Below are 72,089 nucleotides of genomic sequence, written 5' to 3'. Positions count from 1 at the left end.
ATTTTCACCCCAAATTTCATGAACTAACCCGCTTTGTGGCTCCTTTAGCACAAGGCGTAGTTGGTTATGAGGGTCTTGTAGATATCATCTATTTGCCCCATGTGTATGGGTGTTTTGCATCTTCAAGAATTCTCTCTTTAATAGTAATCTACTGATGTGAATGTTGTTTTTGCATGTTCTACAACTATTATGTGCAGGTCATGTTAGGAGTTTATGTGGTATGAGTATTTTTCTTTTTCTTTTTTGTGTCTACGTTTTCAGCTGAGTATGTGAAAACCTTGTGAAATTTTGGAGAGAACTACATAGTACAATTACCACAATTAGAGGGTTAATTGTTAGAATTTTCGGCATAAAATAAAGTTAAAATAATATTGGATCTATTTACATTTAGACCCAACCTAATAAAAGCACTTTACAATTCAAATCAGGTAAAGAAACGGATTTCATTTTAGGGTCCTGATGGGTAGACCCGATACAAAGAGGAGGAGTCTTAGTCCCTCATGTCTGTCAAATATTTCTTGAAGAGACCCATCATCATCAAGAATGAGAGGGAGAAAGACAACGTAGAGAAGTCTTTGTACTCACACTACTTATTGTAAATTGTGTTTTCTACTGTGTGAATCTTGATCGTATGAAAGCTGGATTATCGTCTATCACATAAAAGGCAGCACAGAGTGATCATCGACATAGATTCAGGTACTCTTCCGCTGCCCGAAATCTAACAAATGGTATCAAAGCCAGGTTAGTATCTTGGCTTATGTTGATGATCTTCTTATTTGAGATGATCGAATGATTATAGCCATTCACTATAATGGATTCAGTTCATTTACTTAGAATCACATTTTCAGTGTGCTAGCCTTGTTGAATCGGCTGCAAGGGTTGTATTTAAGTTATATAAATGAATACCTATATGCAACCATTAGAGTTGCCATCGTCTTGCTCAACTGATCGCAGGAGCAATGTTGTCGTGATCTAAGTTAGATCCAGAGGGCTGTATTGGGCTTGAACCCCATGATGATCCTAAACGTTGTTGGGGAGGCAGTGGTGTTGCTGAGCTGCCCACTTTCATCAGCAACGATTATAGTAGATCAGACTCCTTCTGACCCCCCCTATGACCGCCATCAAAGAACCTACGCCATGGTCGTGTAAAGAGGGTCGGATGGTGTCAGCCATCCATCGATGGTAAATGCATTGCTGCAGTTACAAATGGTGACGTCAGCCAATTGGTCGTTCTCTTCCACTCCCTCAATTACCGTATGCATGTAGAGAGGGAAATGGAGAGGAAACTGAACGGCCCTATTTTATTGGGTTAACCATTTTGCCTCCTCATAATTGACCATTTTACCCTCGTATCTTTATGACTTTCCTACTTGCCATTGCTAACCGTATTCATGAAATGTTGTGATATGAGGTGGATCCGGGTCATGTTTTAACTGGATCCGTACATTAATCTTAGCATGAATGGAAATGGTATCCAATTAAAGACTTAAAGTCATAATTAATGGATCTCATAATTGGATCAAGATTTGGACTAAATATTCATGCTCTTATTTTGTTTAAAGGTGCATGAAATATTTATGAATATTAATTGTCGGCAATTTTATATTTACCAATCCTATCTTATTTCACTATTCTAGTTGCCCCGAAGGATCTAGGATGTGTTAATATATAGGATTGCTAATTTTGGAGAGAATTTTGGATATTTCTCTTGAAATGAAAATTGCATTAGAGTGTTGAATTGTAGTTTTGCTTGAAAGTAACTATAATTCGATATATCACTTGAAATTTAATAATCGATTGAAAATTACTTAACACGAAGAATCTTATCCCAAAGGAGAGATATCTTCGCCTTTTAAGTATTTTAATCAATTATTAAATATTAATGACATTATCATAGCGTTATTAATATTGTTCGTAATTTATATTCATGTAATTATGAATGATTAACTGTGATTATATTAATGATGATTGGAATTGCACATAATGATTTATCTGCATCATGACAATAATGGGAGCTTAACTTTGATTGTTCAACTATGACTCCGGCTTCCCTGCATTCTCATTTATCCCATATTCTTGCACTGAATAGATCAAATTATAATGATTGGCATGAGCAGCTTCTCATCACTTTGGGTTGTTTAGATCTTGATTTAGCTCTACGAACTGAAAAACCTAATGACACTACTGATAACAATACAGATGAAGAAAAGGTCAAATTTGAAAAGTGGGAACATTCTAATAGATTGTCTTTAATGATAATCAAGAGTTCGATAGCAAAGAATATCAGGGGTTCTGTTCCTGATAATGAGAGTGTTAAAGAATATCTTGATTCCATTAAACAACAATTTAGTGGATTGGACAAAGCAATGACATGAATGCTCACTAATAAATTGACCTCCATGAAATATGACGGTACCAGTGGTGTGCGAAAGCACATTATGGAGATGTCTGACATAGCTGGGAAACTTAAAGCATTGGGGATGACAATCTCTGAATCTTTTCTAGTATGTTTCTACTCAACTCTCTTCCATCACAGTTTTCGCAGTTTAAAATATCTTATAACACACATAAGGAAACATGGACATTGAATGAATTGCTATCCATGTGTGTGCAAGAAGAACAAAGATTGAAACATGAAGGATCATTGGTTGTCAATTTAGCTTCATCATCAAAGCAATATAAGTCTCGAAAAGAAAAATGAAAGAAATTCCAACCAAAGAAAGGGCAAGAGGAAAGAAAGCTGGATGACAGGTGTCCCTTCTGTCATAAGAAGGGACACTTTAAGGTGGACTGTCTAAAGCGCAAAAATTGGTTTGAGAAAAGAGGTAATTCTCATTTATGTGTTTGTTTTGAAACCGATTTTATGAATGTATCCTCTAATTCTTGGTGAATTGATTCTGGTGTTGCTATTCACGTTACAAATTCTTTGCAGGCATTCCTTTCCAACGGAAAACCAAACGAAAGTGAATCCTCCATCTTAATGGGCAATCTGACCAAATCTAAAGTCAAGGCTTAAGAGACTTGTAGGCTTTGTCTTGATACTGGATATTATTTAGATCTTTATAACGTTTTTTATGTTTCATCAGTATCTAGGAATTTGATTTCCTTATCAAAACTTGATGTAATGGGTTATTCGGTCAGTTTTGGGAACTTAAAGTTTAGCTTGTTTAAGAATTCTGTTTTAGTAGGTACTGAAACTTTATGTGATGGTCTTTATAAATTAAATGCAGATTGCTCATTCTCTAATAATGTTTTTACTTTGAATGTGAATATTGGTGTTAAGCGTTGCTTGATTTATGAGAGTTCCTCTATGCTATGACATAAAAGATTGGGTCACATATCGAAAGCAAGAATGTTAAGCTTGGTAAAAAATGAAATATTACCTAATCTTGATTTCACTGATTTTGACACTTGCATCGATTGTATAAAAGGAAAACAAACCAAGACCTAGAATAAACAAGGTTGTAGACATGAAGAACTCTTACAATTGGTTCACACTAGCATTTGTGGTCCATTTCCACAATGTATAAGTGAAGAGCAATACTTTGTCACATTCATTGATGATTTCTCATGTTATGGTTTTGTTTTCTTATTACATGAAAAACCTGAGTCCTTGAAAACGTTTAAAATTTACAAAGAGTTGGTAGAAAATAAATTAAATAAGAAAATCAAAGTTGTGAGATCTGATAGGGGTGAAGAATATTATGATAAACATGGTCAATTGGGTCGTATTCCTGAACCTTTTGCTAGATTCCTTGAAGAGAAAGGCATAGAACCTCAATACACCATGCCAGGAAAACCTCAACAAAATGGTGTGGCTGAAAGGCGAAATTGTACTCTCATAGACATGGTGAGGAGTATGATAAACAATTCATCTTTACCCTTAATTTTGTGGAATGAGGCCTTAAAAACTGCTATGTATATCCTCAACTGAGTTTCTAGTAAGGCTGTTACCAAAACTTCTTTTGAGTTATAGACAGGAAGGAAACCCAGTTTGAGGCATATGCATATTTGGGGTTGTCAAGCAGAGGCTAGATTATATAATCCATAAGAAAAGAAATTGGATCTAAGAACTATTACTTGTTATTTTATTGGGTATCCAGAATGGTCAAAAGGGTATAGATTTTATAGTCCATCGCACACCATTAAGATTGTTGAAACTGGCACTGCTAAGTTTATTGAGAATGATAAAAATAGTGGGAGTATGTGTAGTATTCCACGTAATGTGGAATTTGAGGAAGTTAGGGATCTTTTACCTACTACCTCTATGACAGATGTGAGGTCTGAACCCATTGATCATGATATGATAGATCAACAGTCATGCCATACCACATTACCCACTGTAGAGGTTGATGTTGATCATGTACCACTGCAAAATAACATCTATGATGATACTGATAATATAGTCCATACTCTTGCACCTAGAAGGTCTTAGAGGGTTAGGAGACTTGCTGTTTCAGATGACTATATTATATATTTGCAAGAGCGTGATTATGATGTTGGTACTGATAATGATCCATTCTCATTCATAAAAGCTATTGAAAGTGAAAAATCTGATTTATGGTTGAATGCCATGAATGAGGAGATTAAATCCATGCAAAAGAATGAAGTTTGGAAACTTGTTACATTACCTAAGGGATATAAACCAGAGTTACCAGTCGAGGAAGCGGGAGCAGGAAGCGATACGGGAAACGGGAGCGCGAAGCGCGAAGCGAGGCACTTTCAAAAATTTAGGAATCGGGGAAGCGTGGGACCACTTAAAAGAAAATTCTAAACCGTCTCGGAAGCGAACCGGAAGCGAAAAAATAAAAAAAATGGGGAAGCGCGCTTCCCATAAATGGGAAGCGCGCTTCCCAAAAAAGGGGGACGCTTCCCCCCACGCTTCGAAAGCGCGACGTTTCGCGCTTTTGAAGCGCGCTTCCCCTTTTACCTAGGCGCTTCCGGTAACTCTGATATAAACCAGTTGGTTGTAAATGGATTTTCAAGACCAAACATGATCCCAAAGGTAATGTAGAAAGGTACAAGGCCAGACTTGTAGCAAAATGATTCACTCAAAAGGAAGGCATTGATTATAGAGAAACATTTTCTCCTGTTTCTAGAAAGGATTCATTCAGAATTATTATGGCACTAGTGGCCTACTATGATTTAGAGTTACATCAAATGAATGTAAAAACAACTTTTTTGAATGAGAATCCAGATGAAGAAGTATACATGGTGCAACCTGAAGGTTTTGAAATGAAAGGAAATGAAAATTTAGTATGCAAATTAAAGAAATTCATATATGGGCTTAAAGAGGCTTCCCGTCAGTGGTACTTGAAATTTAATGAAGTCGTTTTATCCTTTGGGTTTAGTGAGAACATTGCCGATCAATGTACATACCTAAAGGTCAGTGGGAGCAAGTTTATATTTCTGATTCCATATGTGGATGATATATTAATTGCTACAAATGATTTGAGTCTTCTAAGTGAGACTAAGAATTTTCTTTCCAATCACTTTGATATGAAAGATATGGGGAATGCATCATGTGTTATTGGCATTGAAATCTATCGTGATAGAACTAAAAGACTACTTAGTTTATCTCAAAGAGCCTATATTGCTAAGATCTTAGAAAGATTTAACATGTCGAGCTGCTCATCATGTGAAGTGCCAATCTTTAAAGGTCATAAATTTAGTTCTCATCAGTGTCCACAAAATGAGATTGAGAAACAAGAAATGAAGACTATTCCATATACTGCCGCCCTTGGGAGCATAATGTATGCTCAAGTTTGCACACGTCCTGATATTAGTTTTGCTATGGGATTACTTGCGAGATATCAAAGCAATCTAGAAATAAAATATTGGAAAGCAGTAAAGAAAATAATGAGATACCTTTAAGGAACTAAAGATTTCAAGCTCACTTATGGCAAAACCGATCACTTGAAAGTGATTGGTTATACAGATGTAGACTTTGCTGGTTGTTTGGATAGTAGAAAATCCACATTGGGATACGTTTTCTTGCTTGCGGGTGGGACAGTTTTATGAAAAATCTCTAAACAACATATTGTGGCTACCTCTACTATGAAAGTCGAGTTTATTGGTTATCATGAAGCATCCTCACATGCATTATGGTTAAGGAAGTTTATCACTGCACTTAAAGTTGTGGATTCCATCTCCAAACCATTAAGTTTACATTGTGACAATTCTTCTGCAGTATTTTTCTCCAATTATAGTAAGTCTACTAGTGCTAACAAGCACATTGATATTAAATACCTTTTTGTACAAGAAAAGATTCACAATCATCTTGTATCAATTAGTTTTGTCAGTGGTTCCGACATGATTGCTGACCCCATGACTAAAGCCTTGGCACCTAAAGTTTTCTCAAGACATGTAATGAGTATGGGTCTTATTTCATGGGATAATTGATGATGTAATTGATACATTTGAGATCTCATAATAGATGATTGTTTATCTTTTTCTATTTTATTTGTTAACATTCATGTGTGAAATAGAAGATTTTGTTGTATTGACATTAAAGTGGGACTGTTTATATTCTTTACCATATAAGACTTATTTAAGTGAATTTGTTGATAGTATGATGCATGGAAGGGAATATATCATTTGATGTATATAACCGCCATGATCTATATCAATCAGTTTTCTTAAAGTATGAATGATGAACATATTGTTGGGTATGTTTATTAGAGTGCATTCGAATGAAACTTCTTTTATGATCCAATGTTGTATTTTGGATATACTTACAGTTATTTTATTTTATACTATGTCAAGTGGGAGACTGTTAGAATTTTCATTAAGGTGGCATAAAATTAAGTTAAAATAATATTGGATCTATTTACATTCAGACCCAACCTAATAAAAGCACTTTACAATTCAAATCGGGTAAATAAACAAATTTCATTTTAGGGTCCTGATGGGTAGACCCGATATAAAGAGGAGTCTTAGTTCCTCATGTCTGTCAAATATTTCTTGAAGAGACCCATCATCATCAAGAATGAGAGAGAGAAAGCCAGCGTAGAGAAGACTTTGTACTCACACGACCTATTGTAGATCGTGTTTCCTACTGTGTGAATCTTGATCGTATGAAAGCTGGATTATCGTCTATCACATAAAAGGCTGTGAAAGTATCTTCAATAAGATACTAATATCAAGACCTTAATATTCTTGATATTAAACCCACCACGAAAGCACAATAAGAACACTTTAGAACACTTGTGCACAAAAAGCACAACCCACAAATACCTCACAAATGCACAAAGGCATAAAAACAATGGAATCGATTTATTGAGAACTTGGGCTTTGACACAAAGCCATGAGAGAATACAAGGGGAGAGCCCCTATTTATAACCACTCAAAAAGGAGCCTTGGAGGGGCTCCACTCATAGACGTTGGAGCCCCTCCAACGGTCACAAATGTGACCGTTGGAGGGGCCCAACGTCTATTTGAGTGGGCCCCCCAAGGTTCCTTTAAGTAAAAAAAATAAAAAGAAAAATAAAGAAAAAGAAAAACTAAAAAGAAATTACAAACACATTCAAAAAGTGAATGTGCGTAAAATGAAGGAAAAGACGAAACTACCCCTACGACTAAATAAGAAGAAATATATATATTTTATATATATAATAAGTAGATACATATACATATATATTAATATATGTATATGTATTACCTTATATATATAAAATATATATATATAACATTAGGTGATAAGGTACATATTTTAACACCCCCCCTCAAACTTAGGGCAGGATGACCGAGAGTTTGCTAAGAAGAAAGTTGAAACGCGGAGCACACAAGGCTTTGGTGAAGAAATCCGCCAATTGATATTCGGACGTGACATATGGAAGGTCAATGATTCCTTTGAGGTACGCCTCCCGAACGTAGTGACAATCCATCTCTATGTGTTTGGTCCGCTCATGAAAGGTGTGATTTTTAGCAATATAAATCGCACTTTTGTTGTCACAGCAAAGCTTGGTAGACCCTTCAATAGTGATCCCCATGTCTTCCAACAACTGATGAATCCAAACGATTTCCATGGTAGTAGTCGCCATGGCACGATATTCTGCTTCAGTTGAGGATAGAGACACCTTTTGCTGCTTCTTACATCTCCATGAGATTAATGAGTCTCCTAAGAATACACAAAAACCAGTGGTGGAGTGATGGTTATTTGGGTCACCTCCCCAATCAGAGTCAGTATAAGCGATTAATGTTAACTCAGAAGAAGAAGACAGAAAAACTCCCTTATTAATAGTGTTCTTTAGGTATCTCACGACACGTAAGATAGCACTCATGTGAACAGAAGTTGGTGCATGCTGAAACTGACTTGCCGTATGCACCGCATGTGAGATATCTGGTCTGGTGATACTTAGGTACATCAACGATCCTACTAGTTGCCTGTAGGGAGTAGGATCGGAGAGAGGAACACCATCATCAATCTTCATTTTAGCTCCTACTATAGCAGGAGTTTCACAAATTTTATCATCTGTAATGCCTGACCTGTCAACAATCTCAGATGCAAGCTTAGTTTGAGACAAAAAATATCCTCTATGAGAGTAAGCTACCTCAATACCCAAAAAATAAGTTAGGAAGCCTAAGTCAGACATTTTAAACTTATCCTTTAAAGTGGATTTTATGCTTTTAATCCTTTTAGAATCGCTCCCAGTTATAAGCATGTCGTCCACATAAAGTAGTAGAATAACAATTCCTGCATTAGATTTTCTAACAAACAAAACAGTATCAGTAAAGCAGGATGAGAAATCATTTTCTAACATTACGGAGTTAAACCTATCATACCAAGCCTGAGCTTGTTTCAAACCATAAAGTGCTTTCCGAAGACAAAGCACTTTCCCCTTAGGATACTCCATTCCAGGAGGAGCATCCATATATACTTCTTCGTTTAGATCTCCGTTTAAAAACGCATTCTTAACATCCATTTGATAGATGTTCCATTTATTAATTGAAGCAACAGTTATAAGACATCGGACAGTGACCATACGAGCAACGGGGGCAAAAGTCTCCTCATAATCAATCCCATATTTTTGACCATATCCCTTTGCAACTAAGCGAGCCTTATATCTCTCAAGAGACCCATCACTCTTAGTTTTGACTTTAAATACCCATCTACACCCTATTGCTTTCTTGTCTTTAGGAAGGTCTTGAAACTCCCAGGTCTTTGCTTTCTTAAGGGCTTCAAGTTCATTATTCATAGCGACTATCCATTCTGGGCATGTTCGTGCTTCCTCGAAATCCCTAGGTTCTATGTATGAGTGAATGGCGCTTAGACAGACTCTATATTTTGGTGAAAAGGACTCATATGAGATGAACCTAGAAGGGGGTCTTCTTGATCTTTCGGCCCTACGAAGATTTCCTTCACTTGAAGGGGTGGACTCACTATCATATCTTTCGAGAGCACTTCTAAAAGTATTCCTATCTCTATGAGAGTAGGTTATAGGATCTCTATGTTCTTCATTGATATGTTGATCATAATGAGTTTCATTATTATTCAAGTCATTTTGATTTGTTTCATCATCACTAGTATCATCATCTTCAGTTAATAAATCAAACATAAAAGAATAGTCTATATTCTCGTCATTGGTTTCAAGTTTTTCGAAACCACTAACATTTTCCAAAAAACTCACATTTCTGGAAACATATAGTTTATCACTCTTAACATCATAACAGCGAAAACCTTTATGAGTTTCAGAATAACCAAGAAAGGCACAAGGAATGGCCTTAGGAGAGAGTTTGTCATTTTTATCAGTAAGGACAAAACATTTACATCCAAAAACCCTTAACCTGCTATAATCAGGTTCTTTTTCATATAATTTTTCAAATGGGGAAATTTTGTTCAAGTTTTTAGATAGAAGTCTATTTATGAGATAGACAGAAGTAAGAGCGGCCTCCGCCCAAAGTTTTTTCAGAATATTTTGGGAAATGAGCAAAGTTCGTGTGGTTTTAATAATATGCCTATGTTTTCGTTCAGCCAACCCATTTTGTTGGGGTGTTTTAGGACAAGACTTCTGATGAAGAATTCCATAGTTTTCAAGATAGCTTTTGAATTCATTGGAAAGGTGTTCACCACCCGAATCGGTTCTAAAATTTTTTAAATTTCCATTGAATTGATTTAAAACCATCATATGAAATGTTTTAAAAATTGAAAAAACTTCATGTTTATGTTTAAGAAAATATATCCAACTAAACCTAGTGAAATCGTCCACAAAGATAACATAGTAAGAGAAACCTCCCTTGGATATTACCGGAGCCGGACCCCATACATCGGAGTGAACAATTTCAAAAGGTTTTGTTGTAAACATGGATCTTTGAGGAAAAGGAAGACTTCTCATTTTTCCAAGAATACATTCATTACAAACAAAATTTTCATTACAAAGATGCTTAATAAAAGGCAAATAAGAGATTTTAACAATGTTGGGATGACCCAATCTCTTATGCCATACATGAATATCTTTGTTTTGAGCAACATTACAAAATTGATTCTTGGGAATTTTAAGAAAATCAACATAGTAGAGGTCTCCTCTCCTAGAGCCTTCCCCAATCAATTTCCCGGACTGGCGATCCTGTATCCAACATTTATTAGAAGAGAATTTTATATCGCAACCACAGTCCGAGAGTTGAGAAACGGAAAGTAAATTTAAGTTTAGTTTTGGTATAAGACGAATTTTTGGGATAAAGAAGTCTTGTTTTTCAAAATTGCCCATTCCTTTAATTTCAAGAGGGGTTCCATCCGCCGTTGAGACAAAGGATGGAAGACCATTTTTAGAATAATCAGAAAGAAAGCAATGGCTTGGAGTCATATGAAACGAAGCACCGGAATCAAGTAACCAAGATGTCTTACCAAGAGAGGAAGAGGATGACATAGCGGCTTCAGAAATGCCTCCTTTGAGAAGAGGTTGAAGAGCATCCACAATTTGATGAAACGAAAGAGGTTCATTTGAAGTTGAAGGCCGTTCCTCCGATTGGGATGCTAAAGCCGCGGCAAGAAATTTCTTCCATTTGGGATAATTGGGTTTGATATGTCCCGGTTCTTTAAAAAAATGGCAAGTTAATTTGCTATAATCTCTCTTGCCATATCGATCATTTTGCCTTTGATTTTTGAAATGGGGCGGTTTGTAGGTCTTCAAATTATTTCTGGGTCTTGATACGGCATTAACCACTTCATAGTCATTTTGAGAAGGTGTAGCAAGGATGCTTGGGTTATTTTTACAAATCCCCATACGTGTTTCCTCACCACTTAGCTTGGTGATGACATCTTCAATAGATGGGGAGGTGAAAGCCGATAGAAGAGAGGACCAAATTTGCTCAAATTCGGGTCTAAGACCATTTAGGAAGTTGAAAAATCGATCTTCCTCTAGTTGTTTGTGCCTTAATTCAATAGCTTCTCCGCTCCATTTTGGTTCGAGCATGGCAAGCTCGTCCCAAATAGATGACAATTCGGCAAAATATTCCCGAATAGATAAATCATTTTGTTGAAGAGTCAAGGCTTTCTTTTGGAGATAGTATTTGTGAGACAAGTCCCTTGAAGTATACATTTTTTCAAGGTATAACCAAGCTTCGGAGGCCCTTTTAAATTTAATGATGTTGGCATTGATCTTGGTTTCTACGGACGAAAAAATCCAAGACAATATTTTGAAGTTCTTCATTTCCCACTCATCATGCCTTTTGGAATATTCTTCTAAGGCCTTTTGTCTATCTTCTCCTTCAAGAATCTTAATTTCCCCTTTCTCTATAGTAGAAAGCTTGGGTTCGGGTTCCGATATGGAGCCTTGAACGTAACCCCAAAGGCCTTTCCCTTTGATATGGGCTTTCATATTGCCGGCCCAAACATGGTAGTTCAAACCACTAAGTTTAAACCCAAGGGAGAAATGGGAGTCTTTTTCACCCATTAGAGAGAAGAGAAGATGGAAAATAATGCGTACCTTAATGGATTTTCAACCTTTTCTTGACAAAAGTTGCTTCTAAAATATTGCCCGAAGTAAATGCTTCACTCAAAAACTTCACTAGCTTGAGGGCACGATTTTTGAGGTGCTTCACAAGAGATGAGATGCACGATCCTCTTTCTTCCAACGAGGCTTTGATACCATGTGAAAGTATCTTCAATAAGATACTAATATCAAGACCTTAATATTCTTGATATTAAACCCACCACGAAAGCACAATAAGAACACTTTAGAACACTTGTGCACAAAAAGCACAACCCACAAATACCTCACAAATGCGCAAAGGCATAAAAACAATGGAATCGATTTATTGAGAACTTGGGCTTTGACACAAAGCCATGAGAGAATACAAGGAGAGAGCCCCTATTTATAACCACTCAAAAAGGAGCCTTGGAGGGGCTCCACTCATAGACGTTGGAGCCCCTCCAACGGTCACAAATGTGACCGTTGGAGGGGCCCAACGTCTATTTGAGTGGGCCCCCCAAGGTTCCTTTAAGTACAAAAAATAAAAAGAAAAATAAAGAAAAAGAAAAACTAAGAAATTACAAACACATTCAAAAAGTGAATATGCGTAAAATGAAGGAAAAGACGAAACTACCCCTACGACTAAATAAGAAGAAATATATATATTTTATATATATAATAAGTAGATACATATACATATATATTAATATATGTATATGTATTACCTTATATATATAAAATATATATATATAACATTAGGTGATAAGGTACATATTTTAACAAAGGCAGCATAGAGTGATCATCGAAATGGATTCAAGTACGCTTCCGTAGCCCAAAATCTAACATTAATGACACCCTTGAATTAGAATACATGGAAAGGCAAAAGCATTCATCAAAGGAATGGAATACGTATGCTATGAACTAATGACATAAATTTGTTTGTCCTCTGTATTGATATACTGAATTTATTTATGTGATCTTGAAAGTTGGTATGCTGTAAAAAAATATTTAAACTCAGTGGGCCATTGATCCTCTTAACCTCAAGGGGGTCATCTGGAGCTTGTCAGAAGGAAACAAGGGCCTACTAATTGTTTAGGGCTTGGTAAAGAAGTCATCTAGTCTTGCTAGGCTGAAAAAGGAAATGGACTGTGGATAGTGTTTGTTTATATCAAGCTTGCTATTGAATGCAACGCAGTTAACTTTTATATGTTTGGCGCAACTATGGAAACTAATATTTGCAGCAATATTAGCAAAGCTGTAAGTTGTTGCTGTTGTATGATTGAAAGACATATGGAAACCACTGTCTCATTAAACAGCCATTGCAACTAAATTATCTTAAGTAGATGATATGTACTTTATTCAACTTTAGCACTGCATTGAGTTACTTACTGTTGCCTTCCACAGACTCTTGGAATTTTTGTTTCGATATCAAAGAATGTAACTTTACAACCATGCTAAGAATTTCTTATTTCAGTCGTACACCCATTTCCTGTCCTTGTAAGCTTTGTGAATAGAAAATTTGATCTAACACTTTTGAGGGATTTAGACAGAATGGCGTGAAATCAAAGTTGTAATATGGAGTGTGGTTTAAGATTCAAAATATAATTCTTCTATTCCAGTTTGAATTCTTTGTAGCACATTCTATTTACATTTTAACATTTAATTGCTGTAATATGTTTGATATTGTAAGCATTATCAGCCTTCATCATCCAACTTGTTTAATTTTGCATTTTCTCCATGTGAATTCTTGAAAGCAACTTGTGTACGTTCCTTTTTGCACCTAAACAAACTGATGCTACTGGTGTCTTATGTACTGTAGGAAATGAATCTGGTCATCTTCCCAGAAATCCGTCACCCCTTCATTTCAGCTTAGAATCTAAGTGCTTCATAATTCTGTTTTATTGGTTTCTCTCTTCTTATAATATCGTTGAGACTTTGGGACCTTAAATTTTGACGTACAGGCAAGAAAATTGTGGAAACATAAGCACAAGAATGTTGCTGCTTCTTTAGTGAATAGAAGTGTCTTGTACTTTGTTCTTGGAGATTGGTGACTATTGATAAAACTGCTTTGGGTTGGCAGTTTAGTCGTGAAAACCGAGGAGTGGAAGAAGAGAGGAGAGAGGAGAGAGGAGAGAGGAGAGAGGGTTTTCCTTGGAATCGGCAGCCACACAGACTTTTTCTGTTGTTGCACTAAACTTCATTAAGGTAAAATAGGTTTACAAATATTTTACAATGGCAAGACTACCCCTAGTTAGTAATGTATATTACATTATAATATAGCATACACGTGGTCTATATGGATCCTCTGCTGGATCCATATCCGATCTGTATTCTAATACCCTCCCTCAAGTTGTGCTTGGGATTGAACCATGTGCAACTTATTCTTCAGATACCAAAAGCGGTTACTTGTGAGACCTTTTGTGAACATATCAGCAACTTGGTCTTTTGAAGACACATAAACCGGTTCAATCTCTTTTTCTGCTACCTTTTGTCTGATAAAATGTTGGTCAATCTCAATATGTTTGGTCCGACTGTGATGAACAAGATTGAACGCAATTTGTATAACACTTCTATTATCACACATGAGGGTTGAACTTGAAATACTCTCTCCCATCTCTGTAAGGAGATGCCTAATCCAGGTTAATTCTACTGTGGTTGCTGCCATAGATTTATATTCTGCCTCCGTGCTAGATCTTGCCACAACTTTTTGTTTTCTGCTACTCCATGAGATAAGATTGCTTCCAATGAAAACACAGTATCCTGAAAAAAACCTCCTTTCATTTGGGTCCCCTGCCCAGTCTGCATCTGTATAGGCCAATATGTCATGTTTCGGTGTTACCCATGAAGATTGAGCATATATGAGTCCATCACCCACCGTGCCTTTTAGATATCAGAGAATACGTTTGACGACATCCATATGACCAGTCTTTGGTTCATGCATAAACTGAGATACTTGATTTACAGAATATACAATGTCTGGTCTAGTAAAAGTAAGATACTGTAACATGCCCACTAAACTGCGATACTTGCTTGCATCAGAATACAACTCGCCATCACAAATGTTGAGTTTTTGATTGACAACACTGGGTGTAGGCACAAGTTTGCAATCTGTCATTCCTGCTTTGGCTAAAAGATCAAGAGTGTATTTGTGTTGAGTTAATGACATTTTTTCATCCTGTCTGTCCACCTCTACACCAAGAAAATATCTTAGCTCTCCAAGATCTTTCATCTTGAATCGCATACTCAGCAAAACTTTAATTTGTTGAATATGCTCTGGAGCATTACCAGTGACCACTATATCATCAACATATATAAGTAAGAAAACCACAGCGGTTCCATCCTTGTATATGAATAAAGAATGATCTAGTTGGGAACGAATAAAACCGTGGTTCTGAATCTCTGAGGAGAAGCTTTAAAACCATGACCTGGAGGCTTGCTTTAAACCATACAATGCTCTGGTTAATTTACATACATATTCTTTTGGGTCTCCCTCTGCATAACCTTGAGGCTGCTCCATGTAAACCTCTTCTTTTAAATCCACATGAAGAAACGTATTTTTAACATCAAGCTGACTAAGGCTCCACACATGTTCAATAGCCAGGCCAAGGATAATACGAATGGTTCCCATTTTCACTACTGGGCTGAAGGTCTCATCATAATCTTCACCATATTCTTGGGTGAAACCTTTGGCAATAAGACGTACCTTGTATCGTTCAATGCTCCCATCCGGTTTATATTTAATCTTATACACCCATTTCGAGCCAACAACATTTTTATCTGGAGGACGACCAACTATCTCCCATGTCCGACACTCATGAAGTGCCTCTATCTCCTCATTCATCGCCTCAATCCATTTGTTAGATTGAACAACTTGACAAAACCCAAGTGGTTTCTCATGTTTTTCAATCTTGGATAAAAAGATCTGAAAATCCATAGAGAAGTTATCGTAACTTACCCATTTTTCAATTGGATGCCTTATCCTGCTTGATCTTCTTGGTGCCTCTCTATTACTGGGTAATGTCATGTGTTCTCCAACAGGGGCATCTGTTTTCTCTCTGGGTCTTCTGGTGTAGACATTCCCTTTGTATCTCTGACATTTTGTTTCCAATACCTTATCTGAAGCCGTCTCATCATGTATGTTTTCAGGAGCCAAAGTGATACATTCAGCAGCATGTGAAATAAGTTCAGCACTGAGCCATGGATCATACCAATTATCGGCCATATCACCATGTTCACGATCATAGTTGGCTTTATTTTCCAGAAAGCTATTTTCATCAAAAACAACATTTCTGAAAATTCTGATCTTCTTATTGATAGGGTCATATCACCTGTACCCCTTGTGTTCATCGGCATAGCCTACAAATTGGCATATAGAGGCTTTGTCTTGAAATTTATTTCTCATAGATTTGTCAGCATGTACATAACATGTGCATCCAAAAACTCGCAACTCATCATAATTAGGGTGTATACCAAAGAGAACATAATAGGGAGACTGATTTTCAAGGATAGGCATAAGAAGACGATTTATCACATGAGTGGCAATGCGAAAAGCTTCTGTCCAAAGACTGATGGGCAAATTACAACTATGCATCATACTTATTGTACTTTCCACAATATGTCTGTATTTACGTTCAACAATTTCATTTTGTTGTGGAGTGTACGGGCAAGAAACTCTACGATGTATCCCATTATCTTGGAGAAAATCTAAAAATTCTTTGGAGGAATACTCACCACCTCCATCACATTGAAGAATTTGAATATTTTGGGAGAATTGATTTTTAACATGGGCATGAAAGTGACAAAAAATAAGAAAAACCTCTGATTTGTGTTTTATAAAGAATATCCAGGTAAAACGAGAGAAACTGTCAATAAAAGATACATAATATTTACTTCTAGAAGAGAAAGGATTGGGGGCTGTGCCCCAAACATCAAAACATATTATCTCAAAGGGCATGGAGGCTCTTTTATTTATTTGATGAAAAGGAAGTACATAATTTTTGTAGACCTGACAACTGAGACACATTTTATCCTTCAATAAAGGTGAAATAAACTTTGAAAGAAAACCATTGAACACTAACTTTTCAATAAAGACTTGACTACAATGACCAAGACGAGAATGTCAGAGATCTGGCTTATTACATTTGGATAAACTTAGGACATTTTCAGAGACATGATCAGACTTGGGTTTTAAGACACTGGAGGCTGGATCTTCATTGAAGACATACATGTTTTCACGTCGCTCTCCTTTAGCGAACATCTCCTTCGTTTGAAGATCCTTGACAAAGACAGAAGTAGGAGTAAATTCCACAGATGAATTGGTAGAGTCAATAAGTTTAGATACAGAGACAGTATTTTTCTTTATATTTGGTGCATGAACAACATCAGATAAAGAAATAGATGACTCAGACAAAGGAATAAGGACATTGCCTATGTTTGAAATAGGGTGGTGAGTCCCATCTCCAGTTACAATATTAGATTTTCCAAAATAGGGAACCAAAGTAGAGAATTTACCTGCATTGCCAGTGACATGAGCCGCTGCCCCAGAATCAACATACCATATTCCATCATCATTCAGTTTCAGGTTCAAGTTGACCATCGCAGATAGGAGGAGATTTTTATCATAATCACTGACCTGAAAAGTACCTGCAGTTCCTGGTGTAGCAACATTTCTATTATTTTGCACTCTGTTTCGATTTTGCGGGTTGAACCAACAATTGGCTTTGATGTGACCCTGTTTATTACACTGATAGCATGTGGGAACATTCCTTGAAAAACTGACTGTGGAATTTGGTGTAGGTAGTAATCCACGTCCACCCTGGATGGCAGTTCCCCTGCCTCTGCCACGTCCTCCTCGTGCACGATCAACTATCATCCCCGTGGCAAGAACCTCATGCGTAGATGATTGTCCAGCTGAAGCATCAGACATGCTCTTCAGAGTCATTTCGTACTGAAGGAGTTTGGCACGTAATTCCTCAAAACGGAGTAATGTAGGTAAGCATAATAAAGAGGTCACAAGGACATGATATTCTGATCCCAGGGCATTCAGTGTCTGCTGCACCTTTTCTTTATCTGATACTGGATATCCAACCATGGCTAACTGGTTTGTAATGCTTTTAACTTGATTTAAGAATTCAATAATGCTCATTGCCCCCTTTCTTAACATCTGAAATTCGCGTTTAAGAAACAACACTTTAGCCTCTGATATCTGAGAATATGTCTGAGCTAAAACCTCCCGCAAAACTTTGGATGTGCAATCATCAGGAATGAAAATCAATACTTCTTGTGATAATGTGGAAGTGATGTATGCGACAAGAGCCTGATCACGCTTCATCCAAGAAACGAATGCAGGATTGCGAATAGTATTCGGCAATCCTCCATCCTCTTTGGCTTCGGTTATGATAAATTCTGGGGGTATTGGAGTGTAGCCATCCAAGTGGCCTTAAAGGTCTTGACTTCGAATAAAAGGGGCAATCTGCCTTTTCCAAGTCAGATAGTTGTTGGTAGTTAACTTTTCCAAAACTAGCTGTCCAAGGAAGTTGGAAGAAAGACCCGAATTGCCTGAAGTATCCATTGGTAGCTGGTTGACAACGGGAAGACACTAGTGGCTGAAGCTGAAATGAAAACACTTGTGGTTGAAACTAAAAAAAAAAACTGACAAAGGAGTGCAAGATAAAAGGGTTAAAGTAAAAGAGAATAAAGCTGACGTGACAAGGCAATTTTCAGACCAACAGTAGCGTGATGTTCAGAACCGATAGAGAAGAAGATCAGAAAACAACAACAGCGTGGAAAAGAAACAATTTGCGTGATATGGGAATGAAACTGGAAGGGAACTCAGCTCTAAAAAGGAATAATAACAGATCTGAAACTACTTCAGATCTGTAACAGAGAAACTCAACGAAAGGAAATAGAAGAAACAAATGATGATGACGTTGAAAGGAAAGAAAAATTTCAGCAGAAGGGAGAAAGGAACAAAAGAAGATGACAGACGAGAGAGACGTGACCTGTCTGTGAACTCGACTGAAGGGGAGAAAGAGCAGAAGGCTCGACTGTCTGTGAACTCGTCTGAAGGGGAGAAAGAGCACACTCGGTTGAAGGTGGAGCAGGCTCGGTAGATCGTGGCCTGTTGTGAACTCGACTGAAGGGGAGAAAGAGCAGGCTCGGCTCGGCTCGGCTGAAGGTGGAGTAGGCTCGGCAGATCGTGGTCAATGAAGCAGGCTCTTTCACGTTCCCTGATGAAGAAGCAGGCTCGGCTGAAGGTGGAGCAGACTCGGTAGATCGTGGCCAATGGAGCAGGCCCTTTCACGTTCCCTGATGAAGGCACTTTTACGCCCAGAGCAATCGCTGCTCTGATTCCATGATAAAACTGCTTTGGGTTGGCAGTTTAGTCGTGAAAACCGAGAAGGAGTGGAAGAAGAGAGGAGAGAGGAGAGAGGAGAGAGGAGAGAGGAGAGAGGAGAGAGGATTTTCCTTGGAATCGGCAGCCACACAGACTTTTTCTGTTGCTGCACTAAACTTCATTAAGGTAAAATAGGTTTACAAATCTTTTACAATGGCAAGACTACCCCTAGTTAGTAATGTATATTACATTATAATATAGCATACACGTGGTCTATATGGATCCTCTACTGGATCCATATCCGATCTCTATTCTAATAACTTGATGATCAGGAAATATACTGTCCTTTCCAAGATGAGTCTTGTGAATACACATGCAATACCTATATGAATATAGAGATGGGGACAATTTCAATTTAGTTCAGATATGGATAATTATTAAATCAGATATAATGAGGTTATCTTCAAATTCAGGTTCATGATAGGACTTTGGACTGGGAGACACCTTACTACGTCTGAATTTAAGCGGCCTTATATTAATGGATCTGCTTCGACCCTTAGATCAGTTCAGATATTAATTGTGTTCATATATGAAAGCCTCAAATCAGTTCCAGCTGTTTGGTTTATTGCATGTGGAAGATGATTACAAGATCCACGTAAACAACAATTGATTGTTGTCACTTCCATTTTCTCCAAAAACATTATCTTGTCAAATTATTGGTTTATTGTACTCTCCACATGGTGTGATGTACTTTGCAAGTATTTATTTGGTGAAGCGGATGGAGTGTCCCTCACTACTCTTAAATTAACTGTATGCAGGTTACTATATGAGCCAGGCCTTGAAAAAACCAAGGCTATTCTCCTATTCTCTATCTATTAATATGGAAGTTGGCCAAGAGTTTGTTGATGCTGAATCATGCCAAAGGGCTGTACAAGAATTTGCAGCGACTTCAGGATTCACACTTAAAGTAATCAAATCGGATAATCATCTTTTCATGGTCAAGTGTGCCAGTAAAGGATGTCCATGGCGTCTACATGCTTTGAAGCTTTCAAATGTTTCAACCTTCATAATAAGGATTCTAAAGAAAACACATACCTGTGGGTTGCTTGAAAATCTTGTTCACCAACAGGCATCAGCAAATTTGGTAATGTTTCTTTGTTAAATTTGATTGTTTAAATTAACCAACCATTTTCTTTTTTCTTGTTTTATAAATCACTGAGGTTGTTTAAATGGCTCAGTAGCTGATGTTCACAATGTTCAACTGTCTATTTTTTCCTCCTTTAGATGTATCTTGTCATTTATTGAGTGGGGATAAGCAACCATTAGCTCTCTATCTTCCTTTCCCCAAAATTTTCTCCTTTTGGAAGTCAAAACATCATATCTCTAACTGTCATACCGGCCAAGTATTGAACTTTCTCTGGCTATAGCATGGTTGTGTAAATACTATTTTGGCCTTAGCTGAGACTAGACTTTGTCAACTTCTTCACATCTTGATGCCTCATTATGTAATTTCCAGAATTCATGATATTTGTATTTATTAATTTTTTTGGTATAAGACTGCAACAGCTTCCACTACAATGTGATTTTTAAGTTTATTTATGGTTGGAAGTGTGTATGTGGTTACAATTGTATTTTTTCTAGCATAAATCCCTGTTTTATTCATTGAAACAATATATTCAATAAATGTTTGCAGATCCAAGAAGTATAGTGTTGGTAAAAATTAGTCGATTATCCTTTATTTTATTATAAATCTATGATGTATTTTCCAACTCAATATGATGAAAATTTGCAGAATCCTTTGATTGATGTTGATGCCAATTTTCATGATCAGCACTGGGAAGTTCCTCAGAGTGCAGCCAATCTTTCTCTGCAGAAACGGGACAGTAGTGCCACACATTTGGGTAATTCCTTGAGTATTTAGGTTGCATGTCTAATCAATCTTTGTGATTAGTCTTTGACAAGCATGAGTTTTCATTTGGATGGTAAATTATTTCATACTGAATCTTGATTATACAAAGACAATAAGAGTGTGGGCATGAAAGTTCAGCATTATAGCAGTGGCCTGAATACTTTCGAGTCCAATGCGACATCTGGAAAAGAAAAGATTGTACCACTATCAGGCTGTCCGTTCTTCAAGCTTATTTTGCATAACACACATGTTAAGCGCTATCAACTGGTAAGATATCTTTTCATCTGTGTCATCATAACCATCAGTTGCTCATGAATGTTGGCATTATTGGGTGCAAAATTGTTGTCGTCCTTCATATATCATTTATTTGTCTTCTTATAACATGCTAAAACTCAGGTTGATTTAGAATTCCTAACATGTTAGGGAAGCTACTATTCTTGGGATGACTAAAACTTCTCGTTATTTGACAACATTATGTAGGTGTTCCCTTTAAAAATTCGGAGTTACTTACCATCAATCAGATTGCCACTGATCCTTTCGTGCAGAAAGAAGCAGTGGGTTGCCATCTATTCTGGACACCATATCCTGAAACAGTTGGACCGTGGCTGGAGGAAATTTGTGATTGATAATGATCTGAAGATTGGAGATGGTTGTGTCTTCGAACTCATAGACGTCAAGAAATTTCATTTCAGGATTCAAATTCTCAAGAGTGTTGTCCCTGATGGTAACAGTGCAATCAATCCTATCTTGGTTGACTGAGGTTTCTGTATAGTAAATGTTGTTAACCTCCTATTTGTTCTTCACTAACCAATAGTGTTATTAGGTATGTTTTTAATTCAGGAAGCAAATGTAGAAGAATTAGCTCTATATATTAGTTGTTCTTGCATAACACAAATTGAATCATAGATGATGCTCATTGGTCTTTATTATCATTGTTGCCCAATCCAAAGCTTAACTTGAAGATTTGATATCAGTCTGGTGCATTGACCTGGATTTGCTTGATACATAACGCTTAGGGTGTTTTTGTTATAGTTCCAGCCAAGTTATCTGATTCAGTGTATGGACTGATGACATGCTGTAAGGTTTCAGATTCTAGTAGTGTACCTTTGAATGTTATGCATGGCATGCCTATTTGATGGAGATTAAGTGCATTATATTGTGCATCTGCAATGTTTATGGCATGTGGAGGTGCTTGCATGCACATATAAGATTAGACAACATGGGCATCATTGGAAATCTGTTACAGAACCTGCTGCTGCTCAGAGTGACTGAAAACACCATTTGTTTCCCATGTTTACCTTGCACCAACCTTGCTCAGGCAGTGTTATTGCAAAAATCGGTCTGGTGAAAATTGCTTTATGGAAGGAGCACATCAGTTCTGCTTCTTATGGTTCTTGACATATTGTTAAAAAGAAACAATAAGCTGCTATATGGATTCTGCACTATACATGATAACTAGGAAATGATCTCTCTCAAATTGTGATCAACTTTATTAATATGTGATGCTATCAATGAAACTCACTCTTTTCATGGGAATGTAGATGAATACTGTCTAGCATACTTCAGATTGTATGATGTGGATGTTCAATGCCTAGTATCTAAAGCAGAGTTACCGGAAGCGCCTAGGCGTATGGGGAAGCATGCTTCCTCGATACGTGCTTTGAAAGCATGAAACGTCGCACTTCCGAAACGCGTGGGGAAGTGCCCCTTTTTTTGGGAAGCGCACTTCCCTTTTATGGGAAGCGTGCTTCCCCCACGCTTCCCTCTCGCTTCTCCATTTTTTTCATTTTTTTCGCTTCCTCTCGCTTCTGGTTCGCTTCCTAAGTTGCTTCTGGTTCGCTTCCTAGGTCGCTTTCGAGACGGTTCATAATTTTCTTCTAAGTGGTCCCACGCTTCCCCGCTTCCTAAATTTTTGAAAGTGCCTCGCTTCCCGCTCCCACTTCTTCGACTGGTAACTCTGATCTAAAGCATCATATTAATGTAATTTGCAGAGATGTTTTTGCAATCTTGAAAGCTATCTGGGATTTTTTTCTTTTTCTTTTTTGCCGTTAGACACCAACTTATTCAGCATATTCAAGTAAATACCCAGTGTACAAATAAGAGTAGATCCGAAACATACGCTTTACCAAATGAGAACTGCTTAATGCATTTCTTCAAGTATATGGATCCAATGGAAGCAGACTGAAAGTGGATAGTATATAAGCTGACCTGTATCCATTTTATAAGAATCTTGATGTACCAAGAAATGATTGATGTAGACACGGATTTTGTTCATATAAATTGGTACCTGTCATTTGACTGTGGTTACGGATCTGAATCATACAAATATTAGTCTCAAATATCCAACTTAGTTTTATGATATGAACAGATTTATTGGTATGGAATATGTGGATTTAGATTTAGCATGGTACATTTATTTTTTGTTTCTATTTGTGCCTTATCTTGAATGGATATTTGAGTGAGTCAATCCCAACCAAACCCATATATGAACTCTTTCTGGTTGTAAGCATCAAGCAGGCTTGTGTTGAGACCAAATGCGTGTTAGATAAGCTTGATCAGCCACCCAGTAAGCTTGATCAAGACAAGCTGGGGCTGACGAAATTGGAGTCTGAGTGTGCTTGCTTTTTAGGCGTCTCATAGCTATGTCACACTGACACACAGGCAGGGACTCGATACAAATACATACAGGAATGTTTAGTTTTTTTTAAAACGAGAACAAGAAGACAGGTTGTTTGATTGATAAAAAATTGGTATTTAAAAAATATATTTATCATTAAAATGAATATTTGAACGTGCCATAATATACATCTGTTCTCTTACTTCCGTCATGTCCATCAGATACGAGTCCCTAAATAGCGTGTCCCTGTGGCATGGACCCATAGTTAGAAAACATGAAATGACAAATATTCGTTAAAGCATGAATGCCTAATTAAAAAGGTGCATAAAACAAGATGGATCAAACAAATATTCTTTAGTATAATTAAAGATATGTATGAATGTGTAGTAACCAATGTCCGCACTTGTGGAGGGGTGACAACCAATTTTCCTATAACGGTTGGGTTACATCAAGGATCTGCTTTAAGCCCTTTCTATTTGCTATAGTGATGGATGAGCTTACGAGATTAATTCAAGAAAATGTGCCGTGATGTATGTTGTCTGCTGATGATATTGTTTTGATTGATAAGTCTAAAGCTGGGGTTAATACTAAGTTAGAATTATGGAGACAGACATTGGAAGCAAGAGGTTTTAAGTTGAGTAAGAGTAAGACAGAATACATGGAATGTCGGTTTAGTAAGCAATGAAGTAGTGATGGGAGTGTAGTGAAGCTTGGTGAGCAAGAAATATCGGTGGATGATTGTTTCAAATATTTGAAATCTAGCATTCAAAAGTATGGAGAAATTGATGGAGATGTAAATCATAGGATAAAGGTTGGGTGGATGAAATGGAAAAGTGCAACTGGAGTGTTGTGCGATCGTAGAATGCCATTGCGGTTGAAGGGAAAGTTTTATAGGACGACTATTAGGCCCGCTTTACTATATGGTACGGAATGTTGGGCTGCCAAGAGACATCATATTCAAAAAATGAGTGTAGCTGAGATGCGTATGATGAGATGGATGTACGAAAATACAATAAAAGATAAGATTCAGAACGAGGAGATACGTAAAAAGGTAGGTGTTGCACCCATTTAAAATAAGATGAGAGAGAATCGTTTACGGTGGTTTTGGCGAAGGCCTAATGATGCTCCAGTTAGAAGGATGGAGAAATGGGAAAATATATTAGTTAAAAGAGGTCGGGGTAGGCCTAGGATGACATGGATGGAGGTGATAGGAAAGGATATGAATGCTTTGAACCTCACCGAGGACATGTCATTAGATAGAAATGATTGGAGGAGAAGGATTCACGTGGAAGACCCAAAATGATTTTCTTTTTTGGTTCATATCGCCGACCCCAATTGTTTTGGGATGAAGGCGTAGTTGTTGTTGTATAAAAAAAGATGGATAAAAAAAAAACATAAAAAACAAGTGTGCGTGCACACACACATACATATACATATACATAGAGGAAAAGTGGTAGTTGCCTATCACTTTTTGAACCTACCGCCAGTGAATAGGTGTTTTCTTATTGTTTTTTGCAAATTATGTGTTCTTACATGGTCAATTTACTAGGAAATGACACTTGGATCATGTTTTTTCAATAAAAATATGATTTTTTTAAACACTGAATATTTTTACAAATTGAAGACTGATGATTTTTAAATCTTTTAAAAACATACCATTGTGTGGGAATCAGACGATTAAGAATCTATATGGTTAGATTTCAGAAAAACAGAAAAATTTCTTCCAAAACCCGGTAGGTTGGCAGTAGGCAGCTACCACCTTATATATATATATAGTAGTAAGTAGGTGCTTGATGAACGTTCTTGATGGGTTTTTCAGCTTCTCCGGTGTTTTTTAGGAAGTTTTGGCCCTATAAATGTGTTGGGCATGGTCGATTTACTAAGAATCCCATGTGTTTTTGATGAAAAAAATGATGTTTGGAGCTTAAAAAATTTACAAAGATTTTAGACTTTTGATTTTTTAAACCTTGTTCAAGAGCTGATCCCTATAAAATTAAGTACGTAGATCACATCCTTACAATCATAATTTAAAAATAAAATGAAAAAGTCTTAAAAACCCATCAAGCAAGTTCATCAAGAACCTACTCACTACTATATATATATATATATATATATATATATACAAGAATGGGTAGGTGTCCGATGCTTTTTGTGCCTTACCGATCTTGGATAGGGGTTTTTAGGTTGTTTTTCAAAAATCTGACCCTACAAATATGTTCTACATGATCAATTTGCTAAGAAATCACACTTGGATTATGTTTTTTTGAGAAAAAAGATGATTTTTTAAGCAATGAATATTTCTAAAAATTGTAGACAATTGATTTTTGAATTTTATAAAATCCTAACTTGATGTTGGAATTCAACAATCCAAAGGTAGATTCTCACAAAATGTAGTATGTAGATCACATCTGTATAGTCATATTAAAAAAAATATAAACAATCTTTTCAAAGCTCGGTAGGCACAAAAAGCGTTAGGCACCCTACCCATTACTCTCTCTCTCTCTCTATATATATATATACATATATATATATATATATATATATATATATATATATATATATATAAACCAAGAAAATATGTAAACTAGTATGGACCAAGATTTTCATAGTTTTTTTGCAAATCTAACCCTGCATATGCATTCGGCGTGGTTCATTTGCTTGGAATCGACTATGGAATCATTATAATCAGATCAATAAAATGTGATTTTGTATGCTTGAGTATTTACAAAAATTGTGAATTGTTGATTTTCAAGCCTTAAAAGGTCCTTCTTGTACATCGTAATCAAATGATCTAAGAGTATGTTTGTATAAAACCAAGCATCTAGATGGCATCTATATGGTGACATTTTAGAAAAAACAAAAAAAACTATAAAATTCTCACTGCAAACCAAAAATGTCTATGTGCTTCTAGTAGGCCAAAAAAGTGGCAGTGAGCTACCACTTATATATATATATATATATATATAGAGAGAGAGAGAGAGAGAGAGAGAGGTGGGGTAGCCTACCAAAATTTAGAAGGGTTTCTCCATGTCTTCCTTAAATCTGACCATATAGATGTATTCTACATGCTTGATTTTATTGGAATCAACTCTTGGATAATCCAATTCCGACACGCAAGTAGGTTTTTATAAGGTTTAAAAATTAATGGTTTAAGATTTCATAAATATTAAAGTCTTAAAAAATCATGTTTTTATGCAAAAAAACATTATATAAGTGTCGTTTCTTAGCATATCAACTAGGGATGGCAGTGGACCGGGGGACAACGGGGCCCCGCCCCGCCTCGCCCCGTTTGGGCCGGGGATGAAGGGCATGAAACAGGGATGGAGGTGGGGATGAAGGTTAAAATCTATCTCGATGCGGGGATGGACTTACGCTTTCCCCCGCCCCGCCCCGTCCTCGTCTCAATCCCCGCCTTGCTCTGCTCCGCCCCATCCCCAATTCTTCAAGGGATGACTATAGACAAAGGGAAAACGAGGCCCAGCCCCGCCTCGCCCCCGTTTGGACCGGGGATGGAGGACATGAAACGGGGACGGAGGCGGGGGTGGAGGTTAAAATCCATCCCCATGCGGGGATGGAGGGGGGTATGGAGGTTTGGATTTTGAAACGGGGCGGGGGTGGAGACCTTATCCCCCGCCCCCACCCCGGTCCACTGCCATCCCTAATATCAACCATACTAACCACATCTGCATGGTTAATTTTGCAAAAAACCCTGGAAATATCTATTCATTAGTGGTAGGCTGGCAATAAGCTCAAAAAGTGGTAGACCTGTCTACCACTTTTTGAGCCTATTGCCAGCCTACCACTAGTGAATAGGTGTTTTGTTTTTTTTTTTACAAATTTGACAGTAGTAGATTTGCTAGAAAATGATACTTGGATAATTTTTTTGATAAAAAATAACTTTTAGGCATTGAATATTTTTTTAAATTGGATAATGTTGATTTTTAAATCTTATAAAAACCTAACGGCATGCAAGAATATGACGATCCAAGAGTTGATTCCTATAAAATCAAGCATGTAGATAATCAAATTTTAGAAAAATCCTTTTAAAACCTGGTAGGTTGGCAGTAGGCAGCTACCACACACACACACACACATATATATATATATATATATATATATATATATATATATATATATATATATAGAGAGAGAGAGAGAGAGAGAGAGAGAGAGAGAGAGAGAGACTAATGGGTTTGTGCTGAATGAAATGTGCTAAATGAGTTTTTCAGGTTTTTTATTTTATTTTTAAGTTCTGACCGTACAAATGTATATGTATTGATTTTGTAGGGATCAACTCTTGAAGTGTTTGATTCTGACACATGGGTGGTTTTTTATAATGTTCAAAAAATCAACGGTCTAAAAACTTTGTAAATATCCGAGGTTCCAAATATCATTTTTGTTATGGAAAACACATGATCAAGGTATGGATTCCTCATAAATCGACCATGATCAATACATTCATGGGATCAAAACTGTGAAAAAAATACAGAAAGAGCAGAAAAACCCAATTTAACACATTTTATTTAGCATATTTCATTTAGCAAAGACCCATATTTCTCTCTCTTTATATATATATATATATATATATATATATATATATATATATATATATATATATATATATATATATATATATATATATATATATATATGGGCTAGTATTATTGGATGCGCTGGGTATCGGACGTGCCCAACACGTCCAGGTATATTTTTAGGTGTTTTGCAACCTTTTAGCGGCAGTTGCCGCGACCGCTAAAAGGTCATTTTAAAAAAACATTTCTGCTATTGATCTTGAGCGATCAGCAGCAAAAACCTATATGATATCTTTACACTTTGAGTGTTTGATGATACGATATATATATATATATATATATATATATATATATATATATATATATATATATATATATATATATATATATATATATATATATATTAGCTACTAATGAAGGTAAAAAAACTAATGAGCATAAAACACTCTTTTTCTTGGCAAATTTCTAGTTTTTTTTGTAGATCAAAAGTTATGTATGTAAACTACATGGTTTGTTTGATAAAACACTTGCTTTGAATGATGTGATTATGATAAGTAATTAGGTTTTTAAAAGGGTTAAAAAATCAATGGCAATGTGCCAAAATTTTATAACTCAAAAGTTACAATTTTATATAAGAAAAGCACGATCCCACGCGAAACACATCAATATGGTTATATTGATTTGATACAACAAGCTCATTAGTTTCTTACATTCATTAGTAGCAAATTCTCTCTCTCTCTCTCTCTCTCTCTATATATATATATATATATATATATATATATATATATAGGGTAGTTGCCTACCACTGATGCATATGTGTCATTCATTGTAAGTAGATCATAATTGTAGATGAACCTTTAGCTGCGCATGCGAGTGCTGCTAAATCACAAGATGTCTTAGTTCCGTGCTCATGGAATGTCCATAGCAGAGACAACAGAAGCTCTGTTCGCATCTACTAGCAGTAGGCCAGTTGAGCGGTAGGTAGCTATGCCTCTCTCTCTCTCTCTCACACACACACTTATATATATATATATAGCTGCACAACCCTTAGGTGCGCAACTACAGTAGAACGATGCTAGCCGTCTATCATCAGTGTGATGCAAAAAATGCTAAAAAAGCTTTTTGCTCTATTTTGAGCTTTAGCGACTGCCATCGCTAAAGGTCTAAGTTATGCTGGAATTTAATGGTGGTCGAAACTGCCGCTAACATTAAAAATTTTGTTTTTAGTAGTGGTCAGGAATAACTGGTAAATCCTTTTTTGCATGATTTTGACGTTGATTCAACATTTTTTGCTAGAAAAAATGTTGAGTGTTCATCACACGCATGATGGACGCTCAACAAGGCTCCACTGGTAGTTGTGCTCCTATGGATTGTGCAAATGCACATTTTGCACTCTCTCTCTCTCTCTCTCTCTATATATATATATATATATATATATATAGAGAGAGAGAGAGAGAGAGAGAGAGAGAGAGAGGTAGTTGCTCATAGGTTAGCTGCAAAATGATAGTGCTAAATAGGTTTTTCGGCTTTTTTGGTGTTTCTTTCATAGTTTCAACCCCATAAATGTGTTGGGCATGGTCGATGAATCCACACTTGGATCATGTGTTTTTTTATGAAAAAAATGATATTTTGACCCTAAAAAATTTATAAAGATTTTGGACCACTCATTTTTTTTTTAAACCTTATAAAAACCTACCCATGTGTCAGAATCAAATGCTTCAAGAGCTGATCCCTATAAAATCAAGTACATATATCACATCTGTACAGTCAAAATTTAAAAACAAAATTAAAAAAAAATTGAAAAACCCATTTAGCTTGTTCATTTTGCTCCTAACGTGTGAGCATCAACCAATCACTCTCTCTCTCTCTATATATATATATAGGCAAAGGGGGACTGTCCAACCAACGGTGATAAGACAACTCCCCTTATCCAATGCTTGAGCATCTCATCGTTCAGAGCTCGTATATTTGTTCTTTATAATTTATTTAGTAAGAAATACATGGATACTTTACTACATACGGGTAGGGGTGGCAATCGGGTCAGGTCGGCGGGTTGGTGGGTCGGGTTAACGGGTTGGCGGGTCAAAATACCTCAACATGAACATGACCCATTTATTAAACGAGTTGGATGTGGCAAACATGAACACGACCCATTTATTAAACAAGTAACCCAACACGACACGACACGATAACCCGACACAAACATGACCCATTTATCAAAAAATGAGGTGCCTTCAGTGGGAGAGACGAAACGTTGGGCTTGCTTTGCTTGGGTGCCAAACCAAGAGGAGGAACAAGAGGAAGGAGAGAAGAGGGTGGTGGTGTGCGCCTGTGCGGTGATGGCAACGAGGTGGAGAGGAGAGGTCTCGGGCTCTCGACTGCGGCTGGGTAGGAAGGAGTTAGGTGGGTGACTAAAGTGTAAAGTTAGGAGTTAGGGTTAGATAAGTTAATATATATATAAACGGGTTGCGAGTTGACGGGTTCATGTAAATGGGTTGAACCGTCTGCCTAACCCGTTTATTAAACGGGTCAAACGGGTAGGCGGGTTAGCATGCCCCTAACATGAACATGACCCGTTTAATAAACGGGTTAGGCGGGTCGACTCGCTTACGACATGAACTCGTTTAAGCCAAACCTTAACCCGGCTAAGAAGCTGGTTTGGCGGGTTGGGTCAGATTTTGCCACCCCTACTATGGGCATGTTTTTTGAAATGTGAAAAGTCGATGGCTCACAATGCATTTAAAACTTTATAATACAAAGTATTGTATCTAGTTGATTTTTAGTGCTTTCAAAAATATATCTAAACATTAAAAATTCATAATCCAAAACATGTCACTCACTAAATGAATGATAAAAATCCAATATGTAAAGTTCGATGAAAAACTCAATCCTTAAAGAAGAAACACCATCAATTATCATTAGTTGTAGATTTTAGACCTTTTCTTGGTTGGGCTGTCCTCCTTCTTCATATATATATATATATATATATATATATATATATATATATATACAACAACAACAACAACTACGCCTTCATCCCAAAACAATTGGGATCGACGATATGAACCAAAAAAGAAAATCATTTTGGGTCTCCCACATGAATCTTTCTCCTCCAATCATTTCTATCCAATGCCATGTCCTTGGTGAGGTTCAAAGCATTCATATCCTTTCCTATCACCTCCATCCATGTCTTCCTAGGTCTACCTCGACCTCTTTTAACTAATATATTTTCCCATTTCTCCATCCTTCTAACTGGAGCATCATTAGGCCTTCGCCGAATATGTCCAAACCACCGTAAACGATTCTCTCTCATCTTATTTTCAATGGGTGCAATGCCTACCTTCTTTCATATCTCTTCGTTCCGAATCTTATCTTTTATTGTATTTCCACACATCCATCTCAGCATACGCATCTCAGCTACACTCATTTTTTGAATATGATGTCTCTTGACAGCCCAACATTCTGTACCATATAGTAAAGCGAGCCTAATAGTCGTCCTATAAAACTTTCCCTTCAACCGCAATGGCATTCTACGATCGCACAACACTCCAGTTGCACTTTTCCATTTCATCCACCCAACCTTTATCCTATGATTTACATCTCCATCAATTTCTCCATACTTTTAAATGATAGATCCCAAATATTTTAAACAATCATGCACCGGTATTTTTTGCTCACCAAGCTTCACTACACTCTCATCACTACTTCGTTGCTTACTAAACCGACATTCCATATATTCTGTCTTACTCTTACTCAACTTAAAACCTTTTGCTTCTAATGTCTGTCTCCATAATTCTAACTTAGCATTAACCCCAACTTTAGACTTATCAATCAAAACAATATCATCAGCAGACAACATAGATCACGACACATTTTCTTGAATTAATCTCGTAAGCTCATCCATCACTATAGCAAATAGGAAAGGGCTTAAAGCAGATCCTTGATGTAACCCAACCATTATAGGAAAATTGGTTGTCACCCCTCCACAAGTGCGGACATTGGTTACTACTTCTACGTACATATCTTTAATTATACTAATGTACTTGAGAGAAACACCTTTCTTTACCATTGTTCACCAGAGAACGTCCCTAGGTACTCTATCGTATGCCTTCTCCAAATCAATAAAAACCATATGCAAATCTTTGTTCCTCTCTCTATTTCTCTCAATAAGTTGTCTAAGAAGATATATAGTTTCCATAGTTGATCTTCCAGGCATAAAACCAAATTGATTCTCTGATATCATGACAATCTTTCTCAACCTAGACTCAATCACCCTCTCCCAAAGTTTCATAGTATGACTCATGAGTTTTATTCCACGATAGTTTGTGCAATCTTGTATATCACCCTTATTCTTATATAGAGGCACCAAAGTACTCTTCCTCCACTCATTAGGCATCTTATTTGTCCGTCAAATCTTGTTAAAAGATTTGTCAACCATTCTAAACCTTTCTCTCCCAAGCACTTTTAAGCCTCGATAGGTATACCATCTGGGCCAACTGCCCTTCTTGATTTCATTTTCTTCAAAGCCTCTTGCAATTTCTTTCTTTTGAATCTTGCGCATGAAGTCACAATCCATCTCATGAAAAGGAATGGAGAAGTCTCCAAGATCCTGAGCATGACTTTCATTAAATAGCTTATCAAAATAATCTTTCCATGTCTCCTTAATCTCCTCATCTTTGACTAAAACCCTTTGCGTTTCATCTTTGATACATCTAACCATACCCACATCCCTCGATTTCCCATCTCTCATTTTGCAAGCCTATAAATATCTTTCTCGCCCTCTTTGGTATCCAACTTGTCATAAACTTCCTTATATACCTTATCCCTCGCATTCCGAACTACTTTTTTAGCTTCCTTCTTTGCTATCATGTACTTCTCCAAATTCTCATTATCACGACTCTTATTTAGATTTCTATAACACTCTCTTTTAACCTTAATAGCTAATTTGACATCCTCGTTCTACCATGATGTATTCTTACCTAACGGTGCACCGCCTTTAGACTCACCCAATACCTCCTTAGCCACCTTTCTCATGACACCCGCTATCTTATTCCACATTGATTCTGAATCCTCCTCGAGACACCAATCAACTTTTTTAACTACCTGCTCTACAAACATTCCTTGTTTAGCTCATTTCAGTGCCCACCACTTAATTCTAGGATCTATCCTATGTCTATCCCTTTTGCAGCATTGTCTAATTCTAAGATCTAAAATTAAGACTCTATGTTGTGTAGCTACACTTTCTCCTGGTATAACCTTACAATCGATGCAACAACCCCTATCTCTCTTTCTAAGTAGGAAAAAATCTATCTGACTCGTATTAATCCCAGTTTTAAATGTTACTAGGTGAGACTCCCTCTTCCTAAACCAAGTGTTTGCTAAGATCATATCATAGGACAAACCAAAATCTAAAATCCTTTCTCCACTTTCATTTTTTTCTCCTTTACCATTGCCTCCATGGATACTCTTAAATCCATCCCTACTAATGCCTACATGCCCATTAAGGTCACCGCCGATGAAAAGCCTTTCTCCATAAGATATCCCTTGTACCAGAGCCGTACCTGTGTTTTATGGGGCCTGAGGCGGAGGAAAAAAATGGGCCGGCCCCCTATTAATGGTAGGAGTTCGGGGGCAGCGCCTCCGATTTTTTTTTAAAGAATCAAAATAACAATAAAATTTGCATTCACATTAAATAAATCTAATATTCCAAATATTTATATTATATTAAATAAAAATATATAAAATATTTATATAAACTACCTAAACAATACTCATTGGCCTTAAAAATGGGCCCCTAATTTTTTTTGGGGCCTTGGGGCCCTGAGGCCCAAGCCTCATTGGCCTCTTTACAGGTCCGGTTCTGCCTTGTACTACTCTATCTAAATCTTCCCAAAATTGACGCTTAATGGAATCATCTAAACCTACTTGAGGTGCATAAACACTAATAATATTAATAATATCCGTACCTAATACTAATTTAATAAGTAAAATCCTATCACCCTTCCTACGGACCTCAACTATATTATCTATAAACTCACGACTCATAACAATCCCTACTCCATTCCTATTTATTCCTGTATACCAAATCTTATATCTCCATATATATATATATATATATATATATATATATATATATATATATATATAGAGAGAGAGAGAGAGAGAGAGAGAGAGTAACCTGTTACGTGTTTGAAGATAGTTTGGACAAAGCATCATCGTTGATCATGTGTGATCAAACGACGATGCTGTGCTATTTTTTTTCGTGTTCAACACTTTTAGTGGCAGTCTTGACCACTGCTAAATCTATGGGTGAAAAAACAGATATTTAAACTGTCACTAAATTTGTTTTTTTCGAAAAAAAAGACATGTGGCGTTACATCATGCATTTGAACGGTTCAAAAGAAAACCCGTTTAAAGATACATGGTTTCATATATATATATATATATATATATATATATATATATATATATATATATATATATATATATATATATATATATATATATATATATATATGAGTGAGTGGTAGGTGCTTAATGAAAATGCAACGATGCTGCGCTCAACATTTTTTTTTGCAAAAACGTGCAAACCGTGCAAAAATGGTAAAAAAGAACTTCATAAGCGCCACTAAAGGCCACAATTCTATTGAGACCTTTAGCGGTGCTTCAAAACGCCGCTCAAGATACATTTTAGAAATATTGAGCACATTCCAAAGTATCTTTGACAGCATTTTAAAGTGCCGCTAAATGTCTTAGCGGAATTGAGACCTTAAGCGGCGCTTCAAAAGAACCACTAAAAGTTTCTTTTGTGTATTTTTTGCTGTTTTTGCTCGCTAGCCATCCATCATGCACGCAATATAGTCAGCACACTTACACTCCGTTTAGGCACATATGGATTAAGCACTTACCATCTCTCTCTCTCTCTCTCTCTCTATATATATATATATATATATATATATATATATATAGAGAGAGAGAGAGAGAGAGAGAGAGAGAGAGCCGAACTATAACCATCAACATTACGAAACGAAAACAGGTTCAACCAACATTGAACCTACCGAGAAACCAAACACGGGCCCAAGACATGCCAAGGAGCCCCAAAAAAGGAAAAAAAGAAAAGGAGAGATGCAAGTAGAGAATGAAGAAAAAACAAGAAGCAAATACAGTTAGGCGACGAGCATCACCCAGGATCATGAATGGTCCCTGGAGGCAGATGGTGTTGCAGATCAGGGATGTTGATGCGGAGAATGGCGTATACGTCCGCCAAAATAAGGTTCACCATGTTGTTGAACACTGCCGGAATATGCCGAAAAATAGCGTTGTTGCGAGTCATCCATACGACCCACCATGACGAGAGAAGCCAAGTTCGCCAAATAATACGCCATTTGTTGCAATGACGAACTGGTTGAGGACCCCACAACAAATCATTGGCGAACGATTCCTGACGCACGCTGACCCCTGGCTTATTCCAAGTCACCTTAAAGATGTTTTGAAAAACAGAGCACTCCCAAAAAAGGTGAAAGTCAGATTCTTCAGCCGCCTCACACAACACACATTTACTCGGCAGATGAAATCCGATGGATTTGAGGAAGTTGTCAGTCTGCACCCGATTGTGTAAGATTAGCCAAGCCAGGAAACATGATCTCGGAGTGGGACCCTTGCCCCAGATCAGGTTCGTCGGAAACCGGTCCACCCCCGACGGAAGGAGAGCGAGGTAGCCTTCTTTAGAACGAAAAAATCCGTTCGGAGCAAGGTTACGACCAAAGAACGGAGACTGTGATTCAACATTGCCATTATGAGACAGAACTGCAGACCATGCTTGGATCCATGATCGCCGAAGCTTTGACATAGATCGCTGACGCATGCTTGTGACCCCCACCAATGATTCCACACCACCGTATTTAGCTAGAAGCACGCTTGCACACGGAGACCCAGGTTGGTGTGCAAGCCAACTCTGCTTCACGACAAGAATCATACTCCTCAGTCGGGGGTCCTTGATTCCCAAACCCCCCCTATTTTGGGGTAGTCGAAGAGTGTCCCACCCTATTAGGTGGCGCTTGTTTTTTGGACCACGCCCAGACCACAGGAAGTGCGTCACTATCTGAGTTATCTTCTTACTAACCCCCATGGGCATCAGGAACATAGACATAAAATATTCTGGCATAGTAGAAAGAACGTGCTTAATGAGAGTTAGTCTACCTGCGATAGAAAGGTAGGACGCTTGCCAGCCCAAAATTTTTTCCTGAACCCTTTGGATAGTGGTGCTCCAGGCTGCCGTTGATACACGACTGATTTGAAGCGGCAGGCCCAGATAAGAGAAAGAGTTATTCGAAACCGAGCATCCGAATATCCGCTGGCCCAAGTCCAACATTGAAGCAGGGGCGTTGACCATGGAAAGACAACACTTCTCGTAGTTCAAGGATAGACCTGACATCGATTGGAAAAAAAGAAGGACAAGCTTGAATCTTAACATTTGTTGGATGGAGGCCCTTCCGAAGATAATTATGTCATCAGCGTATGTCAGGATCTGACTACGACACTCTTGAATACCGAGAGATTCAATTAGATCACCCTCCACTGCCCTCTTAACCAAGACCACCAGGCCTTCAGAGACAACGTTAAAGAGTAACGGAGACAGAGGACATCCTTGCCGAAGACCACGACCAAGTTTGAACTGTTTTCCCTTGACCCCATTGATCTGAAACTGTGATTGAGCATTGGTTACCAGCTAGAGAAACGCCTACCGAAGCCCAAGTTTGCCAACATGTTGAAGAGGAACGGCCAATGAACCGAGTCGTAGGCTTTATGAAAGTCAAGCTTCAGAGTGAAAAAGGCCCCCCCGCTGATCTTGAGAGAGTGCAACACTTCTGTGGCCAAAATGAAGGAATGTTGCAACATATCTATATCTGAGAGAGAGAGAGAGAGAGAGAGAGAGAGAGAGAGAGAGAGAGAGAGAGAGAGAGAGAGAGACCGTGCAACCAAAAGAAGGTGCAACATATCTATAACTGATGATGTTCGAATGATTTTCCTTCTCCGGTGTTTAAGCATTTCATCAATGTATTTAATAAGAAGCATGTTTTACATTTTATATCTTGACATGTTTTCATAGGCAAATGATTGATGTTTTACAATACAAAGTACTGTGGGGCATCAATTTTTAGCACTTTAAAAAGTGCATCTAAATATAAAAAATTTGTATTGTCAAATATGTTGCGTAATAAATGATAAAAATCCAATATGTAGATCTTTATAAGAGTAAGGACGTTGTCCAGTCATCATTGGTTATAGATGTTACTCCTTTCTTTGGTTGCACGGTCTCCTTTCAAATTATTGGTTATATAATTTTAACTGGAAATGTGTGAACTGGAGTATGAAACAGGATTTTCATGTTTTTTGTTTCTTAAACTTCACAGTACGGATGTGATCTACATGCTTTTATAGAAACAGACTCTTGGATTATCCGATTAAGATGCATAACAAAGATCTGTTAAGGTTTGAAAATCAACCGCTCAAAAAATTTGTAAATATTCAAGCATCAAAAATTCAGTTTTTTTCAACAAAAATACATGATCCAATAGTCGATTCTTATCAAACTGACCACTATGAATGCATCTTAAGGGTTGGATTTGCAAAAAAAAAGTCTCGGAAATGCCTAGTTCCATGTTATAGTGACCCTATATATATAGTGTACTGTAGCATCATGCACAAACTATTGTAAAAACAAAATATGTCATCAAAATAGGTTTGTTTTTGTATTTTTAGGAGGTATTTTTGTAATTTATAATAAAGTTCTTTTCTCTCTCATTAAGTGCACCAGCGCATTTCAGTTCTACTTCCTTCCGCAAGTTCCTTTCCTCATTTTAGCATCAAGGTTTTCTAGTTCCTCCACTAGAGACAAAGACTGAGAGAGAGGTAAAATCTTGCTGCAAAATGAGGGTGGACTTGGTTCGTAGGCTTCCATCAGCATCTGAAACAACACAAAAATGCACCAGGAAAGCATTTGTTTATTGTAATCTTCCCATGAATGATGGCTTTATTTTGCTGAAAAATGAATGTGGGTTTGAATGAAAACTTGGATTCTGTTGGGCCTTTGAAAAAAAGTGGTTCATGGGTATCAATGCCTTGTATCTAATTCCTGCTGACAATCATATCGGAAGCAAATCTTCGATTAATTTTCAGGTGAGTAGAAGTCAAGTTAGTCAAGCGGTTGTTGGGAGAAGAAATGAAATTGGTAGAGGACATGGGTGGTCTTTAAGAAAGTAGATTGGTCTTAACTATTAAGCATTTAAATATGGATTCAAAATGACAAAAAAACAACTTAAAAATTATAAGAAAACCACTTCCTATATATTATATATACACACTATTGGTCGTATCACCAAACACCCTCAGCATTGCGCTACATGCCCTTTTTTGTGTGAATTTTGACCCTTTAGTGGCAGTTATGGCCGCCTCTAAAAAGTTTTTGCACAAATATTTTGTGTCACTGATAGCGTGTGTGATCAGCGGTGCATAATGCTCCAACACTAAAAGTGGGTAAGGAACCCCTAATGAAAAGTTTAATATCTTTATTTTCTTTACACGTACCCTTTTGATATGATTTACATATTAAGTTTAGTAGAAATTGACCTTTAGATTGTGTTTTTCTGACATATATGCCAAATTTTATAAAGGTTGAAAAATCAACAACCTACATTGTACCAAATCTTCAAACCTCAAAAAACCATATTTTTATGTCCAAAAACTATATTTCAAGGGTATTTTGACGGTGTTGAATACATCCATTAGCTTAGATTTGTTCCGAACAACCCCCTCTATGGGTTCTAAGTAGAGGATTCCTTATCCACGAGGGTAGCAAATGCTATCCTTTTTATATATATATATATATATATATATATATATATATATATATATATATATAGAGAGAGAGAGAGAGAGAGAGAGAGAGAGAGAGATAACTAGAAATATGGGCATTTTAAACAGTTTTTTGCAAATCCAATCATGTGGATATGCTTGGCATGGTGAATTTGTTAGGAAGAATCAACCATTGGATCATTTATTTTTTATAAAAAAATATGATTTTTGAATGCTTGAATATTTATGAAGTTTTAAATGCATTGATTTTGAATACAAGTTACAATGCATTTAAAACTTTATAATACAAAGTATTGTGGGCCATTGATGTTACGACAACAAAGACGTATATGACATTTCTAGAACTAGATTTTGATGATTAACAAGTGAATAAACTGCATTTCAGCTAAGGCAATGAAGAAAAATGACAAGAATTGAATAATTCAATAAATAATCTTTGAAGACAAATGCGCAAATATAAATTTCTTTAAATGTCTTAGATTCTTGTAAGAGCCTTAGAGTGCATATTTCAATTGCATTTCATCTAAAAGTCTTTAGAAAAACTTTTCTAAAAGAACCCTTCATGAAAATTGTTTTAGAAAACTTTTTACTTAATTTTTCATGTTTATTAGTCGACCAACAAACTCACCAGTCGACCAACTTTTTTGCGTCAATTTTTCAAAGCAAAAATATCAACTTTCTGATTAGTCGACTAATCGACTCTTAGTCGACCAGACAGAATGTTTGATTTATGAAAAATTTAGCAGGAGTCGACTGAAAGGTTTTTCAGTCTACTGATGATTTCATCAGTCGACTAACTTTTCTTTAGTCGTTAAGTTTCAAACTCTAGATTTTAAAACGGTTCTGTTAAACACAATAGTCGACTGACGATAACTGTCAGTCTGCTAATATTTGATTTCAGTCGATTAACTATTGTTCTAGTCGACTAATATAGCCGTTTTCCTGTAACTTTTAAAAGGTGTGTCTTTTCATTTTTTAATCGAATTGACCATTCAAAAGTGACTGTTTTGACACCCTTTCGTACTACCAACGTATGAAATCTTTCAACTATAAATAAAAGTGAATTCTACACTCAAAAATATCGAATTACAAAAATTGAATTCTTTGTTTTTCACTCCTATTCATTCATTTTTCTCTCACTTGATATTTTCACTCCAGTTTTTCACTCAAATTCTTTTGTGAGATTGTGAATTCATGAGTTAAGTATTTCAACAACCATAGAAGTCTATTTCACTCCATTTACATTCATAAGAAAAGCTTGTAGGTTAATTGTAAGTTGTTTATTTCTTTTTCTTTGTAAAAGAAAAAAGATCTCCTTGGTTTAAAGAAGTTGTTTGCTTTCAATAGGGTTGTTACTGAAAGTGGGACTGGATTTGGTTTGTATGTTCTTGTGGTGACACAAGGTTGATAGTAGAAATCTCAAGCGAGCTTTGCTTGGGGACTAGATGTAGGTCAAGAAGACCGAACTAGGATAAAATCTTATGTTTTTTGTTTGATTGTTGTGTAAATTTCAAAATCCTTCAAAATGCCAAAGACGTGATTTAAAAGCACTATTCACCCCCCCTCTAGTACTTGTTGCCTCGATCCTACAACACTTTCATTTGATATCAGAGCAGGTTTGCTATATCACGATTTTACCATCATCTAGCATGGCAACAACATCGTCTTCTTAGCACAAAGAAGGATGCTCCTCAGTTCGTCCTCCTCTCTTTAACGAAACAAATTATGACTATTTAAAAGTAAGATTGACAATATTCTTACAATCTATGGATTTCAAAATTTGGAGAGTTAATTCAGAAAAGTACCAAACACCATCAACTGATTTCAGCCTATGGACCGATGAAGCAAGGAAGACTGCTTCACTCAATGCCAAAGCTATGAATGCGCTATATTGTGCCGTTTACAAGGTAGAGTTCAATCACATCTCTCAATGTTCTACATTAAATAAAATTTGGCATACTCTTCTCATTACTCATGAAGGTATGTCAAAGGTAAATGAATCTAAGATTGCTTCTTTAGTTCATAAATTTGAATTGTTTAAAATGAAGCAAAATGAGTCTATATCGGACATGGTAACAAGAATGACCGATATTACTAGCACTCTAAAATCCTTTGGAAAAGAATATTCACAAGTGGATTTAGTTAAAAAAATCCTAAGGTGTTTAACTCCTGAATGAGAGAGAAAAACCATAACAACAGAGAAAGTAAATGATTTAAAAACCCTTTCTCTTGAAGATTTGGTTCGCAACTTAATGGCATATGAAGTCCAACTTCATGATAGACAAGAAAAAGAAACCAAGAAGAAATCTCTTACTTTCAAGGCCACTTCTGACTCTAAAGATTCAGAAGAAGATGAAGATATTGCCCTCATCACTAGGCAATTCAAAAGATTCATAAAAAAAGAAAGATTTCAAAGGAAGGTAAAGAAAATTGATTCTTTCAATCCTAATGAAGTTAAGTGCTTTAACTGCAAAAAGGCAGGACACATTAAGAAAGATTGTCCTATTCTCAAAATCAAGACTAAAGACCAATTCAAGAAGAAAAAGGCATTTCAAGCAAGTTCGGATGAAAGTAATTTATCTTTCGACGAAGAATCAAATGAAGAAGTCGCCAATATGTGCTTTGTAGCACAAGAAGACTCAGTAAGTAAATTTGAGTATGATGATTTATTAGAAGCTTTTAATGATTTATATACTAGATTTAAGAGTCTAAGTTCTAAAAACAAAGAGTTAAAAACTGAAAACTTAACTCTTGACTCTAAAAACAAAGTGTTACTTCAAGAGATAGAAGATCTCAAGAAGGAAAACTCCTGTCAAGCATCTGAGATAAAAGAAATTGGAATTAGAACCAATGTCTTACAAGAAGAAATATCAAGTCTGAAAGAAAAATCAAATGATCTTCTTTCTATAGTGACTAAGTTCACTAATGACCAAAAAAATCTAGAAAGACTTATTGGTTCTCAAAGATGCTCGTTTAATAAAACCAGATTGGGATATAGTTTCTTTGATACTCAAAATAGACCAAATTATGTGGTAAAGAATCAAAGTCAAAATTCTCAATCATTAGTTCAAAGAACTCAATTTTTTAGTCATAATAGAAATACATCTAATCATGGTACTTATAAAGCTTATAAGCCTAGACATGATTATTCTAGAAATATTAAATCTTTTTATAGAAAGAATATTTATTCTCAAAGGAAACCAAAATCCAAATGGATATGGGTTCCTAAGACTAACGCTCATAGACTCAAAAATAAAAAGGGGTCAAATGCTTTGTCTTCCAATTTTGTTGTAGGTACACAAAATAAGAAGCAAATGGATCTTAGACAGCGATTGTTTCAAACATATGACTGGAAGGCTAGAGTTATTTTTCATCCTCCAAGTAAGGATGGAGGAACCATCACCTTTGGTGACAATAACAAGGGAAAAGTAATCGGTATTGGTAACATTGATAATCCAAAAATTCTTTTGATAGAAAATATAATTTTAGTAGATGGTTTAATGCATAATTTATTATCCATTAATCATATGTGATAAAGGTTTTCTCGTTTCTTTTGAATATGATTTATGCTTAATTTTTTATTTTTGTTCTAAAAAGATCTTTTTTTAAGGTAAAAGAAAGAATAATGTATATGAACTTTATCTAGATGAGTTATCCACTTTTAATGAAAAATGTCTTATTGCTTCAAATAAAATTCAATGGTTATGACACAACTTTAAATTAATTTCTAAGTTATCCAAGAATGATCTTGTTAGAGGCCTACCTAGAATACCATATAAGAAAGATCACTTATGTGATGCTTGCCAAATGGGTAAACAAATCAAAAGTTCTTTCAAAGTAAAAGATATAATTTCAACAAAGCGTCCTCTTGAACTTTTACATTTAGATCTATTTGAACCATCTAGAATTCAAAGTTTGAATGATAGTAAATATGCTTTTGTTATAGTAGATGATTATTCAGGATTTACTTGGGTGATTTTTTTAAAAAGCAAAAATGATGTTTTTTCTGAATTTTTTAAACTTTATAGAAGAATTACAAATGAAAAATCTATATCTATTATTACCATTCGTAGTGATCATGGTGGTGAATTTGAAAATGAATCTTTTCTAAAGTTTTGTAATCTACATGGTATATCTCACAACTTTGCTTTTCCTAGAGCGGCTCCACAAAACGAAGTTGTTGAAAGAAAGAATAGAACTTTGCAAGAATGTGCTAGAACCATGCTTCAAGATAAAAATTTACCAAAATACTTTTGGGCTGAAGCAATAAATACATGTTATGTTTTAAACCATGTTCTTATTCAACCATTTTTACATAAAATATGTTTTGAATTGTATTATGATCGTATACCAAAGGTCTCATATTTCAAAATTTTTGGTAGTAAATGCTTTTTGTTAAATACCAAAGATAATCGTGATAAGTTTGATTCAAAATCAGACGAAGCAATATTTTTTGGATATTCTTCTAGAAGTAAAGCTTATCATATTTTTAATAAAAGAACATCTTGCATTGAAGAATCTTTACATATTGCATTTGATGAGAATAGTGAGCAAATTATACCTCTAAGCGAAGGAAAAGAAGTCATACTTCAAGGAGAACCTTTGATAGAGAGCACTTCTCAAGAAAATATTTCTCTTCCACCGATTTGTAAAGAAATTCTCAATCATCCACATGAGTAGATTATTGGAGAAATAAAGAGTGGTGTCCAAACTAGAAGGCAATTGAAAAAATATATTGCAAATATTGCTTTCATATAAAAAATAGAACCAAAGAATATCAATGAGGCTTGTGATGATGAATTTTGGCTTTTGGCCATGTCTGAAGAACTTAACCAATTTGCTAAGAATGATGTATGAGATCGAGTTGATAGACCAACGGATCATCCGGTAATTGGAACAAGATGAGTCTTCTGAAATAAGCTGGACGAAAATGGCGAAGTTATTCAAAATAAAGCAAAGCTAGTAACACTAGTACTATAAATCTCTCAAAAAATCCTGTTCAGCACTCAAGAACTAAGCATATTGAAGTAAAACATCATTTCTTATGAGATCATGTGTTAAAATGAGATATTTCTTTAAATTTTATACCCACAAATGCATAACATGCCAATATCTTTACTAAACTACTTAAAAATAAAGATTTTATAAGAATTAGAAGACAACTAGGCATTTGCTCATTATTAGATTTATAAATTTATTTTAGAACTTTTTATTTTTTGAAAAATCTTTAAAATTGAACTTTTTAATCGACTGACAACTATCAATTAGTCGACTGATGGTTGTTTTTAAATTTTTAAAAGGAAGAGACCCGATACTCCTTGGTTTTGTTTAAAAGGGAAGTCATTATTCTTTAAAAAAACACGCCCGCGTGTTTACACCTCTTTTGAAGCCAATCACATCCTTTCTCTGTGTCGTTTCTTTCCCTCTTACACAAACCCTAGGAGACTCAATCTCTTGACTGGATGAATTTCTCCTCCTCACCGGAATTTTCTTGCCGCACTGGATTGTTTCTACAACAGTTCACGTCTGCGATGCCAGACGATCACCTCTCTGCACTAGTGTTCCTCTGCAGCATCAGATAACGTCTGCAATGTGAGACACTTGCATTCTCTCGCCAGACATCCTCACTGTAGCGTTAGAAGTCATTCTCAACAGTGTCTCAACCTCGCCGACAAGCCACTCCCTTCGGCACCGCTTCTCTTCGACAGATTCATCTTTTCTTCCGACCATGCCTCGCCAGAAAGCCGCCTCCGCACAAGGTTCCCCTTCTTCATCCACACCGACAGGAAAGAGACATCACAGATTCTCACTTAGACTACTTAGAAATCCTCTTCCATATGACACATTTGGATCTATTTCTGCCCTTCCCATCTTATTTGGTAGAAGTGTTCTTTTTCACGTTTATTCACGATATAATCTTGAGACATTGTTTACAAAGATTTCACATCTTTTTGATGCATTTTTCGATCGTGATTATTATCCATTCTTAATTCATTTGTTTTATACAAATTTGTAAATCAATTACGATACCAGTTTTATTTTCTCTCGTGTTAGAGACATTGAAATCGAGTTTGATTCCAAACTCCTTGGACAAATCATTAATGTTTTATCTTCGAGAACTTCATTCAATTCTATTGAACTTAATGATGAAAATATTTTTGAACAAATTTTTCTTTCCGGTACACCTCATTGTCCTCCCTTCAAGAATACCAATCTTCAACCTTGCGCTCGCATTGTCGGACGAATTTTTGCTCATAATGTTCTCCCTAAAACCGGATCCTTTGATTACTTTTCAACAGATCTTTCTACTGCACTTTATGTCTTATTTGGAAATATTTCTGCAAATTGGGCAAACGTATATTTTACTACGTTGTGGAAACAAAACCCTTTCTTGCGTATGGATGTCTTCTTACCCGCATTTTCAAATATTTCAAAGTGCCTTTGACTAATAAAAATCTGTTCTGCAAAAGGAAATCTTTGATAAAACTGTTTTTAAACGCATGAAACTTACCTATCTAGTTCCTTTATCATTTGGATCTCCTATATCTTCTGAACCATCACCATCCCTTCTATTGCCTCCATCTCAAGGCAAAAGGAAGTGATTCTCTACGGGAAAAGATGATGATGAAATTCTCAAACACATTGAAGCTGTAGAACTTCAACAACATACATTTCGTGAAGATGTTACTCAGAAGCTTTCATCCATTCAGTCTGATATCGCTGAACTCAAGGAGATGATCAAGCAACACTTCTCTTGAACTTTGTTTACTGTTATTGCTTTGATAAAACAATATTTCTTTTCATAAACATTGATAATTTTTGGAGTTATAATATTTTAAACTTGAATTTGTATTTTGCTTATACTATGACTCCACTTACTCATTTTGATTATGACAAAGGGGGAGAAAAAGACAAACATGAAAATTGCATGAGAAAGCATTGAAAATTGCATAAGAACTTGATACCAATTTCATGAAAAAAAATAGAAATGCATGAAGTAATGATGAAAATGCAAAACAATCAATATGTGATATATATATGCCTTGATTGTGCTAAATTCTTATGTTTTGCAGCATATTGATAGGGGGAGTAAAATCTCCATCTGTGTATCATTGATCTATCTGTGACTAGTTTGTCATCATAAAAATGGGGCGATTGTTACGACAACGAAGCCGTATATGACATTTCTAGAACTAGATTTTGATGATGAACAAGTGAATCAATTGCATTTCAGCTAAGGCAATGAAGAAAGATGACAAGAATTGAAGAATTCAATAAAGAATCTTTGAAGACAAATGTGCAAATATAAATTTCTTTAAATGTCTTAGATTCTTATAAGAGCCTTACTTAGAGTGCATATTTCAATTGCATTTCATCTAAAAAGTCTTTAGAAAAACTTTTCTAAAAGAACCCTTCATGAAAATCATTTTAAAAAACTCTTTACTTAATTTTTTATGTTTATTAGTGGACCAACAGACTCACTAGTCGATCAACTTTTTTGCGCCAATTTTTCAAAGCAAAAATATCAACTTTCTGATTAGTCGACTAATCGACTCTTAGTTGACCAGATAAAATGTTTGATTTATGGAAAATTTAGCAGGAGTCGACTGAAGGTTTTCTTAGTCGGCCAGACAGAATGTTTGTTTTCAGAAAAATTTAGCAGAAGTCGACTGAATGGTTTTTCTGTCTACTGATGTTTTCATCAGTCGACTAACTTTTCTTTAGTTGACTAAGTTTTAAACTCTAGATTTTAAAACGGTTCTGTTAAACACAGTAGTTGACTGACGATAACTGTCAGTCTGCTAATATTTGATTTCAGTCGACTAATATAGTCATTTTCCTGTAACTTTTAAAAGGTGTGTCTTTTCATTTTTCAAACGAATTGACCATTCAAAAGTGATTGTTTTGACACCCTTTCGTACTACCAACATATGAAATCTTTCAACTATAAATAAAAGTGAATTCTACACTCAAAAATATCAAATTACATTGAATTACAAAGATTGAATTCTTTGTTTTTCACTCCTATTCATTCAAGTATTCATTTTCTCAATCATTTGATATTTTTACTCGAGTTTTTCACTCAAATTCTTTTGTGAGATATTGAATTCGTGAGTTGAGTATTTCAACAACCATAGAAGCCTATTCCACTCCATTTGCATTCATAAGAAAGACTCGTAGGTTGATTGTAAGTTGTTTATTTCTTTTTTTTTGTAAAAGGAAAAAGACCTCCTTGGTTTAAAGAAGTTGTTTACTTTCAGTAGGGTTGTTACTTAAAGTGGGTCTGGATTTGGTTTGTATGTTCTGGTAGTGACACAAGGTTGATAGTGGAAATCTCAAGCGGGTTTTGCTTGGGGACTGGATGTAGGTCAGGAAGACCGAAACAAAATAAAATCTTGTGTTCTTTGTGTGATTGCTGTGTGAATTTCAAAATCCTTCAAAATTCCAAAGACGTGATTTAAAAGCACTATTGACCCCCCCTCCCTCTAGTGCTCGTTGCCTTGATCCTACAACGATTTTAATTGATTTTTAGTATATTAAAAAATGTATTTAAACATTAAAAATTCATAATTCAAAACACATCACTGACTAAATGAATAATAAAAGTCTAATATGTGAAGTTCGATTAATGAAGAACTCGATTGTTAGAGAAGAAACAACATTGATTATCATTGGTTGTATATTTTGAAACTTTATTTGATTATATATATATATATATATATATATATATATATATATAGAGAGAGAGAGAGAGAGAGAGAGATGGACATATTAGGCCCCATTTCTCATTCTTCCCTATAGGTTTTAAGTGTTTTATGATAGATTTGAACCGTTAGATATGTTTAACATGATTGATTTAGTTAGAATTGACTCTTGGATCATATTTTTTTATAAAAATATATGTTTTTACGAGCAAAAAAAATTGGTACCTTCATAGCCATTGATTTTGGATCACCAGAAAAACCTAAATACAGATCAGATTCTGACTATCCAAAAGCTGGTTCACACTAAATAAAACATATAGATCACATCTACGATATTAGAAGTGCAAAAAAACACTTAAAACTATGATTTTTGAAAGGGTCTAATTAGACCTAACAAAAAAGGGGCCTAAGGAACACATTACTCATATATATATATATATATATATATATATATATATATATATATATAAAGTAATGTGTAAGTTCTTAACTATTTATCTCTCAAACTATTACATAATCTAAATCATACATGTTATCTTTAGTCTTTATTTAGTAGAAAATATGCATGGGTTTAAGTATTTTCATGTTTAGATGCGTTTTTAACTGAATAAAAAAAAATCAACATTTTATATTACACTGAAAATTTGATTAACTAAAATTCAATCATTCTTGTTAAATTGATTTGATCAAAAACATGGTTCTTAGTGAATAAGCAATGATAGGCATGTCTAAAGGTTTGAATTAAGCATTAAACACATGCAAACATTTTTAAAGGGGTTCACGATGGTCTAAGAGATAAATGGTTTGTAACTTGCACATTACTCTCTCTCTTTATATGTATATATATAAAACCAAGTTAGGTTACTAAAGAAATTAAACTAGAAATTCCAAATACAATATGATTTGATCTAGAAATCCAATTTCATTAGATCTATAATTGAGTTTTTAAAAGTTTTTCCTTAAGCATGTCTCCCCAAAAGACCTTACTACGTTTGGATTTGTATGGAAAAGACCTTATAAATTCATATTCATGTTAAAAATTATATATATAAAGAAAGAGAGAGAGAGAGAGAGGTAGAAACAAACCCATTATTGTAAAGCTAGTAAAATCGAGATGTAGTAAGGTCCTTCCTTGTCCAAAGTCCTAACATGAATATGAATTTGAATATGTTATACCTCATTATGTCTGACAATAAATGCAAGCAACAGAGAGAACAACCAAAACAACCAACAGAGTTAGGAAGCAAACGGACCGAGAATAATTATCCATATCTGAAGTAAATTAAAATTGTCTTCATCCCTCTATATATATATATATAGAGGGCACACAAGTGTTGGGTATAAAAAACCTTTTTTCATATTTGTTAGTGTTTTGTTTTGCATTTTTTTACATGGAAATAACATGACTGAATGTTTGATCACTAGCAAACAACAATTTTGAATGCGTCTATGTCGTTAGATTGAGTCAATAAAGCTTGAACCTACAATTTTTAGCTCAATAGTTTTGTACCTTCAAAGGCACCAAATAAATAAATAAATACAACAACAACTACGCCTTCATCCCAAAACAATTGGGGTCGGCGATATGAACCAACAAAGAAAATCATTCTGGGTCTTCCACATGAATCCTTTACCTCCAATCATTTCTATCCAATGCCATGTCCTCACTGAGGTTCAAAGCATTCATATCCTTTCCTATCATCTCCATCCAAGTCTTCCTAGGCCTACCCTGACCTCTTTTAACTAATATATTTTCCCATTTCTCCATCCTTCTAACTAGAGCATCATTAGACCTTCATCGAATATGTCCAAATCACCGTAAGCGATTCTCTCTCATCTTATTTTTAATGGGTGCAACACCTACCTTCTTACGTATCTCCTCGTTCCGAATCTTATCTTTTATTGTATTTCCACACATCCATCTAAGCATATGCATCTCAGCTACACTCATTTTTTGAATATGATATCTCTTGGCAGCCCAACATTCCGTACCATATAGTAAAGCGGGCCTAATAGTCATCCTATAAAACTTTCCCTTCAACCGCAATGGCATTCTACGATCGCAAAATACTCCAGTTGCACTTTTCCATTTCATCCACCCAACCTTTATCCTATGATATACATCTCCATCAAATTCTCCATACTTTTGAATGATAGATCCCAAATATTTGAAACAACCCTCCACCGGTATTTCTTGCTCACCAAGATTCACTACACTCCCATCACTACTTCGTTGCTTACTAAACCAACATTCCATATATTCTGTCTTACTCTTACTTAACTTAAAACCTCTTGCTTTCAATGTCTGTCTCCATAATTCTAACTTAGCATTAACCCCAACTCTAGACTCATCAATCAAAACAATATCATCAGCAAACAACATACACCACTACACATATTCTTGAATTGATCTCGTAAGCTCATCTATCACTATAGCAAATAGGAAAAGGATTAAAGCAGATCCTTGATGTAACCCAACCGTTATAGGAAAATTTGTTGTCACCCCTCCACAAGTGCGGATATTGGTTACTACTCCTTCATACATATCCTTAATTAAACTAATGTACTTGAGAGAAACACCTTTCTTCATCATTGTCCACTTGAGAACGTCCCTAGGTACTCTATCGTATGCCTTCTCCAAATCAATAAAAACCATATGCAAATCTTTGTTCCTCTCTCTATTTCTCTCAATAAGTTGTCTAAGAAGATATATAGCTTCCATAGTTGATCTTCTAGGCATAAAACCAAATTGATTCTCCAATATCATGACAACCTTCCTCAACCTAGACTCAATCACCCTCTCCCAAAGTTTTATAGTATGACTTATAAATTTTATACCATGATAGTTTGTGTAATCTTGTATATCACCCTTATTCTTATATAGAGGCACCAATGTACTCTTCCTCCACTCATTAGGCATCTTATTTGTCCGCCAAATCTTGTTAAAAAGATTTGTCAACCATTCTAAACCTTTCTCTCCTACGCATTTCCAAGCCTCGATAGGTATACCATCTGGGTCAACTGCCCTTCTTGATTTCATTTTCTTCAAAGCCTCTGCAATTTCTTTCTTTTGAATCTTGCGCATGAAGTCACAATTCATCTCATGAAAAGGAATGGACAAGTCTCCAAGATTCTAAGCACGACTTTCATTAAATAGCTTATCAAAATAATCTTTTCATCTCTCCTTAATCTCCTCATCTTTGACTAAAACCCTTTGCGTTTCATCTTTGATACATCTAACCATACCCAGATCCCTCGATTTCCTATCTCTCATCTTTGCAAGCCTATAAATATCCTTCTCACCCTCTTTGGTATCCAACTTGTCATAAACCTCCTTATGTACCTTATCTCTCGTATTTCGAACTACTTTTTTAGCTTCCTTTTTTTGCTATCATATACTTCTCCAAATTCTCATTATCACGACTCTTAGATTTCTATAACACTCTCTTTTAACCTTAATAACTAATTTGATATCCTCGTTCCACCATGATGTATCTTTACCTAGCAGTGCACCGCCTTTAGACTCACCCAATACCTCCTTAGCCACCTTTCTCATGCCACCCGCTATCTTATTCCACATTGATTCCGAATCCTCCCCGAGACACTAATCAGTTTCCTTAACTACTTGCTCTACAAACATTCATTGTTTAGCTCCTTTCAGTGCCCACCACTTAATTCTCGGATCTATCCTATGTCTATTCCTTTTGCGGCATTTTCTAATTCTAAGATCTAAAATTAAAACTCTATGTTGTGTAGCTACACTTTCTCCTAGTATAACCTTACAATCGATGCAACAACCTCTATCTCTCATTCTAAGTAGGAAAAAATCTATCTGACTCATATTAACCCCATTTTTAAATGTTACTAGGTGAGACTCCCTCTTCCTAAACCAAGTGTTTGCTAAGATCATATCATAGGACAAACCAAAATCTAAAATCCTTTCTCCACTTTCGTTTCTTTCTCCTATACCATAGCCTCCATGGATACTCTCAAATCCATCCCTACTAATGCCTACATGTCCATTAAGGTCACTGCCGATGAAAAGCTTTTCTCCATAAGATATCCCTTGTACTACTCCATCTAAATCTTCCCAAAATTGACGCTTAATGGAATCATCTAAACCTACTTGAGGTGCATAAATACTAATAATATTAATAATATCCGTACATAATACTAATTTAATAAGTAAAATCCTATCACCTTTCCTACGGACTTCAACTACATTATCTATAAACTCACGACTCATAACAATCCCTACTCCATTCCTATTTCTATTTATTCCTGTATACCAAATCTTATATCCCCAAGGTTCTATCACTTTTTCCTTCTCACGTACCCATTTGGTCTCTTGTAGACATAAAATATCAATCTTTCTCCTACACATAACATCTACTAACTCTACCAACTTACCAGTTAAAGACCCTATGTCCCAAGTGGCTAACCTAATTTTATGGTCTTGGACTAACTTCTTTACCCCCACCCATCCAACAAAGTGAGGGAACCCTTGCCTATTTGACACCATACCCGGGCGCCGATGTGATGCGTTGCTTTTGGGCAACGACCTAGCAACCTTTGTCCATTTATCACTGCCTCCGAGCCTATAGAGTACAACACGTCGCTTAGTAGGGAACACCCCAACGAAATTCTCATATTGGTTCATATTCATAGGGTATGACTAAGTTTTTATGCTGGCTGTCACTAGTCTACGGCAACCCTCCTCCTTTATCCGGGCTTGGGATCGACGGTGTATAACTAAACAGTTATACACAGACGGAGTTCAAATAAATAAATAAATATATATATATATATATATATATGTATATATATTACTAATGAAGGTAAGAAACTAATGAATTAGAAATCACAGGTGCAAGTTGTATTGATTCAATATAACTATGTAGCATGGTTTGTTTGTTAATGATTAAGCCTTGGATGATGCTTTTTTGATATAAAAATATGATCTTTTGAGTTATGAAATCTTGGCACATTATAGGCTATTGGTTTTTGGACCCTTTTAAAAATTTAATTACTTGTCATAATCATATTATTTAAAACAAGTTTTCCACTAAACAAACCATATAGATCACAGCCGTAACATTTGATTTACAAAAAAAAATAATTGAAGAAAAGAGTGATTTCCCCTCATTAGTTTCTTACCTTCATTAGTAGTCAATATTTACCCTATATATAAGGTTAATATTTGGTGCTTTTGAAGGCACCAAATTATATGAAATTATTGATCTGAAAATCATATGTTTTCATTTTTTGTTTGTAAATTAAATCTTATGGATGTGAAATACAATATTTGTTTAGTTGAAAATAGGTTTTGAATCCTATGATCATGACACATAAGCCAATTTTGTAAGAACTTAAAAAATGAATGGTCTACACTGCACTAAAATTTTATGATTCAAGAAATCATATTTTTTGGATCAAAATATCATGATCCTTAGCAAACAAACATTCCTGAGTTGATAAAGCGTGAACCTATGATTTTTAACTTAACAGTCACATATAATTGGGTGCCTTCAAAGGCACCAAATATTAACTCATATATATATATATTATCATTTTACATTGAAAATTTGCAGGTCTTAATCAGAAACTCAGGTTGGGTTTGGATTTGGGTCTGGGTCTGGTATAAAATTTCATAAACTATACCTGGGTCCATGTATTAATCGAACCTTGGGGGGGTCTAGACTCGGGTCTTATTATTTATCACCATACCTGGACCCTATAGGGTTTGGTTCGGGTAGAGTCTGGGTAAACTAAGGGCGTTGACACCCCTACTTGTGGATAAGAAACTTCTTAGAGAAACAGTGAAATGTTTTTATTTTTTTGTTGTTGTTTTAGATGTGATCTACACTGTAAAAACTGATTTTACACGTACATTACAATGCACCAAATTTTCAAACCTCAAAAAAACATATCTTTACTTAAAAAAGCTATGATCCAAGGGTTGACTTCTACTATTTTGATGTTGAACACATCCATGAGATCAGATTTGGTCGTAACAACAATTTCTTATAAGTTCTAACTAAGGGGTTCCTTACCCACGACGGTACCAAATGCTGTCCCTTAATTAAGTAAATTAATGTATGGCGTATGTAAAACGTAATTTAGATGAAAGGAAAGGGTTGTTTTTGTCATTATGGTAAGATTAAAAGCACGAAGCATGTCAGCTGCACGCACCCGTAGTCGTGAGAAAAGCGCATTGGAATTTTATAAAAAGACTAGAGCTGTTTTCGTCATTAAGCCCCGGGAAACAGTAACGCGTCTCGGAAGCGTGAGGACTGCAATTGCATTTGCTTCCTGCGTAAGCATCGTGTTGAAGGTATTTTGGTCATTTTTTCCGTCGGTCGGGTTGAACCGACCGTCATCGGTCTCGCTTAATTAATTAGGTTAATAGAGTTAAAGAGAGATTAAACACATGAGGAGATCCTCTTAATCTCTACCCTTCAAGCGGGCCGCACGAAAGACCCTTCCGCTCTCTTCCCTTCCCTATTTTAGGGTTTCAATTTCCAACGCTTCGTTAGATCTTCAGTTCTCTCTCTCTCTCTCTCTCTCTCTTTTATATCACAGGGAGTAGGAAAGCTCAGGCTCAATGTCGGTGAGTGGTTTCTCTTCGAATCGGCGATCGTTTTCCTGCTCTTTTTCTGCTTTTCTTTGAGTAATTTTAATAGTTGTTCTTGTTGAAATTGGAAGTTTTGATATTGAATTTGTTGGATATGTGTGGATGATCTTAAATCCTGGAATATTAGTGTTGAGATGAGGGCTAGTGTAGCTTCTTTGTGGTATTTGGGGGACGATTTGATCGTGCCTTGTTGGTTTTGTCGCGAATTTTGGGGAATCGAGTGAGATTATGGCGTAAAGGTTGGATCTTGGTGTATTGATCTGTACCTAGTGGTGTGATTGTGGCGTTTGTTGCTGTTGTACTAGCCTGAAAGTATCGTGTGAATGACTGAAGAGTTGTGAGATTAAGATAGAAACGGTACAAAATAGAGATCGATTGCTGTGTGACTGTCCTTCTTGATGTCCGATGTGTGAATATAATAGTTGTTCTACAAAAGAAGAGATTAGGAAGAGTAGTTTGTGGAATCACGAGTTGCAAATCGAGGATTCGGAGTTTGTTAAAATTCAACCTTATCATAAGTGTATGAGTGTAATCTTTGTTGCCCTATCTATGCGTGTGCTTAATATTTGTTGCGTGATCGATTGTGCATCTGTTTGTGTTTACATGGAGGGGAACGTTGGCACTGTCTCACGATGGTCCAAATCTTGGTTGCACCTAGCAATGTGCTCTGCATAACTGTTTCGCTAACACTGGTTAGGTTGGCGTGCTAGCATATGCATCACGGTTGTGGATTAGGAAGTATTTCATTGATGGGATCCCTAGGCGCTGCTGCTATTCTCTTTATTTCTTATCATATCTTTGGCTTAGCAAATTGCCTGGATTGCTTAATCCAACTGAGTATTGTAAAGCACAAAATGTTTAGGTTGTATTGCTAAGGTATGTTTTGGAAGTGTATTTTATGGCCTTATGGGTATATTTGTTTAGATTCTTTAAAAACACGGTATGTTATGGATATGGATGTCACAACATGTGTGTGTGTGTGTGTGTGTGTGTGTGTGTGTGTGTGTGTGTGTGTGTGTGTGTGTGTGTGTGTGTTGGGGGAGGGGGGGTTGTGGGGTTACTTTTAGTGGATGTTCACAAGTTCTAACAAATCTCAAAATACGATGGTCACAATCTATATTAATTTCTTTCACCAATCATATTTGGATAATTTGACATGAGTACATGGCACATTGATTAATTGTTGCAACCATGGTATAAATAATGTTTGTTAGAAGTAAAAAAATTTAATTGGTGAAGTTACAAAATTAACAACTCCTTATGTAGGTGAACTTTAATAAAAAAAAAGGGCGATGTTGCCCCGGTTAATGTAACACTTTGTAGAACCCATGGGTTGCAGCTTCAAATCCTGATTCCGCCTTTCACCCTTGTAGATCAGATGGGAAAGGGAAAAATAGTAGCTGGTATTACCAACTCCAGCTTGAGCAGGTTGAACTCTGACCCTGGTACAAACAGGTCTGAGCTGAACCTCAACAACTGCCTAAGGGCTTTTGGCTTGGTTCTTGTGCTCTCCTTGTTGTCCGGTAGTTCACTTAGAGTCTGTTGCTGTTTTTCTGTTTGTCTATTCTTAAATGCTTCTCGCTTTTCTTGCATCAGTTTGATGATTATCAGATATTCACAAGTTTTTTCTTAATATGTTCTTTTAACCATCTCCCTGTTTCTGAAAATAGGTGAAAACAGTGAAGGTCAACAATGTCTCCTTAGGTGCAACTGAGCAAGACATCAAAGAATTCTTTTCTTTCTCTGGGGATATTGAATTTGTGGAATTGCAAAGGTTTGTGTTCCTTTATTGTCTCTGTCTTCTTGGAAGAAAATTGCAATTCTTGACATTTAACTCCAAAGAACCTCTTTTGTTTGCAGTGAAAGCGAGAGATCTCAAATTGCATATGTCACCTTCAAGGATTCTCAGGGTGCTGAGACTGCACTGCTTCTTTCGGTACATTTGGCATCTCTGCATTAATTTTTTTCTTGAGATGTATTTTCTTTTGAGCATTTATCATATCACTGGCCTTTGATTTTAACATGATGAGTGTGTTCTGTATTTTTATTAGGTTTTTTCTGTTTTTTATTGTCCATGTTCTTCATGAATTCAAGATATTACTGGTGTGCTTATATTAAAGTTCTGTGTCTAGGCATTTCTCTTTTGGAAGCCTCTCTGTTGATGTGTTGCTTGGGTAATACAAATATTGCAATAGTAAATCTTCCCCTCATCTCCCTCTTCTCAGATACTGCTTTAATCATTTTCGACTCTATTGTTCTTTCTGCCTTTTCCTAACGGATGCTCAAGACTGAATAGAACCAAAATTTGAAACCTGACCTGTTAATTCAATGACCATGAAGCTCTGTTGATAAATGGTTTACCACAACCAAATGGCACTTCTGATTGATGCAGCATGCACTGTCGCCCTTTAGTAGTCTACAAACGGTGCTGATTCTTATCTATTATCTTGACATAGTTCATTAAAATTTTATTGTGGGACAGGGTGCTACAATAGTTGATCTCTCTGTTTCCATTACGCTTGCTCCTGATTACCAATTACCACCTATTGCCTCGGCTCCTCCAGCGGTAACTCGCCCTCTCCTGTGAATTCCATCTTTGGTGTAAAGCATGTTGCATTTGTAGGTTATTTACCAGCCAAATTCTGTCATTCCAGGAAAAGGACAAGAAATTTGTTAGCAGTGCTGAATCTACAGTTCAGAAGGCAGAAGATGTTGTTAGCAGCATGCTGGCCAAGGGTTTCATCTTGGGTAAGGATGCCCTCAACAAAGCCAAGTCATTTGATGATAAGCACCGGCTCACATCCAACGCCACCGCCAAGGTTGCTTCTCTAGATAAGAAGATTGGACTTAGTGAGAAGATAAGCATGGGCACTGCCGTCGTCAATGAGAAAGTTAAAGAAGTGGATCAGAAATTCCACGTTTCTGAGAAGACCAGATCTGCCTTTGCAGTGGCTGAGGAGAAGGTTAGCAGTGCTGGTTCTGCGATTATGAAAAATCGTTATGTGTTCACCGGAGCTTCCTGGGTGACCGGCGCCTTCAACAAGGTTGCCAAGGCTGCGGAGGACGTGGGTTTGAAGGCCAAGGAGAAGGTCACTAAGGCAGAAGAAGAAAACATAAGAGGGGAAGGTTATCAACCGGTTCATCTCTCCGAGTCTCCAAAAGCTGCATCCAGTGAACCTTCTTCAAGGTCTTGATTCTTTGATTGCTGAAGAGATTGTATATAGTCTTGTATCCAGTTAAAAGATTTCACGTTCTAAATTACTTTGTTTTATTTCAATGGTTCCATCTGCTGGATCCCCGCTATGTTAGTGACTAAAAGGAACATGTTTGTGTTGATGCATTACCTTTACTATCAAGGAAGATTTGTAGGGTTCCTCTTGTTTCTAGGAATTGCTAGTATATGCCCTCTGCCTTTGTAGGACCAGCAATTCTTCAGGTGGAGATTGTGGTAACGTATGGATTGTCCCTTATTCAGTGTGAATTGTTAGTTCAGCTGCCCTCGTATGCAATGTTGGTTGTGATATCCTCTTTCTTGTTTGGAATAATCCCCATTAAGATGCATAGGCTTTGGATGTTTCGAATCTTGTGAAGTTTAATCTTGATGATGATATGATTGAGGGCATTATTAGGTATGCAACCTGATGTGGGACACACTCTTGAGAAATATTATGCTTTCCATAAGCCTTTGATTATATGTTCTATGCTCTGCTCTGCTGATCCCATGTAGTTGGGATAAGGCTTGATGATGATGGTGCTATTATGCTTTTCTGCATGATATCCGCATGAATCAGACATGAATGATCATAATTGCATCTTAGGATGAACTGCGACATATTTCAGAAACATTCTGTTGTGACCAACCTGTACCCTTACAGTATGTTTTCTTTCTCTTAGGGGCATTTGATTTGCGGACAGGCCTGGACAAGAACGGTAAAATGGTTTTTTTTTTTTTTCGAAAGTGTCTGTCCTGTCCTGTTCTGGGGGAAGGGCTGAACACTCCTGGACACAACATCCTTTTTTTCAATGTTGTCCAGCTCAGCTGCGCATCCTGCGTTTGTGTGGGCCCCATGCACTGTCCGTTACATTAAATTTTGCTCAGATTTTGATGCGAATACATTTGGTTGTCCAGAATTAGGGATGTCAATGGGTTGGGTTTGATCTGGACCTGACCCGTACCAAACCCTATAGCGTCAGGGTTTGATGATAAATAAGAAGGTTCAAATAGAATCCAGGTTGGACCCGAAGGGTCCGATTAATATATGGAGCTGGGTATGGCTTGTGAACTTTCATACCAGACCAAGGCCCGGCCCCAGTTCCAACTAAGATTCACAATTTTTCAATGTAAAAAATATAAATTTACCGGCTCTGGTTAATGTAATCCTTGTAGGATCCAGATATGGTTTCTATTATGATGGATTTGATTGAACCTGGAACCGGACCTGGTATCAGAATCTCAATCAGGTCTGGTGGGTCAGGTTCCACCTGGGTCTGAACCAAACCCGACCCATTGACACCCCTACCCAGAATGTCAATTAGGCTTTCCCGTAGCCATTTAGCTCTTTAGTTGTCGATCCCAAACTCGACCAAACTGTTCGTTAGTGTGGACTACAAGGCCCATAAGTCATAGGCTTGATGAACTGAACCAGCCATTTGAGGTAACTAAGACTGATCCGAGATACATTTTCAACGGCATGATTTGTCGAATATTCTGAAATGCACTTCTCCAAAACTAGTTTGTTTACTGTTGGCTCCTTTTTTTTTCTTTTAAATTTTTGTTTAGAGGGAGTGTTGTTGGCTTTTTTGCTTATCAACTTGAGCCAGTCTGAGCTTAATTTGACTGTACAAGTCAAGGTCATTGTGTTCAAATTCCTTTCTAGATTACCAAAAACTTTACAACCTCAAATTAGATGTGTTTAATTTTATCCAAAATATAACTGCGTCGTCGTCTATGGTTCGCGTGGCTTAACTTGTACTCAAAAAGCTCTTTGTGAAACATGAAATGAAGACTCCACCAGAACAGTTCGAGTTTTGCTAACAAGTCCAACTTAGATAAAAATTTGAAAAATGACGAACTTTTTTTTTTTTTGACAGAGAAAGCTGGGGTTAGGCAGACCCCTACCAGTTATACAACCATACCATTTGGGGTTCGAACTTGCAACGTCCCAACACAAGGCCATTATGAGGTAGACTGATTGCTCAAGAGTCATAAAGAGTACATGCAGGAACAGATCACACACTTGAGCAGATGAGCGTGCATAGGCACCACAAGGACTCACACAAAAGCATATAACCTAATCAACGCTGGCTACCAACTAAAATAAAACGCTAATGCCCCAAAATTCGGTTAAAACCCTGTGCATCATCGCAAAGAATCTTGCTCAAGACTAAGCTTAGGCTCATTAGGAGTTCTATAAGCTCGCTTATCTCTTCCTTTCAACATATAGTGTATGTGGTCCGTTGTTATATAACTTATATGTCAACACCAAATAAAATTATGTTGCAATCGTAAGGTCTTTTTCAAAAAAAAATAAAAAATAGAGGTTAGGTTGTTGAGGCAGGTTTCAATGCTAGTCACGAATATTGCCTATATTTTGAAAGGACAATGTTATGCTGAAAAAATGCGATTTCCAAAATATCACGTTTCTTGAAAATATTGCATGATTTTCCCTTGCCAATATTTTCCCAACAATTTGATTTATGATTATATATAACTTACAAAAGCTCATTTCTTGAAGATCCCAATAATTTGATTTGTGACCAGGGTTTGAATGACACTTGAGTTTCAACCGGGTTTGATTCATGATCTGCCTAACTGAGTTTGACAAGCTAACCTTGAGCTCCGCTCCGCTCGTGTGGATCCTTACTTAAAGAGCTTCTTATAGAACAAATGAACCCACCTAGTCAGCTTTGTTGTAACAACCTACTTCATTTTAGTTGGTTGAGTGCCTCCCTCAATCAGAGAGGCTCGCTTCAATGGAAACGTGAGCTAGCGCATCGTCGTTTGCCTTATTTGCTACTTTACCCAGAGACGCAAAAAAAACCACACCGAAAGGGAAGCAGATCAGATCATGTTGAAAATGAACTTTTTGCTCATCCGAACATCATGTCCATCTGTTATGCATTTTGGATGAATGCCACGTAGCACATAACTTTTTAACTTTTACGTGAATGGTTAAGTTTTGAATATAAAAGATAAAAAACTTGTACGGACTATGAAAAGGTGCCTGCCCTTTCAGGTCTCTCTCTTTTAGGGATGGCAGTGGACCGGGGCAGGGGACAAGGTCTCCATTCTCACGTCATTTCGAAATCTGAACCTCCATCCCCGCCTCCATCTCCATTTCATATCCTCCGTTCCTGGTTCAAATGGGAGCAAGGCGAGGTGGGGGCCCCGTTTTCCCTCTGTCTATAGTCATCCCTTGAAAGATTGAGGACGAAGCAAAGTGGGGCGGGGCAAGGCAGGGATTGGGACATGGCAGAGGAAAGTGTAAGTCCATCCCCACCTCCATCCCCGCACAAAGATAGATTTTAACCTTCATCCCCCCTCTATCCCAATTTCATGCCCTTCATCCTTTGTCCAAACGAGGTGAGGCAGGGCAGGATCCCGTTATCCCTCGGTCCACTGCCATCCCTACTCTCTTTGAGGGAGGCTTCTATCTCGGACCATGGTCAGTTAATCACTATTTGGGGGGATGATTTTAAATACGCTAGGAGTTTTGTGTTTGAACAATGGTGGCTCCAGGAGCCAGACTTTCACACGATTATTTCAGTCTCTTGGAACAAGCCCTCCAATGAGCAGTGGACGGCTATCCGATGTCATGAGAAGCTGTTTCGTCTCGCTAAAGATATCAAAGCTTGACTCCATAATCAAGATGTGGTTAAATTTCATCAAATGGTTGCTTGGGAGCAAGAGATTTCAACGTTGTATCAAACTATGTCTTTCCCGGAGTCTCTATCTGATTTGCACCTGCAGAGTTTGCATACAAGATCTATTGAGTTATCAACGCTTTTGAAGAACTGGAGGGTCAAGGAAGAAATTAGATGGAAGCAACGGGCAAGGGTGAAATGACTTGCGACTGGAGACAGTAATACTAAATTTTTTCACTCATATGCTTCTCATCGTCATACGAGTTATGTCGTCCCTTCAATTACCATTGAGAGTGTTTCGTACTTTAATCAACACGTTATTTCAGCCGTCACTCAGTATTTTAAAGATTTATATTTTGTTTCACTTACTGCGAATGATGTCATTGGTCTTGTTTTTGTTGGTTCAATTCGGCAAGATCAAGCCAGAATTATGCAAATGAAGTTCTCTGAAGATGAGATTTTTAGGACCATCAAAGGTTTGTCGGGGTGGAAAGCTCTAGGTTTTGATGAGTTTCATGTGGATTTCTTCAAAAAATTTTGGTCTTGTGTGAAGCATGATGTTATTAACATGTTTGATGAGTTCTATTGCAACTCCAGAATGCCTATTCAAACCTACTTGACAATTATTTCTTTAATTTCGAAAGATGATGCTGCCACTGATATCTCTAGGTTTCGCCCGATTTCTATTATGAGTGCCCTTTATCGGATGATTGCCAAGGTGTTGGCTAATAGGTTGAAGGTCGTGGCTAACCAAATTTTTTTAAACTTTCGGTTCACTTTTATCTACAATAAGAGGATTCACCATTCATTCGTCTTGGCCTCTGAAGCCATTTACTCCTTACATCTTAGTGGTCAGCCCTATTTTTCTCTTAAATTAGATTTTCATAAAGCCTTTGATTCTATGCATTGGCCCTTCTTATTTCAAATGTTATCCAATTTTGGTATTGGTCATCGTTTTTCTGGGTGGGTGAGGGAATTGGTCTCTAATGCTGAGGCCATGATTAAGATTATCGACATTAGAGGTGGCCAGATCAAGTTGGGGCGTGGATTAAGGCAAGGCTGCCATCTCTCGCCTCTGCTGTTCAATGTCATTGTTGAGGGTCTCGTGGTGTTGCTCAAGCGTGTTGCGGAGAAGTGCCTCATAGATCCTCTAAATGTTCCAGATTTCTCAGACCATATTCTTATTTATGCTGATGATATGATTATTTTTGGGTGAGCAAATGTGCAGCAAATGCTTAGATTCAAGCTTATTCCCCAGTTCTTTCTTTCTCTTTCTGAGCTTTCTCTAAATGATAGCAAATGCTCTCTTACTATGTTCAATGTTGAGTCTTATATGCTTGCAGCGGGTCAACGATTTTTTAATTGCGCAATCTCTGAGTTGCCGATGACGTATTTAGGCCTGCCGTTACAAGTGAAGCGCCTCTCTTCCGCTGCTTGGGCTCCAACTATTCAAAAAGTGAAAAACAAACTTTTTTCGTGGCATGCATCTTATCTCTCCATCGCTGGTCGTCTGACTTTAATCAGATATGTTCTTTCTTCTATCCCTAAATTCTTCATGTCAATGTTCGTGATGCTTGTGGGTGTGGAGAAGCAGATTTGTCAATTAATGGCGGATTTTCTTTGGTTTGGGTGTCAACTTAAGAATAAGCGCCATTTGGTTGGTTGGTGAATGGTGGTATTACCTAGGTGTATGGCTGGCTTAGGTGTTTTGGCTCCAAGACAAATGAGTATTTCTCTTGTGGCCAAACAATGTTGGATGTCCCATCAACCAGGTTCTCCATGTTCTCATTTGCTTCATGCTAAATATGGTGCTCCTGATTTATCTCTTTTTCGTCAAGAAACCCAGAGGTTGGCAATCTCGCACTTGCGAAGCATGTGACTGAGAGTCTTATCGTTCTTCATAGATCAAATTGGGGATGCAAGAAATTATGATCAGTGGTTGCAATGGGCGATTGCACCAAATGGTGCGTTCCACACCCACAAAGTGTATAGATCGTTGCTCCCCCTGAGGGCAGATTGGTTCCCTGAGTGTGTGTTATGGGCTAAGGGCTCTTTCCCAAGATCTCGGGTCTTGGCTTGGTTAATTTTGCATGATAGGGTTCATACTCACAATTATTTAAAGAAGTTGGGCTTTCAGTTTTCAAGTTGGTGTGTGCTTTCACTATAAGAAAAATGCTAATTAGCGACAAAAATTTGTGACAGATTTTTTTTGTCGTAAATTTGCGATGGATTAGCGAGAGAAAACTATTTGTCGCTAACATCCAAAATATTTGCAAAATTAGCGACATAAATATCTCCCTCGCTAACTTCGTCGCTAATTAACAATGAATTAGCGAGAATATTTTTTCGTAGCCAAAACACTACAAAAATAGCGAGGGAATTTTTCCCTCGTTAATCCGTCGCTAATTAGCGACGGAAAAATTCCCTCGCTATTTTCGTCGCTCATTTTTTATTTAAACCATCTCACCTGGGGCGCAAAATTTTTCCTCCCTCCTCCGTTCAAAATTTAAATCGACTGAGATTTAAACCGTCCCACCTGGGGTTCGGTAAGTGGTTTTTTTTTTCGAGCATGGTTTTCCATTTTCGGCCTAATGATTTTGTGAGGGTTATGGTTTCAGGTCAACGGACAAGCATTGCGGGCATCGCAGAGGATGTGGAGGTGGGAGAGGTCGCCTAACTGGGAGGGAATGAGACCAGAGAGGCGGTTGGAGTTGAGAAGGAGGATCTGGAGGGAGGCCAAGCGGCCGAGTTGAGAAGGGATGGGGTCGAGGAAGGCGTTGGAGCTGAGGTCGAGGAGGCAGAGGGAGGGGAGGTCGTCGAGTTCGGGGGGGATGGTGCCAGAGAGGTTGGTGGCAGAGAGGTTGAGGAGCTGGAGGGAGGTGAGGGAGGAGAGCAGTGGGGGGAGGGTGGAGCTGAGGAAGGTGGAGGGGATGCTGAGGGAGGTGATGGGGCCATCGGGGGAGCAGGTGACGCCCTGCCATGATCAAGGGGTTGGCTGGGAAGGGTTCCAGGAGGTGAGGATGGGGTCAGAGAGCTGGGTCGTTGGGAGGAGGGAGAGGAGGGCGCGATCGTCAGAAGAGAGGGAGGTGGTGGTGGTGGGCCGACGGTTCTGTGAAAAAAAAATTGCTCCCTGTCAGAGAACGCACCGACAGGGAGTAATTTTTTTTTTTAAAAAAAAATATTTAGCGACGGATTAACGTCAGATAGTATTCATCGCTAATTTAAAATAGCGAAGGACTCACGACGGATCATGTCTGTCGCTAATCCATCACAAATTAGCGACGGATAAGTTCTGTCACTACTTAGCATCGAAAATTCTACGATGGAATCTATCCGTCGCTAATTCGACGTTAATCCGTCGCTAAACTGTTTAGCGACGGATTAGCATCGGATTAGAGTCAGATTTAGGTCATCGCTAATCCACATGTTTCTTGTAGTGTTTGTCAAGCTGCTGAAGAAACTACTTTTCATTTATTCTAGTCCTGCCCAATTTTTGTGGCCCTGTTTAATAGGAGATGAAGATCTCCGGACGTAATTGTCAAAGAAAAGTCTTTTGCGCTTGATCTGCACCTGTGCCCTATTGAAATTAGACGATGCAAGCAGTAGAGACTGATATGGAAGACATGGTTGCTTACTACTTGGTGGTTTGTTTGGATGACACGCAATGATGCTACTTTCCGTCAAATTCCGATCATCCTTAATAATCTTGTCTATAAAATCCTCTTGTTTATAAAATCCTGGTTGATGTATATGCGATTTTACGTATGCATCTTAGAGACCTCTCCTTCCGTCTAAACAACGTTCACTCATTGGTGGTTTCTTCTAATCTAGCGGATCCTGGTTGAGCTCGCTTTGTTGTTTGTTGTAAGCTGTATGTAGTTTTTTTTTCTTTAGCTTTTGTTTTTCTATATTTTAGTTTTGTTTTCTATATTGTTGGATTCATGGGTTCTAACATTTTGTTGATAATGAGTGATAATGTTGATCTTCTTTGGGCTCTCTTTGAGGGAGGCACTCAACCGGTGTCAGAGAAACTACTTAAGAACAAGTGTCGCATAAACAAAAGAGACACGTTACAAAGATGTCAGGTACCAACCTAGGCCCAGCTCTCAGCTTTAATTTCTTCATACAGAGGTTTTACAATCGCATAGAAACGTGATGTCGTGCTCAACACCATCCCAGGATTTGGTCTTTCCAGAAGAAGGTATCCACCTGTTATCAACACCTTCTCTGGGCGCGGATGCTACTCTAACGTACAAGAGAAGAAACACCAATTTATGATTAAAAAGCAAAACAAGATGTCAAGATTCATAAAGGGGGAGAGGAGGCAAAATTTTCATTAAAAAGGGTTGTTAAGAAAGCAATCTAAAGCATATATAGACAGTGAAGATGAAATTTATGAAACATATTATATCATCCGCATGATAGAAACAAGGAATGCTACACTACCAGTTTGAACTAATACATCAAAATTTACACCTCCCATCTGGCGGAAGACGGCCAATATGGAGCAACCACCATGTTTTAGATAGATTTGATTGATCATTGCGTCACTAGTGAGTTTGTAAAGCTCCCCACAACAGGGAAAAAAAAGTGTGTGTGCGCTTGCATTGTGTATCAAGGGAAAACTCGGTGGATCCACTACACTGAGCAGTTCTGGCCAAGAAAACCAGCTAAAATGGCAAACCAAATTCCAATATATCACTATAAAAGTGAAGCATGATGTCGTAATCTTAATTAATTAAGCATCATCAGAAAATGTAGAGCTTACGCAACCACCAACAAACATAAAAGCGATCTCGGATGAAGAAACTTAACACGATGCATTGAGAAATCTCGCGCAGAATTCCTCCAATCGAAACAAGAGGAAAAGCAACCCATGATCTAGAAAAACCTTTAACTACCGAGCGAAGGATTTAAACCCACCTACCTACCAGGAGATCGGAAATCACGAACAAAATCACAAAATCGAGAACTTTTTTTAGATTTTGCCGAACTCGTCGCCTCTCTCCCGTCGTTTCAGAGAGAGAGAGAGAGGTGCCGTTTCAGAAAATTACAACAATATCCATCACTGCGCTCGCGCGCCAAATAAAATGGAATAAAAAGTTACAATCTTTCGGGTTTTTTACGTTTTAACGCAGGTAAAATAACGTTAATACATGGTAGGCTATGTTTAATACTCTCTTATCCTTGAAATTAGGCATTATTGACTTTAGATATATCTAAGAACCCATCTAAACACCAAAGAAAAAAATTTGCGACTGTTTTTTAAAAACTGGTTTAGATACTTAAGAGGATAAACTGGTTACCACCTACCAATCTCTTGTGATTTAATCTCGATTGGAACCAGTTTTAAATGTGTTTTGCTTAATTGGAGCTTGCAAATGTATTTTCTATAGATTATTTGGAAACCATGCACTAACATTGGTATTTTTTGTGTTTAGATGTGTTTCTAGAGAGAGAGAAAAACAATCTCATATCCACTAACTTCATGATTTAAAAATCAAGTTTTGTGTAGACTAATTAGATGAAAGCATGTTTCTTTGCAACTATGCAATGATAAACTAGCTCATATAAAAAAACACCTACAACTTTTTGTATTAGGTGGTTATCACGGTTAGGGGAATGAATTGGTTAAGACGCAATTATTATTATTATTATTATTATTGTTAACATTTTAGGATGAGGAAACTCCTCAGAGAAACAGGCCACTTAATGGACCTGATCCTCGGCGAAGCAAAACCCGGGTGGGGCTCGCGACCACCATGCCTTATGTGGCCCACCTTCGAAAGCTACGGGCACACCGGTGCGCCAACTTTACTATTTGTTTTGGATATCTTGGTTGAAAGGTTTGGCCACAAATGTGAATTGATTTCTCATAATTTCTGGTTTGGAAACATGTGGGAATCATTTTTTCGCATAAATAATCACATATTTAAAGGGCAACCCAGTGAATTGGAATCACATTCTCATCTTTAGATGCCTAAATGACTAGTTTTCTTGTTGGATTATTTGCCAACAAGAAAAGTGCAAGCAAGTGTGCCCCCAAGCACCTAAAAGAAAAACATTCTCACAACTGTGAGAATATTCGAATTTGCCTCATTTTTTTTTGGGCTTGTTTGTTTTGATCACCGGTTACTGTAGCTGTAAAAGTTTTGTCCTTGTCAAAGTGATTTATGTGATTTATATTCTCAAGCATTAATTTTTTCATTTTTGCTTTAGGTTGTGAATCTGACTTGTGTGAAAATGAATGCGTCATGTGAAAAATTTATACAACCTCATACTTGTGTAAAACTTTCGAAAGTTTTGAGTCTTCAACATTCACAGACGATAATCGCATTCACAGGTTGCAGTTTTGCATGTTTGCAGTCCTTGTGAAAGTTCTAAAATGTGATTTAGAATCACAAGAAACCTGCGAAAATTACAAAATCACAGGTGTTGCAAACATGCTCAACGTTCATATTGAAGCAAACGCAAGAAAATGAAACAGTGACCTATTAATGTGACTTTGAATCACATTATTGAAAGTGTAAGTGCTGAGTTTCGAAATCACGGGTTGGAGCTTAGGATCCAATGAATCATGGCAGTCAACTGCGGCCTTAATGGAGTTAAAGTGACACCCTATAAGGAGTTATTTTCAAAATAATGTTGTACATAATCACTCTGACTATGACACTTAACTTCTGACCCAATTAATTTTGATGATCTTGGCTGGTCATTTGTTTGAACTTTGAACCAAAGTGCACATGTATGCAGATTTGCCCAGAGCTTTTACTCATTTGATCCTTGTTCATATGTGTTAGATATCATGCCAGGTATCCATAATAGAATAGGCCAGTCTTGAGCTCAAGATTTGGTTTGATTATAGAAGTGTGAAACTGTCTGGTCCACCTCAGCAACAGGCCTTGGCTTGGTTTCGGGTCCAGCCCATTTGGGCTTGGCCACAGGCGGCCCGCCCTTTTCAAAGGGGAGGCCATGGGCTGGACCCGCCGAGATGAAACCCATGTCTGGTTGGTTTTTTTATGCTGGGTATGATTAGATTTTACTCCATTTACATGGAAATGTGCATTTGAAAAAGAGAAATGGTTAATTAGATCCAAGTTGAATAAATGTTGTCTTAATCTATATCCAACTAGCCCCAATTCCTACATGTATGCCATATTGCCCTTGTAACAAGGAGAATGATGCAGGACCAGAACAAAGTGAACCAGATCTAAAAGAGTCCATTCAGATCCATTTAATATATTGAATTTTTTATTTGGGTATTTCTTTTGTATTTGCACATGGAAGCATTGTGTCTCATTTATATATTTAAGATAGGTTTGATCAAATTAAAAGATTATCAAATTAAGTAATTTGTTTTAAGACATGTCTGGAACACTTGTGTTCAAGGCATAATTAAGATGTGTTTTATATTTAGGGTACATTCGATTGCCTAATAACTAAGATCCTTGAATATGATGTAAGATATAGATTTTACTCTAAAAAACATGGTTCTTTGATCCAAGGTCGGGCGTGGATCTTTGGGGTTTGAATCGAAATATCGCGAATAAAACCATCTAATTTGAGAACTGATGCATTCAAACTCAACCTAAAGATTTTTCATGAATACAAGGATCATTATGTCATTGCCCCTTGTCCAAGCCTAAGCATGGTGAATTTCTGAGAGCAAGGGGTAAGCTCACCGAGTTTTATGTAGGGGTGGCAATCGGGTCGGGTTGGCGTGTCAGCATACCTCAACCCGAACCCGACCCATTTATTAAACGGGTCGGCTGTGGCAAACACGAACCCGGCCCGTTTAATAAACGGGTAACCCGACACGACCCGCCAACCCATTTAATAAATGGGTTGGGTAGGGTAAACGGGTTCTCAGGTTGGCGGGTCAGGTTGGCGGGTCGGGTTGACGGGTCGGGTTGGCGGGTTGGCAGACGAGTTGGCGGGTTGACCCACCCGCCTAACCCGTTTATTAAGCGGGTCAGGCGGGTTGGCATACCCCTAACACGAACCCGACCCGTTTAATAAACGGGTTAGGCGGGTCGACCCGTTTATTAAACGGGTTCGTTTTTTCCAAACCCGAACCCGCCTAAGAGGCGGGTTGGCGGGTCGGGTTGACGGGTCGTGTCAGCTTTTGCCACCCCTAGTTTTATGCAGCCAGACTGAGCTAAATTGACTAGGTCTCTAAACATGGGGGTGGTTTCTTGGTGTAAATATATATAAAAAAAGATCCTCATGTCCTTAAATAAATTATTGGAGTTACATTAGATGGTCAAACTTGTTTCCAAGTGTCTGTTTCTTGTGTTTTCCAGGCTACCATGGATCTTGCCATTTTACCGATAAAGGCTCCGCTTGTAGGGTAGGAGCAGTTAGTGCTCATCACCACTTGTTGAGAGGTTGAAGTTCAAATCCCAAGTGAAAAGAATAGGTGCAATATGATTGCACAAATATTTGTGCATTAAGCACCTGATCACAGATCTTGGGGACAGGGCCTGTCAGGTGTGGGACCCAAGACCTGATGCATGGAGGGTGATGGGGGTGCTTAATACACAAATTTTTGTGCAGTCATATTGCACCTGATCCGAACTCAAATCCCAATGGTGTTATTGTAGAACTGGTTGGGGTCGGACTAGTCTGAATTTGCCTATAAAAAAAATTTGTCCTGTTTTGTTATCTTCATTTGTGCAAGCTAAACACTATCCATGGATATTCATCTAATTCCTTTTGTTGAACATCTTATAAGCATGGGATATATCTGTTTAATAATCTAAACACTGCTCAGAGCGAGCCAGAATCAGGTGCCATCACATGGCACACTTTGAGTATGCCTCTGCACCTGACTTCTTTTGGGCCCCACAACTGACAGACTGTCAGCAGCAGATGGAGGGCAGCCATGGCACCTGATCCTGGCTTGCTCATAGCCATATCCAACTATTTGCCAGTCACATATGCGAGTTATGCACACCTTGCTAGGTGGGTTCGCATAAGCTGTTAAGTTGAAGCATGTCAAGAGTTTGATGAATGGAATTTGCTGCACTGCCAATGTTGTAAACACTCTGACGTCGCACATCTTGCCACCAGAGAGTCTACTGCTCCAGCCTTATGGCTATGGACATGCACCCTACCTTAAGTATTGATCTCTTGACATTCTTCAGCTTGAATGTCTTAAAACAGCTTAACTAGCTAGGGTGTGCGAAGCCCTTTGAGCTCAAAAGAACTGGTTGCCTCATGTAGATCTCTCCAAATCAGAGTATTATGACTAGGGGTGTCAATTGTCATGCCTTTTTTTCTGAGGACTGTGTGGTGCAAGTCTGCAGGGCGAAGCGGCACACTGGAGCAACGCAAGGCGGTGCTTCAAGAGAAGGCATGGAAGAGTGTAAGTGACATGTGTGAGGCAAGTTATCTAAGGCCACCACATAAGAGCGGATGTCCAATGAGTGCTCTCAGCACTTGGGAGGCCTAATGAAACTAAAGGCTCATGGGAACCAAAATCTGACTTGTTTACAGGTTTTTTTTTTTTTGTGATGCAAAAATCAATGGTTATAAATGCACTGTTTTTCTTTTACATTAAAAAAACATGTTTTAAGCATAACTCAATGGTCTTTTTCATTAAATTGATCATGCCTAACACCAAAACCAATTGAATAGTGAGATTCTAACCAAATTGTACTTAAATCAACTGTATTAAACATATAACCCAAGTTAAAATTTTCAAATCAGTTTAGATTTTAGAAGTTAAAATCGCATAATGCTTTCAAAATATAGTCACGTTAAAAAGAAAACTTAATTATGGCCTCATTCATCTCAATTCACCCTCTCAATCAGATCTAGCTTGAATATGGATTTGGATTAACACTTGTTTCTTAAAAAAATGGGCCATACTCAATCCTACCACGATCCACATTTGATCAGTTTGCATCCTACCCTGTTTTGACCTGTACCGGATCTGTTAGGGTCTGGTAGGGGTGTCAACGGGTCAGGTTTGGTTCAGACCCACGTAGAACCAGACTTGGATCAGTTTTTTTGGGTATGGTATCGGGTTTGGACCCAGGTCTAATTGGGTCTACTATAAGAGAAACCATACCCGAATCCAATCAGAACTACAAGAACCAGACCCGGTAAAATAATATTTTTTATCATTTTTACATTGAAAAATTACGGGTCATAATCGGAACTCAGGTCGAGTCTGGTATAAATTTTCACAAACTATACCCGGCTCCATGTATTAATTGGACCTTCCGGTCCGAACTCGGCTCTTAATCATGTCTTCTTATTTGTCACGATACCCGGCCGGACCCTATAGGGTCAGGTCTGGGTAAACCAGACCCATTGACACCCCTAGGGACAGGGCTTGTTAACAAAGAAATGATGCAGATTAACTATTTGGGCTTGAATCATGAGATCTAGAAAGCACAGACTCGGGTATGGTTTATAAAATTTTATATGAACTTGAGATCCGATAAATATATATTCGGTAATTTTCAATATAAAAAATATACAAAATATTATTTTTTACCAAGTATAGTCTACATAATCCATATCCGGACCCGTGTATGGTTTTTCTTATGAATGACCGCGCCAGCGCCAGACCACGTCTAAATCCGGGTTCAGACCCACTCATTTCTTCGGAGGTCCGACCGTTGAGACCAGTGTCGGGTTAACATCAAATTGGTGCTTATTAAAAGTTTATGTTTTTCTTATTTTTTGGCTTTTTCAA

The 72,089-nt window shown here is 37.1% G+C and overlaps 1 protein-coding gene across 1 annotated transcript; it reads left to right on the top strand.

Moving 5' to 3' along the window:
* The first annotated feature begins 54,335 nt into the window (after positions 1 to 54,335).
* On the top strand, positions 54,336 to 57,901 carry LOC149822078 (binding partner of ACD11 1-like). Its single transcript, XM_089980885.1, has 5 exons — positions 54,336 to 54,493; positions 56,188 to 56,291; positions 56,378 to 56,453; positions 57,000 to 57,083; positions 57,172 to 57,901. Exons 1-5 carry the CDS (start codon positions 54,488 to 54,490, stop codon positions 57,709 to 57,711), a joined length of 810 nt encoding a protein of 269 aa, XP_089837011.1. The 5' UTR covers positions 54,336 to 54,487; the 3' UTR covers positions 57,712 to 57,901.
* The last annotated feature ends 14,188 nt before the right edge of the window (positions 57,902 to 72,089 follow it).

Source organism: Nuphar pumila, chromosome 11 (genome assembly GCF_984573655.1).
Source record: "Nuphar pumila chromosome 11, dmNupPumi1.hap1.1, whole genome shotgun sequence".
In the NCBI taxonomy this organism is placed as follows: Eukaryota; Viridiplantae; Streptophyta; class Magnoliopsida; order Nymphaeales; family Nymphaeaceae; genus Nuphar; species Nuphar pumila.
The sequence above is the reverse complement of the archived record's forward strand: the minus strand, read 5'-3'. Positions and strand labels throughout refer to the sequence as shown.

Bases quoted from the DNA above. Each gene is read 5' to 3' on its own strand.
- LOC149822078 (XM_089980885.1), top strand. The intron at 56,292-56,377 runs GTTTGTGTTCCT...TTTTGTTTGCAG, and splicing joins GAATTTGTGGAATTGCAAAG to TGAAAGCGAGAGATCTCAAA. The intron at 56,454-56,999 runs GTACATTTGGCA...ATTGTGGGACAG, and splicing joins AGACTGCACTGCTTCTTTCG to GGTGCTACAATAGTTGATCT.